Genomic DNA, 72,089 nt, shown 5'->3' with positions numbered 1-72,089 from the left:
GTTAAGCTGCTGCCATTGTGCTCTCACATACAAGGCCTTTTTTTGCCTCAGCAAGGCCCTGTATGAGGAGCGAAGGTGGACGAGTTGGGCGTGACAAAATGTAGTTGGATCCCTTATTGCTCTACGTGCATAGTTAACTAATTGTCGCTTAGCAGTTTTACATTCATAGTCAAACCACCTTGTACACCCCAGGCGAGCGGCCTTAGGGGGATCCTTCAGGATCACCATAGGTTTAAGAAGGGAAGTAATACGATCATAGAAGTTAAGGACGTCTATCTCGGAGTCCATACCTGCATTCCTGAGTGAGAGCAGAGCACTGCTCTCTAGAAATTGCAATGAGGAGGAGTGAAGAATTGGGGACCATCGTACTCTACGGTCAGCTATTTGAAGTCCCTCCACATTTGGAAGAACCGGAGGGGGCAGAGGGTGACGCAAATTCAAGACCGTCAGAGTAGGAAAGTGGTCGCTTTCAATCCTGTCTAACACAGTAAACTTGCAGACCTCCGAGATTAGTACACTTGACACCAGCGTATAATCTATCACGCTAGCTCCCCGGGATGAAAGGTATGTAAATGCTCCATTAGACTGGTCTACGGCTGAGCCATGTAAACACTCCTGATGGTGAACCTGAATGAGTTCTGCTAGCCTCTGTCCTTGTTTGTTTACTATCCGGTCTTGAGAGGCCCTGACAATCGGAGATATGATAGATGTCGGGCCTTGATTTGTTGAAGGCCCCTCTGCCCAACCGGAACCCAACCTGGCATTAAAGTCCCCACAGAGTATTACCTTGTAAGAGGGAAATTGGCATTCCAAGGATGATAGGAATTCTGATAGACGGTCCCAGATACAACCTGGAGCTAAATTTCTAGCCATGGTAGGGGGGAAGTAAGCATTTATGACAATAAGGGCACCCGTCATGGGACCAGATAACCTCACGCCCTGAACATAATGATCACAATTTGGGTTCAGGACTTGAATATCTACAGATAAATCGGCAGAAACAAAGATACAGAGGCCCCCACTACCTCTGCCCTTAGTGTTAAATTTGATCGCAGGGAGCGTGAAAGCTCTAAATCCATTTAGAAGGATCGGCATATCTGGGGTCGCCCAGGTTTCCTGGAGACAGATAATCTTAAAGTGCTGGAGGAAAGGAGTTGGATCAGCCTCCCTGAATTTATTAGTCCATCCCATTATATTCCAGGAAAGGAACGTGTAATGTCAATCAGTACTAATTACTTCCGTCAAGAAAGTCAAAATGTTACGACAGTGCTGTGCACGAGCGGAAGATGACGTCCTGGACGGAGAATTCACTCGATCAAACGCAGAATGTGGGGATGCCACCGTTTGAATTTGGTTAAAAGTTTGATCCTTTGGGTATTGAAGTTCCAACTCATTCATCTCCTCAGGGCATTCTTCTAGAGGGGGAGGTGGGTTTCCATCTGTCTGCTCATGAATGACAGAGAGGCGCAGTTAAACACTGTAGGTGAAAAAGCTGGTGTGAAAATGTGAGTTGAGTGGCTCTGTATGGTTTGATGAACTACGAACTATTCAGTGGATTGCTTCATTATGTGTCCACTTGCATTTCAGCCCACATCTACCAGACCACCACCAAACTTCCAAAAACAGACAGAGAGATGTAATAATAAATGTGGATTTTGTTCCAAGCTGGGCGTATGAATGGTGTCCAGGTCTACCCACTTAGGTAGACTTGGTGACTGGCTGCTTTGTCAGATGTGGTGTCTGAATAAAGGATATGGCCATGACATCAAAGACTAAACACCATCCATGCTCTCAACACACCACCAGGATTTAGTTGTGCAAACTGGCTTCAATTAATAATTTCCCCCCTACTCACTACACAATGATGTTTGTATTCCATGGACTTCGTTTCATGAAAGAATCAAAAGTGCATTCGAATAAACAGCACCATGTTCTCAGCAAAGTGCTGGCTTTCTGAAAGCATGCTGACCATGTTGCATTCCGAAAGCATGCTGACTATTCAAACACTGTTTCCCTTAAGAAGGAATGGGGAGCCTGTAGCCCTCCAGATGTTTGTTTATATAAGGGTATATAAGAGTAAGATGATCTTTGAAGTATCCTGGTCCCAAGCTGCATAGGGCTTTGTACACCAAAACTAGAACCTTGAACTTGGCCCAGTAGTTAATGGGCAGTCAGTGCAATTCTTTCAGCAGCGGGGTAGCATGTTGGCAATATCCTGCCCCAGTGAGCAGTCATGCCACTGAATTTTTCATCAGCTGTCATTTCCAGAACAACCTCAAGGACAGCCCCACATAGAGTACATTACAGTAATCTAGCCTGGAGGTTACCAGTGCATGGACAACAGTGGTCAGGCTATCCCAGTACAGAAACTGCCACAGCTGTCTTACCAACTGAAGCTGGTAAAAGACACTCCTAGCTACTGAGGTCACTGATGGCTCTAGGAGCACCTCCAGACTATGAACCTGCTCTTTCAGAGCAGAGCTTGGAAAAGTTACTTTTTTGAACTACAACTCCCATCAGCCCAATCCACTGGCCATGCTGGCTGGGGTGATGGGAGTTGCAGTTCAAAAAAGTAACTTTTCCAAGCTCTGTTTCAGAGGAAATACAACCCCATCCAAAGCAGGCAATTGACCAGTTTATCTGAACTTGGGAGCCACCAACCCACAGCACTTCTGTATTGCTAGGATTCAGACTCAGTTTATTGGCCCTCATCCAGCCCACCACCAAGGCCAGATACTGGTCAAGGGCTTACACAGGCTCTCCCAATTCAGATGTTACAGAGAAATAGAGCTGGATATCATCAGCATACTGCTGTTATGTTGTTGGACTCCTACTCCTGTAAGCCCCAATCAACATGGCTAATGGTCAGGGATGATGGGAACTGGAGTTCATCAACTTCTGGAAGACCATAGGCTCCCCATACCTGCCTTAAGAAACCATTGTTCCATGGAGATATAAGCATGGATCCCTTCCATTTCTCCTCTGCATTCAGTTAAGGTTAAGCAACACATTGAGGAGGCATCCTTTTTTCTGCACTCTTCCCTAATGAAGAAGGGAATGAATACTGTTTATGGAGGAAGCAGCCTTATACTGAGTCAGAGAAGTGGTGCATCTAACTCAGAACTGTTTGCAGTTACTGGCAGCAGCTCTCCAGGGTCTTTTCCAGACCTAAATAGAGATGCTAGGAATTGAACCTGGAACATTTTACACGTAAAGCATGTGATCTATCTCTGAGCCACTTATAGATTTCAAAGAGGATTAGATAGATTCATGACATATGCTATTGGAGGTGTCTGATTCATAGGGTCGCCATAAGTCATAACTGACTTGAAGACACATAACAACAAGGCTAGCAATGGCTAATAGCTATGATTGCTGTGTATTATCTCCAGGAAAACTAGTTGTTGGAGATGACAAGCAGGAGAGTGTCATTGTGCTCATATCCTGCTTCTGGGCAACTTACAGGCATGTAGCTGGCCACTATGAGAAAAAGATGGTGGGATTAGATAGGCCTTTGGTCAGATCCATCTGTGCTCTTCTTACATTTGCATGTATGCTTCACTTTTTTCTTTTTCATTTGATTAGAAGATCCTGTTCATTCACTAACCAGACAAGCAGTCCTTTATGCCAGCTAGGGTTAGGAAAGCGTATATCCCTCTTCTCCACTATGTATGTGTAATCTAAGGCAAATGGGTTCCACTTGGAGGCCTATAAACATAAAGGCATGATTTGCACAACCTTTTGGAATAATCACACAAACCAGGACTCCATGTGGAGTATCCACCTAGTTCATGACATTATGTGCATGACAGAGTGCATGTTAGCTTCTCCACTGCATGAAGAGGATTGCTCGCCCAGTAAGTGAACAAAAAGGGCAACAAGGACAGCAGCCACTGAAGTGACATTTGCTGCAGCAAACGTTTGTGAGCTGTTCAGAGATGGCCAGAGACATTGTGCTGCCTATCATGGAAAAGCAAATGGCCCCCCAAGCAGTCAAGCTGCATCAAACCAAATTTTATTTTGGCACATGAGGTTAAAAAATCTCACAAATGTCTCTCCTTGGAAGTAAAAACTCAACCATGATACATTAAATAACTAACAATTTGCTGCTTTTTCATGACACCCAAAATCCTGACACCCTGAGGCAACCACCTCACTCTGCTTAACGGCCCTGGAGTTATTTTGCCAAATGTGACAAAAGATCAGGTGGCATTTTCATTTTGCTTTGTAGCCCAGCTGAGACACACAAATTGTGAAGGAACAGCAGACCAAAGTCCACTTCTCCTGTCTTGCTGTTACACTGATGGAAAATGGCCATGGATAAACCTGTGTGATGGAAAACAAACCATGCTGTGTTTTTCACCTTTTTAAGTGCCTAAAAGTTTTATTTTTCAAATTGAGCATATGAATCTATGTCTTTTATTAAAAGTTACTACTGTTGATCAGAACCATGCCAAACTGATTTTACTAGCTTCCCATAACTACATCTGAGCTGGCATTGCTTTAGACATTTTACTTCAGAAGAAATGTCAAGAATGCATTCATCTCCCTGACCTCAGCTCAATTCAAATAAACCAGACATCTAATAATAAGTGTTATTCGTTCAAAAAGGGGTCCTCAATGAAACAGCACATAACTTGTCACTAGTATTTCATGCTGTTTCCAACAAGATATATTAGGGAGGAAGGGAAGCTTATATTCTTTTCTTCTCTTTTAACGACACTGTGCATTTTATCATGTAAGACCACAGAAGACCATCAAATGAAGCATGCCTCCAACTCTCCATATTGGTTTTCATTTTTATTCTTCTTGTTCTTCAGACAGACAGCATTTTCTTGTTATTGGAAGCAGAGGACCTACACAAAATCCAACATTACAAAGCCTGAAAAGTCAATTAGAACTAATTGTTTTGGGTTTGTCTATGAAAACAGTATGGCAATGCAGTATTTACAGCTGTGTGCCAAAGTAAAGAACAAAAGGTAGTTTGCAGAGTTTTGTTTCTTGAAGGAAAAATTATATTTTAAAGCTTAATTTCTAGCAGACTTGGTTAAGAGTTGGCCTAAAAGCACAATGTGAGGTCTAAAGCCATGGATATTTTGTGGTAGTCACTCTCTAACCCTCTTTTTGTTGCATGCTGGTGGAGGTCTCTTTTTTCTCAAGCAGCTGATGACTTCAGTCACAGAGCTGAGGCACTGAGGGACAATTTGTTTCCAGTTCAAAAGCAGACCCCCCACCTTGATTCCACTCAACATGAGAGCCTTTGTACTGCAAGCTGTCTTTTTCTGTGACATATTAAAGATGGCACATCAGCAAAAAACCTCACTCACCCGCAAAACGCAGCACTTAAGCATGAACAGGAGCTTCTTAGATAGGTTGAAGGTACAGCCAATAAGCATAGAAGAGCAATGATTCAGAGGAATAAAATAATACCGGGGAACTTGGAGACAGAACCCATTGTTTTTGAAGCATTTTCCTCCAGATTATTTAGTGGCACTGAACCCCCCTCTATGATGCCATTGATCTTCAGTTGGTGGGTCAGGACAGCACTACCATTTGACAAATATATGGTGGTAAGGAGGGGGGGCTCCAAATACCTATTTGGGCTAAAGATGGGTCTCATACATAGTCCAACAAAAATGGGAACCCCAAAAAAGAACCTGGAAACCAAAGCAAAAAAAGGAGGGTAGAGAAGAAAAAGGGTTTATTGAGCCAATGCAGTTTGGACCCTATTGGTCTTTAAGTGGAATTCAGAGAACAGTAATTCAAACTTCAGTTCAGATGTGCTACCTCTTCTAGTACTAATGCAGCATAAGAAATAAAAGAGTTGGTCACAATTGTTAATGTGCCACATGATGTCATTTTGGCTTGTGTGGTAGTTAGAATTTAGGTACCATATAATATAACCAGGAATGGTTTTAAGGGCATGTGATCCATGTTATAACCTAGGGTGCCTGGCTTAGCGTGCTGTGGACTTTATATTCAACTATTCGCTCAACAGCTGGAACAAATAGTACAAACAGTTCATATGGTATGAATAAATACAAATTTACAGACCCTAGCATGAACATTTATTGTCTTATATGACAGGTATAAATCATAGAAATTGTGCATCAGTGTTGTGAAGTGGGCTACACATATGAGTTCAAAAAGCTGAACAAAATGGAGAGGGGTGCCACATGCATTTCTTGCTTGGGACACCATTTGGTCTAGGGCCAGCCCTGCTCATCATGGAGCATCATGTAAAAGATACATCGATTTGTGTAGGCATTTTCATTGTGCCGGGTATTCAGAGTACTACTAGCACATACAAACAATCCTTCCTTGCACATCTGTGTCTCTTTCTCGCTAAACTATTGCAATGAGCAACATCACCATCACTCATCATAGATCAAAACTTGCAGGCTCTGAATGGCCTCACATACGGAGCACAGAGCTGCCCCCCTTTAGTCTATGGTTTTCAACAAGCCAGTAAAGGGGGTCAGCTCAGTTGTCTTGAATCACATAGAGGACAGATAGCCTCTAATACTCCATGGGATTTTGCCCAGTTTTTGTAGCACACTTAAGTAACTACTCTTTCCTTCTGTATAAGGAGCATCAATCAGGCCCTACTAGACTTGTGCAATGTTGGAAGTTCTGTACTCAACTGGAAATCCAGCCCAACCTTTGGTCCCATATTTGATAATCATCCCTCACCCCCACCCCATAAGAGACAAAGAGAAGTGAGGAAAACTTGAGGATTTGTTCCAGTCTTCTTGCCATTCTTACCTCAGCATTTCTGCCAACAGTTATCCATTTAAACTCAGCCAGATCTGATATCTTTCCCCAGTACATGCCCAGAGTTTTGGTGGTGCTTGTCTGGAGACTCACCTTCAGCTTTAGTCATCATCTATTCAAGACCAGAGATCCAGAATGAAACAATCTTAATTCTCACCTTGATTGTAGTATACTACAGAGAAAGGAAGGATGGAGCAACCTAGGAACTGTATCATCAAAGCATGAAGTACAAACAATGACTTGATTAAAACGCTTTCAGATGGTTCAAAGAAAGCAGAGTCCTAGCCAGTAGTTTTGGTGCCCCAAATAGTCCCCAACATAAACTGCCAACAAGTAAAAAAAACCAGTCTTGTTTTCACCTGAAGTACAGAATTCTTTCATAAGCAGACATGTGGATTTGATGACATGCCAGTTTGACTTTTGGAAATAAGGGAGACTCTAAACAGAGTTGTGTGTCCACAGTAAAAGCCACACTTTGGCACATACAAAGTGAACAAGAACTTTTAAACTTTTCAAGGGGTGTTAGTTCCCTTTTACCTGCATCCTCCTCACAAGAATCCAGGCTATCTGGTCCTGGTTAGTCAGTCAACACTACGGAAAGCAAGTGAACCACTCCCAACATAGTGAAGATTTATTTATATTTTAAGTCTCCAAGGTTATCAGTCAATTTGACAAGGAGGAAAAAAGTTTTTCCCAGGAAAGCACATGATGTCATCTTATCCTCCAGCATTCCAGGAGGTGAAGGCACATTTGAGTACTTATAACCACCCTATTCACTCAGGAGTCCCATCCTGCTTCTGCCCTCCCCCCTCCCACTGTTATACATTTCCTCCGCCTGCCATACACTACATTAGGTTACTCTGAAATAGCCTTTCTCATACTGGCTTCTAAAACATAAGCCTATTTTGGTGTTAAGCAGAATATAAATAAATGAATAACCACAATGATTTCCATTTTTGTTCATTTTTATTTTATTTTATATCTTAATTTGGGCTCTCCTTTATACCCCTTAAGAATATTTAATAAGTTTAACAGAAAGCTGAGACTCACAATACTTGTTTGTTTATTACTACATTTATATCCCACCTTTCTTCCAGGAGCTTAAGGTGACATACAACATGGTGCTCCTTTCCCCAATGGCTTACCAGGCAAAGGTACCAGAAGATGGGAACTGACCCTGGGAAATGGGGATAGTTAGAGCATGTGCATCATGTACAGAAGTCTGCTACACAGATGTTTCCTTAGTGAAATTTCTTGTTGTTTAGTACATGCATGTACTAGAGAAGATCAGAGTTGATGCCTTTGAACACTTCTTTAAACTGCTATACTCACAATTGGGTTGTGCCTCACCCTAAAAGGTGGATCAAATCAGTGTCACCTCCACCATCTGTTTCCCTACACTTTTTTTAAAAAGGCAAAATAAAAATTTAAAAGGAGGAAGAAATAAGAGAGAAGGGCAGAGAAGATGAAACAGAAATAAAGAGTAATATGGAAAGAGATTTAGAACAGGAATGGCTAACCCTCAGCCCAGGGACCTGATGTGGCTCCCAAGCAAACTTTTTGGGTTCCCCAAGAAGCCACTGAATTTGGCAGTGGTGGCAACAATAAATAAATAAATAAATAAAGTAGACACAATGGTGGGATGGGCAGAGAGGTTTAAACCTCTCTGGTGGGCCCAGTACCCTGATGAGGATACAAATTGTTTCCTTCTCAGTCATCAGATCCATTTTTTTATAAATGGGGAGGGGGTAATAATACCCCACTCTCCTCAGTCAATACCTACAGATCAGCTGTAATGGGTGCCTCTGTGTGAGTGTGACTTGCGTGTGAGAGTGCAGGATGGCAACACCTACCACTGACATGTAGCCTCTGGTGGATTGGCCAAGGGTGGTGGATTGGCCAAGGGTGAGTGTGGCTCTCGGCCTTGGGCCAAAAAAAAAAAGAGAGAGAGGTTATCCATCCCTGATTTATAGGAGATATATATATATCTTGAGAGGGACAATCATGCACGTTGTTCCTCAGATTCTCATATTCCTCTACAGATATTTGAGTCCAAGAACAACAATACAAAACAGCACAGTGGCAGTATCATCGTCTGTCTGGATAATTTGCGGCATGATGATGGCTTACAGAGAGCTTTTCCAAAATCTGAAAACTGGTTGTCTCAGAACATTTTGGATGCAGATGATGATGAAGGTTCTTTGCCATTGCTTTCATCTATGATTCCCATACAAGTACAATGTGAAGTTGCTCACCTCTCTTCAAAGTGAAGCAACCATGAAATGCAAATCAGACTAGTCTCCATCTCAGTGATTCCAGACATCAGATGCTGTTGAGTACTACTGCTGAGCAGGTAGACATTGGCACAGGCTGCTACCTATGCCAGAGGAGTCTGGCATGATGCCGATTACCACCTTCCTTTGAAACAGCTCCATGTCACATTCACTTGGCATACTGAAGGTCACAATGACAATCTGTCTGCAGTATTTCAAAGGGCCAAGGAAACTATGCAAAGAAAGCTGTTACGAGTTTCCAAAATAAATTCTCATGGTTGATCAACAAAAGATCTGCAGTGGCTACATGCAGACCCCGGAATGGACACTGAATGCACAGGAGTGGAGCAACTGATATGTATCAAAAGCAAATAAGCTCACTCCATTTAACCACAGAAAGGCTGCCACAGTGAAATATTCCACTATTGTTAATGTGCAGATAGCAAGCCTTGCTTTTTATGCCTACTATATTTCCTCGGTTGGTCTCTTTCCTTTTCACCCATATGCCTCCTTGTTTTGCACTGTACACAGTGTTCATAAAAGTTTATTCCTCTTCCACCACCACCCCAGATCTCTACACCAATGCCTATGCTGAAGCTGAAATTATATTATTAATGATTATATATATTAATAATATTAAGATGTGGGTCTGTCCCAATCACATATAAAGGGGAGCAATTTTAAGAGCCAAAGGAGTCTATAGGTGAAGTGCACTGTAATCCCCTCTTCTTACAGCTTACCTTCCCCACTCCACCCCATACTGTACACACATTGCAGTTTGCTCTCAGCTGGGGTCACTTCCAATATCAGCACAGCTAAGAGAAAAGAGTTTATGTTAATAAGAACATCAGGCCAAAGGCCTATCTAGTCCAGCATCCTTTTCTCACAGTCAGATGTCTATAGGAAGCCCACAAGCAGGACTTTACAACAGCGCTCTCCCCAAGTGATATTCAGACGCATACTGACTCCAACAGTGGAGGCAGAACATAGCCATCTTGGCTAGTAGCCATTGATAGCATTATCCTCAATGAATTTGTCTAATCCTCTTTTAAACTAATCTAAGTTGGTGGCCATTCCTAAATCCTGTGGGAGTGAATTCTGTAGTTTAACTCTGCACTGTGTAAAGTGCTTTCCTTTGCCTGTCCTGAATCTTCCAACATCCAGCTTCATTGTCACCCACTTATGTATCTTAAAACTGGGTTCCAACCCTGCTTTGTACACAGTTGGGGCAGGCCCCCACTTTAAAGATGCCTCAGCTGCAATTACATCTTAGTTGGCCCCAGCAGAGATCTGCTTGTTGGTTTGCCGCAGAAAAATGAAAAACGAATGTGTTTATACAGCCACTGTTTATGTCCAGTTTGAAACAGCAATCCCACAATGCATCTTCGTCCTGCTGGTTTCCCCCCTCGCCTCAGCCTTTTTCAGCTCTGCTCAAGTATGTCATCCAAATGAGCTCAATTGACCCTTTGTTTCTGCAGGTACAGCTAGCCCCAGTACAGAGGCACTTAGTCTTCAAACTGCCATTGTCTCACAGTTTGTTCATTGTGAGCATTATTGGAGCCCTGCAGCTTCTGGTGACTAACAGTGCTAAGCATCACTACGCTGCTTCCCATCCCCAGAAAGTGAATGAAACAAACATCAGCACTCAGTGCTTCTTTGTGCAGGCACAAACTGAAAGCAAAATGTCAGGGTGAACAAAACAAATGAAGTTTCTTAACCAATGGTCCGCCTGTCCTCTCACTTCCCTTTCTGCCTCATGTTTCTGGATGCAGGCAGGCTTCATAAATAGTCTACATGTCAAAGGGACCAGCTGTGCTTACAGTCCAACTGTCCCTTTTTACCAGAAAAATGGAAACGGACTGCCTTCAAGTCGATCCAGACTTATGGCTATCCTACAAATAGGGTTTTTATGATAAGTGGTATTCAGAGAGGGTTTACCATTGCCTCCCTCTGAGGCTAGTCCAGGGACAGTCTCTAATTTCCAATACCTGTCCTAAGCCTAAACAATGTCCTTATTTTTGCCATTTGGGGAGAAGTCAGTCAACTAAGTTCAATGGGACTTACTCCAGAGCAAAGTGCAGCCATGATTATTTATCCTGAGGTGACAGAGAAGCAAAGCAACACCTGCTTTATCAAAGGCTGAAATTCTAGGCACATTTACTTTTGAATAGACATACATACAATCAGACTGCATGCATTCATTGTATTTTTTAAAAAGCTTTATGGTCAGTTTATTAACGTATCTTGCTTTTGAAGCCATTTCATGATGGACTGTTGCCAAGTAAAAGAATACAGCTTAGGGCAAGCAAAGAAGAGTCTTGAGGGACCATGGAACTACGCGTGAGGCTCAGGCACTGATCCTTGAGGTGGGAACAGGGATGTCCCTATTTCAACTGTAAAACAGATGGTATGGCTAACTTAAAATATCCAAGCTATAATGGGCATAAAGAGGCTACCCAACACTCAAGGCATGAGACTCAGGTGATGGTGTTTGTGACCTTTGGGACTGCCTATCCTCTTGCCATCTCAGAGAGGGGGCCAATAAGAGTTAATGTGTTAGAATTGCTTAATATGTTTTTTAATAATATTTTAACCCTTTTTTAAAGTTGTTTTAAAATGTTTTTAACGCTGTTTTAATGTATTTTAAGATCTGTTTTTATGATGTTTTAAAGTGTTTTTAGCACTTTGTTTGCCAGCCTGGGCTCCTGCTGGGAGGAAGGGTGGGATACAAATTAAATTAAATAAATAAATAAAAGACCCAGACTCAGCATCAGCAATACAGCAACCTCTTCCTTTCTGCCTGCTTTGCAAGTAACTGCATAAGAACACAAGAAGAGTCTACTGGATCAGGCCAATGGCTCATCTAGTCCAGCATCCTGTTCTCACAGTGGCCAACCAGATACCTGTGGGCAACCCACAAGCATAACCTGAGTGCAAGAACACTCTCCCCTCCTGCAGTTTCCAGCAACTGGAGCTAATTCTGTTAATTTAGTCTACTAGAATTAATTGTTAATTAAGAACACCCTTCCATTTTTAAAAATGAAGCCACATTTTCTATTGCTATAGGAGTATTTCAGTTATCTCATATCTACTTTGATCATTAAATTATGGCCACTGGTTTATTCCAGGGGTGGGGAAACTTAGTCCCAGGAGCTAAATATGGCCCCCAAGACCCATCTATCTCGCCCTTCACACCCTCCTCAAGTGCCTTTGCCTGGCAAGAACATGTCGTTGACCTGTGGTAATGCCTCTTGCTTGCTTGTGGAGAACAGAGAAATGTAGGCTGATGTCAGAAAGCTTTGATTTTTGCATTGGGAGAAATATAACCTATTGTACAAAAAGGTAAGACTCACATCTGTTGCTCTGCTCACTTTTGCCTCTGGCTCCACCCACCACTGGCATGCAGCCCCCAGAAGGTTGCTCATGAAGGGATGTGGTCCTCGGGCTGAAAAAGGTTCACCATCCCAAACTATACTTCTCCACACCACTGTTTTTATCTCTCTCATTACTACCTCAGAGAAATCAAAGTACTAACTACTGACAGGCAACATCCAGGCCCCTCCTCTCTTCTTATGGGTCGGAATATTTCAACCAGGGTTGGACCAGACAGCCCTTTAAAAGAGAGGACTGTCCTCTGACAGAATTTCAAATAGAGCTCTGCCCTCTGCAAAGTGGGGCGCAAAGACATGGTCACCCTAGCATATACTGCTCTTTAGCAATGGCAATGAGCATCAAAGGATTCTCCTTATCAAGAAAGGAGCTTGTGGGAAGCAATGCACTTTGGAGGAATCATGGAGTGTTTGACCAGGAGAGTGAGAGTGGAGTGGCCATGAATAAGTACCCTAAGTGTTTGTGGAATGCGCAAGAGTGAAGATTAAAGCTTACTTACTGCTTTCAGGCTCTGAAATGTGCACTGAATTCTTTGCTGCAGAAAAACAGTATTTTGAGACTAAATTCAGTACGACACATGAAAGGTAAGATCATAATGACAGGCACCTAGAAGGGGACAGGAAGAAAAAGCTCATTAGATCATTTAGTTATTCAGTATAGGAAGTACATGCAGGACTTGGTGATTCTGTTAAAATAATTATTGTTTCTTCATTATCTCAGTGGTTTTCAGTCACAAAGTTGAAAATAAGGATTAAGACTAGGTGGATAGGTCTAGAATAGATGCTTCATAAAGAGGGGCTGCATGATTAAAAAAAAAAACCAACCAGGGCCTATCGACACAATTCCAGGCCCATAGCAATGCATGTGACTGAGAGTGCTGTAACTGGTTGGTGAAAGGCTGTTGACATGTGGGCATGAGGGGTTACTATTTATTTTGTATATTTCTCTTTTTTCTGCACATGCCTAAAAGCTATTACATGTCTCTGCTTATCCTATCAAGGCAATTCCCTGGCCTGGTTTGAACACTAAATCATGGCTTATTAAGCTATGGTTTGTTAGACAATTCCTTAGCATTATGTGTGAACCATGCCCACCAGCTTAACTATTTGTTTACTGCCAATAATCCATTATCTGAAGCCATGGTTTGGTTTTGGTTTTTGAACCTTAGTTTGTTTTAACTATAGCTTGACATTATGTGTGAACAAGTACCCTTCCTTAAGCTCACCAAACTACAAAGGTATGAGACAAGAGCAGTGGGAAAACAAACCAAACTTTAGAGAAACAAGCCATGGGACTACTTGTGATTTGTTAAACCATGGCTTAATGTTATGTGCAGACCAGGCCACTGTGGGATACAGTAACCAAATCTCTCTTCACCAGCCATTATATTTGGTTCTGGGAAATGTCCTTCTCAATAAACTGCCAATCCCACAATAAGTTGTAAACCAAAGATACTTAGAATAGCAAGGCAAGTTTGGTGAGATGTGAACAAATGGTACAATGGTCAATAATAATATCCCTCTTAGCTTCACTGCAAATGACCAGACCATGTCAAGGGAGGCAGCAGTAGGAAAGGCTGAGAAGGATGGTCCGCAGCCAGAATTACTGCTTAAAACTGAGTAAATGGAACTTTGAAAGGGAAAGACCACAATCTAATGAGTTTCTTCTAAAACAAATGCTTGTGGTGGCCCAAAGGCAAACAGCTCAAATCTTGCCAGCGTTAAGTCAACTGTCTCTATAAAGCTGTATTCACAAAACACTATGAAGGATAGGCCATTATATGTGGCCAGTGGTTCCCAATGATCATGTTCCCAGCTGTCATGAACATTTACATCATCTTCTCTTGCAGTGATGGACCCCAAAATACCCCACAAAAATGCAGCAGAGTACAAGTGGCACAGAAACCCACAGTTCCTTCCAGCTTTAATAGGCTGGACTAGAAATCACCATATCATAAAAATATAAAACTTTGTTTTGTGCAGGGCTTCCAACAATAAAGACAGTTTTATGGAACATTACAAACTGCACGTAGACATACAATTCAAATCCCCGCCCACTGAAATGTCACCACACCACCTCTTCTGCAATAAGCACACCACAGTCTAACTTAGCCAACAATCAAGGAACATGGGATCCAACTCAACCAGTGATATGCAGCCAGCTTGGAAAAGTTACTTTTTTGAACTACAACTCCCATCAGCCCCAGCCAGCATGGCGCTGGCTGGGGCTGATGGGAGTTGTAGTTCAAAAAAGTAACTTTTCCAAGCTCTGAGCCAGACAAAATGTGATTAAGTTTGTTGGGAATGCCTCCAGAAGAGGGAAGCCAGCAAGCATCTTGGGAAAGTGCTGAAGATCTCAGTTTGATGTTTGAAATTAGGTATCTTAAGCACAAAGATGGGCATGGCCTCAGCACTAACTTAAAAACTGAATTTGAACCTACTGCATAAGTACAGTTCTTGTCTTTCCTTGATGGTCTCTCTGTTTTGTGGTTTCTTCTGCTTATCTTGGGAAAGCAATTAGGTCATTGGTTTTGTTTTGGATGTAATGAGATCAGAGCATAAAATTCACATATGTGAAGGCAAGATTTTAAAAAGTTATTATTTCATCCCTCTTCCCTAGCTGGAATCACAAGGAGATCCTAAGCTATTAATGGTACCTTCTGACTAATCACAGCTTCTTGGCCCTACATAACAGTGATGTGCAAGTCATTTGATATGGTAATGTCAGAAGCATAGAGGTTTCTGAATGAGTATTAGCATTCTATCCTGCCTGACAGCAAAACCAAGAATGATCTTCTACTGGCCCTGGCATTGAGGAAAGATGTCAGGAAAATGTTTAGGGAGCAGAAACTGTGGTCTAACACATGTACCCAGAAACAGGAGTGAGACCCAGCTTCCAGATGCAAGTTTCCATTTAAAGAAAGAAAACACACACTTGTGTGGCTTTCACTATGTCTATCTTCAAACATGGGCCTGGTTGGATGACATTTTAAGGTGATGAGTTACTATTTAGATAATTCTTTCTTAAATGCATGTTATACGGGAAAGGACCTAAGCTCAATGGTAAAGCATATGCTTTGCATGGAGGAGGTGCTAGGTTCAATCCATGCCATCTCTAATTTTTTAAAAAGGTAGCAGGTAGTTCCCAGGACTGTGAAGAGCGACTGCCAAACAGAGAGGACAATAGTGTCCTAAATGGACAAATCTTGTATAAGGCAGCTTCCCCTTATGTAATGTGTTCAGTTTTCCCTTGAGAAGAGTTATATACTGGGCCTACATAATCATCATCATGATTTATTGTGTTTCTATACTGCCCTTCCTCTCATAGGAGCCCAAGGCAGTTTATAGCATAATAAATATCTCTCATTTAAATCTTCACCGAGGTTGGCTGTAGAAACCCTATCCAAGTGCCTGGAATCGGTGAGTGGCTGGATGGGAAGGAATAAGCTGAAGCTGAACCTTGACAAAACCGAGGTACTGTTCATGGGAGACAAGGGAAGGTTAGGGGATTTGGACCTGGTGCTCAATGGGGTACAATTGCCCCTGAAAGACCAGGTCTGTAGCCTCAGGGTCATTCTTGACTCCCAACTGTCCATGGAAGTTCAGGTTTCGGCTGTGAGCCGGGCAGCGCTGTATCAACTCCATCTGATACGGAGGCTACGCCCCTATCTTCTCAATCATCTGCTCCCATCGGTGGTACATGCCCTGGTCTCTTCTCGCCTAGACTACTGTAATGCGCTCTACGTGGGGCTACCCTTGAAAACAGTCCAGATGCTGCAACTGGTACAGAACACGGCAGCACACCTGATTAAAGACAGTAGCCACTAGCTAAGTGCAGGGAAGGGGGAAACAGCAGCTCTTTAGGACCACAGAGTTTCATGGTGTCCAAACAACTCACTTATCAATTGCAGAAATTGAAAGCTTACTTTTATTGAACAAAATACCATTTTATTGTATTGCCACCCTGGGCTCCTTCAGGAGGAAGGGCAAGATATAAATTCAATAAATAAAATAATCTTAGAATATTGCATAATCTTAGAAGGGGATGTGGTTGTGAGAGGTGGGAGGGGGCATGGTGTGACCGGAGCTTGGAAGTAATTCGGTACAAGTGAAAAATTACTTGTAATTCATTACTTTTTTGAGGAACGAGTGGATAATTCCTTTACATTTTGATTGTAATAGAACTAGGAGTAATTTTATTACTTTTGTGGAGTAATTGTAATGCTTCCAGCATTACTTTTGGGCACTACCTGGGGGGGAAGCAAGGGAAGTCTTCTGCTCCTCTGATTTGTAGATGAAAATCATGTGCCTTAAACTGGGCTTCTGTGCAGCGTTGCTCTTCCCTCATGCTCTGTGGGTGGCAGCAGCAGGAGATAAAGAACTGTGGAGGTGAAATATGACAACGTGTGTGTGTGTGTGTGTGTGTGTGTGAGAGAGAGAGAGAGAGAGAGAGAATCCTGTGTTTGCACTTGGGACACAAAGTGGCCTCTACCACCCTCTCTGGCTACTGTGCTGCATTTGCAATATTTTAACTTTTTTGCATTTCAGAGGAAAATGTTTGCTTGGGTGAATGTCCCTTAGATGGTGGCAGGGCAGGGCAGGGAGGTGGTTAAGTGAGAGAGATTATACTTGATGGCTGAGTGGTGGTGGGTTGCACTTGGTTTGACTTGCAAAGATCTGAGTAGTGGCCTCTGCCTCCCTCCCCACCTCCTTACCAGCAGAGATACCACCATTGCTATCTTAGGGATAAAAAGAATTATTCTACTACCTCTGTATGTGTGTGTTTATTTTTAATGTTGTTTTAGGCTACTTAGATGTGCAGCAGCCAAGGCCAGCACCTTGTAGGCGTTTTTTTAAAGTAACTGAAATGTAATTGTAGTGATTACTTTGGAGGAAAAGTAAAGTAATGAGTTACTTTCAGAGCAATTGCAACTGTCAGTAATTACTACTTTTTTGGGCCATGTAATTGTAACTGTAATTTATTACTTTTTAAAAGTAATCTTCCAAGCTCTGGGTGTGACTCTCATGAAGTGACCTTGCACTTCTAAATTTGCCATTACTGAAGTCTCAGGAATGTTGTGGTTATAGCAGTGGGGGGCACTGCCTTTGTGCATACTTTTCCTCCTCACTGCATGGTGTGTGAATATGACATGATAAATTTGCACCTTGCTTTTCTTCCTGGGTCTTCCCCCTTATGTTTGCAACAATATTGTGAGGTAGGTTAGGTTAAGAGTTGGTTCAGTCAAGCTGCGTGCTTAGAGTATTTGTGTGTGCTGGCCAGTTTTGCCTTCTTCTTTTTTTGGTTGTTGTAAAATATCAGGATTGTGGAATGTGGATGAAAATGTAGGGGGGCCCAATCTACATACAGTATATTACTGGCCCCAGGAAATCCTGTTCACACCCCTGCCCACCTCATCCACACCCTTTCCAGCCAATAGATCTGCAGGTTAGGATTGTACTGTGAGTGGCATTGCAGACATCACAAGACACAGATATTAATATGTGCATATGAAAAATTGAATACTGGTTACAGCCAAAAGAATATTCTCAAACATGATAAAATTAACCATGGCAGTTTCTTTGACAAATAAAAGCAAGCATTTCCAATTAATATCTTGGCTTGGGCATATTGCTTTTATGTGTTTTTACCATGTTAAACTTGGTCTAGTTATCCCTCCCCTCTCTCCTTTTTAATAATAACTGCACTGAATGGAATGGAAGTAATTAAGTTTAGTGAGATCAGAATGTCCACTTGTAAATTCTCAGATGTTTATAAACCATGTATTTATAAAAACAGTGTAAACAATAAAAATATAAAATATTGTAGAAGTTCATTTGTTTCTACGCTTCAAGAAACATAATGTATATATAAATTTCATCTAACCAAGTCATCAGACATTCCTTTTCATATTTCAGGATATTTTTGTTGCATATTTCTCAAAGGAAATGTTTAAACTAAAAAGATAATGGTTGATCTCGGCACATAATTAATAGTTAAAAAATGAATAATGCAATACTTGGATTAGTTTAGGCAAAACCTTTCCTGTTCATAATTAATTGTGGACACAAATGATATCATTCAGGCACCTAATTAAGTGGTTGTCCCTTTAGGTATAGTGAATAGGCAGCTATACACTGTCATTGGCCTCATGATGAATGATATCTGCAATGTCAGCTGCTCTTGCAAAACTGCAGGTGTGAAATTAAGAGTCAAGATCTAATCTATTTACTACTTTGATGTTTTTAGGACAGGGTGCATGGAGAATAGTATCTCACTCCCTCAGCTGACTATTTTGACTGTTAACGTGGCTTCTTTATCTGTTAAAAACTATAATTTGGGCTTCTGGAGATATGGAAAGTTGAGAGAGGCTGGGCTCCTACCCCACGTGAAAGAGACTTGCATAATGTTTGATTGCTTTTTAGGCACACAGCATCCAAGTGACGCCGTGCTACTGCATTCCACTCCCAATATGGAAGAGCTGCTATTAGTCACAAATGAGCAGTAAAATCAAGCAATGAAACAGCAGGGTTACATTCCACATGGATCCACAAAGGAGAGTAAAGAATGATGCAGCAAGCAGCAACAGTTGCAATAGTTTAACCCCCTCCCCCCAAAAAAGGCAAGATTCCTGACATTTCTTTTCACAATACTTTTCCTTGCTTGGCAAATATCCACGAAAACCTTACCCCCCCCCCGTCCGTATCAGCAGCTCATCTTCCGGTTCCTGGGCCTTTTGAGATATCAGCTCATCACTTTCAGTTTGAAAACATAGTTGATTTCAATTCACAACTGTCCCCTGTGAATCAATGTCCATTGTGTCCAGATATGGCTGTGGGAATAGGCAGGATGGGACCCACTGATGGACTAAAACACTACAAATTGCTAATGAAGTGTTCAACTTAAACAAGCATGCACAGCCCTCAAATTTCTTGAGTGGTTTTGACCCATGGAATGTGTAGGTTTCTGTCACCTAAGAGCAACCCAGTTAACAAAAGTAACCTTACTTTTTTAATCTATTCCAGAAGTAGTGAAAAGATGATGTCTGTGTGAGCTGTAGTAAGTTTTATTGTTGTGTCTGCCAGAATGGACTGTTTTATTATGTTTTAAGTTTTGAATCTTACCTGTTTCGTATTTGATATGTTACTTTTATATCATACATCTCCTTGAGACAATTTGAAATTAGTCTAATAGTGTTAATAATAGAAACAGATCCAGGAATGCATGTTGCAGTCCTAAACACTTACTAAAGAGTAAATCCCACTGAACACAGTGGGACTTACTTCTAAGTAAATATGCTGTCAGTGTCATGTATATGTCATGAATAGTTTAATAAACTACATAGTCATCAAAATGAGTATGATGTGGGAAAATATTAGAGTCAGTTGGCTCTTTACGTAGCAGACGCATTTGCTCAGTGACTGCTATAAATTGTGAAAGGAAGATGCAATGGACACACAACAGAGTGTCATGACCCATGACCCAGGGACCTTGCAGTGCATGGGAGAGGACTCTGATAAAGACAAGGTTCAGGCTATTTTTTCCTGGAATGAGGGGAGAACTGTCAGTATCTTATTCAGGGCCCTGCTAGCTAGAGGACACAACTCTGCCACCATCCTGGGACTCAGAGAAGGAGTCTCCTGCAGTATCTCTGTCTCCTCAGCCTGGCAGAAGCCTGAGACTACAAATACACCCCTACCTTCCCAATCATCTGCTCCGACCGGTGGTACATGCCCTGATCACCACTCACCTAGACTACTGTAATGCGCTCTACATGGGGTTACCCCTGAAAACGGTTCGGAAGTTACAGCTGGTACAAAATGCAGCGGTGCGTCTGATTACAGGCGGCCGCCATAGAGATCACATCACTCCTGTGTTGAAGGAGTTGCATTGGTTACCAGTTGTGTACCGAGCCCAATTCAAGGTGTTAGTCTTAACCTATACGGTTGTGGCCCAGCTTATTTGAAGGAGCGCCTCCAGCATCGACAGGGATGCCGCTCAACAAGATCAGCCTCAGAAGACCTTCTCTGGATCCCACCTGTCAAAACAGCTAGACTGGTGAGGACTCGAGAGAGGGCCTTCTCAATTGTGGCCCCCACCCTATGGAACTCTCTCCCAAATGATCTACGCCATGCCCCGTCTATAATGAGCTTCCGCCAGACCCTGAAGACCTGGTTTTTTAGGCAGGCTTTTGGAATGGGCTAGTTTTACTGTGTTCTTAAATTTTTAACTGTTTTATATACTGTTTTATCGTGTACGTCGCCCAGAGTGGCTGGCTATCCAGCCAGATGGGCGACTAACAAATCTCATAATAAATAAATAAATAAGGTGAGGGTCCTATAGCTAGCCAGCCAGCCAGCCAGCTCCTGCAGGGAGGTGGAGCCTACCACAGGTTAGCCTGCATAAGGTTTCAGGTGGCTCTAGCTACCTGCAGGGCTCTTGGAGCTGTCTAAGGTTTTGTATAGTCTCTGCTTGACACAGACTTGCGACTGGACAGTGCCTGCTCCTGCTCAAGTGCCAACAGTAGCAGCTCCCCAGCACACGCTCATGTGTCGGAGACTCTGCAGGCATGGGTTGTCCCTTCACAGTTCACAGCATTGAAATACACTAAGCCAGGGGCAGGCAACCTGGTGCCCTCCAGATGTTTTGAATGACAACTCCCATTATGCCAGACCATTGGCCATGCTTGTTGGGTCTGACGTAGTTCACATCTGGAGGACACCAGGTTGTCTACCCTCCATTAAGCATACACACTAGCTGTGCAGTGAGTCTTTAGGTAAGTAGTGGCACAACATTAGGATTATGGCTGAATCTTCATCTTGACAGAAACAACTTGGTTTCTTTAAGTGACTAAGGATTGAGGTTGGAACTATTACTTCTTACCCTGGTCTTTGACACCTGAAACGCATATTTTTAGGACTTATTTTGCGATTCTGGTTGTTTTGAATTGTTAAACTGTATTTTAAGGTTATGTAACCTGACCTCCATGGCGCAGAGTGGTAAGTGGCGGTAACACAGCCAAAGCTCTGCTCATGGCCGGAGTCCGATTCCAACGAAAGGAGGAAGTCGAATCTCTGGTAAAAGGGGTCGAGGTCCACTCAGCCTTCCATCCATCCATGGTCGGTAATGAGTACCTGGCATATGCTGGGGGGTAAAGAAAGGCCAGGGAAGGAACTGGCAATCCCACCCCATATATATGGTCTGCCTAGTAAACGTCACAAGACGTCACCCTAAGAGTCGGAAACAACTCGCACTACAAGTGCAGGGACACCTTTACCTTTTAACCTGACCTGGGACCTCTGGGAGAAGGTTGGGCAATAAATGCTAATAATAATAATAAACACATGTTAAGTTAAATGCATGGTTATATCTATGGCTGTTGTTTTTAGTAGTGGCCACATATCTAATGTATCTTGTACTTTGGGTATGAGAGCCAAGCTCAAAAACACAACAGCAACTTGACACAAGAAGGATTCGACGCAGTTTCCAACAGGCAAGACGTAGTGTTCCTACTTCTGTTAACAAAAATCTGGTTGCATCAATGTGTGTGGGAGGTAAACTATGAAAGATAATGTAGGATTAGTTGGTCTTATAGCTGATTGCTTAATTATTGTTTTGGTCTGCACACAAGTAATTTTAATTCTGCAATAGTCAAAAGCAGCAAGATTCATATTAGTATGTGAGACATTATAGAGAGAGGGGGGAAGGAGACAGAGACAAAAGAGAGAATGTGTGTTAGTTCCCACTGAAATGCTTTCAAGAGCACTAAGTTCTTTTACAAAAAATTAAGAAACTAAAGGATAGCTTTTGGAAGCATACACAAAACCAACATAAAACTGACTAACAATGGAAAAACTGAAAGGTCAGTCTCAAATGCGTATTTCAGTCATTTTAAATGAATCTGAAAAATTCATGTATTGACTGTCCAGATAGTGATTAGAGAAAAAACTACTTAATTAGAAAATTTGATCTCTCCTGTAAATTGATGGCAATTCTTAGATCAAGCAGAATATAATTCACTAATAGGCAAAAAACCTTGCTGTTTAAGAACACACCTATAGCCAACAGATATTTCTATCAAACTTTAAAAAGCAGGGAAATTGGGCAGCTATAGTGAATGCACCAGGGGAGCAGGAGACCTGACCTGTTCTCTGAGATATTGGACTGCCCTACAAATTTGTCAAAATGCAAACACAATTTGGGTTGGTATTCCACAGTCCAATCCACTTCCTGTGTAGCTTGGAAGAATTTGGTAACATGTCCCTCTGAGCATATGGTGAGTGGTGGCAACACCTACCATCTCCAGAGAATTACATTTTTGTATATTTGTTGTTGTTGGTTTTTTTTCTTACTTTGCTTCTTTTCTGTGTTACTACTGTTTCTACAGAGAATCTAACCTAGAAGATTATATTTCTCTCATTATTCATCCTAGAAATCTGTGTCAAATTTATTCTTATTAATTTCAATGCCTTTTTATTGGTCAATGTCATATAATGGTGAAGACAGCCTTTTGTGTTTCAAACTGGAGGTTATGCTCTATTTCTATTTTGGGTGCATTAGCAGTTGAATCTGAAACTGCAGTTTGATCTAAAATCAGACTGATTACAATATGTTGCTACTTAAGCAATTACTCTAGCTGTTGAAAAAAACAAACTTGTCCCACCCAAGATGTGTGTTTTCAGCCTGCTATGCTTAAACTACTCCACTTAAGGAAAGGTGGGCTTGGTCAATTGAAAACATAGAGCACACCTAGAATATATTTCCTCTCCCACTGTTTTATCTTGTGCAAACTGAGACAGTCCTCATGTCCATTGGAAACTATTCTGCAGAACAGTCAGTGTCATTATTCCATAATTGTTTCTGGAGAGTTTTTTTAGTGTTGCAAAGTGTTGCTGTACTTCACATGTTCACAGAGACAGAAGCAGAAGAAAATGATTTACTATAGGAAACGTCACTAAAATTGCAAAGTAAATCATAGAATATTAGAGTTGCAAGGAGCCTATAAGGCCATCAAGTCCAATCCCCTGGTCAATGCAGGAATCCAAATCAAAGCATTTCCAACAAGTGGCTGTCCAGCTGCCTCTTGAATGCCACCAGTGTTGGAGAGCCAACTACCTCTCTAGGTGATTGGTTCCATTGTCATATGGCTCTAACAGTAAGTTTTTTCTGATGTCCAGACGAAATCTGGCTTCCTGCAACTTGAGCCTATTATTCCGTGTCCTGCACTCTGGGATCATCGAGAAGAGATCCCGGCCCTCCTCTGTGTGACAACCTTTCATGTACTTGAAGAGTGCTATTATATCTCCCCTCAGACTTCTCTTCTCCAGGCTAAACATACCCTGTTCTTTCAGTCCCTCCTCACAGGGCTTTGTTTCCAGTCCCCTGATCATTCTTGTTGCCCTCCTCTGAACCAGTTCCAGTTTGTCTCCATCCTTCTTGAAGTGCGGAGACCAGAACTTGATGCAGTATTCAAGATGAGGCCTAACCAGTGCTGAACAGAGGGGAATTAATACTTCATACAATTTGGAAACTATACTTCTGTTAATGCAGCCTAATATAGCATTGCCTTTTTTGCAGCTACATCACACTGTTGGCTCATATTCAGCTTGTGATCAACGACAATTCCAAGATCCTTCTCACATGTCGTATTGCTGAGCCAAGTATCCCCATCTGATAACTGTGCATTTGGTTTCTTTTTCCTAAGTGTAGAACTTTGCATTTATCCCTCTTGAATTTCATTCTGTTGTTTTCAGCCCAATGCTCCACCCTATCAAAGTCCCTTTGAATTTTGTTTCTGTCTTCCACGGTATTAGCTGTGCGCCCCAATTTTGTATCATCTGCAAATTTGATAAGCATGCTCTGTACCTCCTCATCCAAGTCATTAATAAAAATGTTGAAAAGCACTAGGCCCAAGACCGAGCCCTGTGGTACTCCACTAGTTACTTCCGCCCAGTTTGAGAAAGAACCATTGATAAGCACTCTTTGAGTACAATTCTGGAGCCAACTGTGGATCCACCTGAGAGTTGTTCCATCCAGACCACATTTAGCTACCTTGCTGATCAGAATATCATGGGGCACTTTGTCAAAAGCTTTGCTGAAGTCGAGATATATTATGTCCACAGCATTCTCACAGTCTACAGATGAGGTTACCCGATCAAAAAATGAGATAGGATTAGTTTGGCAGGATTTGTTCTTCATAAATCCATGTTGGCTCCTAGTAATCACTGCATTGCTTTGTAATGTGCTCCAGAGTTTTTCCAGGGATTGATGTTAGGCTGACTGATCTGTAGTTCCCTGGTTCTTCCTTTTTGCCCTTTTTGAAGATAGGGACAACATTAGCTCTCCTCCAGTTATCCGGCACTTCACCAGTCCTCCATGATTTCGCAGAGATAATAGAGTTCTTCAGCCAGTTCCTTCAATACTCTAGGATGCAGTTTATCAGGCCATGCCGATTTGAACTTGTTCAAAGTGATTAGGTATTCCTTGACCGTTTGTCTATCAATCTTAAGCTCCAATCCTGCCTCTTCTACTTCATGTTTCCCGGGAAGGTCAAAGATCCTTTTCTGGGAGAAGACTGAGCCAAAGTATGAATTGAACACTTCTGCCTTTTCTTTGTCCTCTGTTATCATTTTGCCATCCTCATTGAGTAGCTGTGCCACCACTTCTTTTCTCTGTCTTTTACTATGGACATACCTGAAGAAAGCTTTTTTGTTGCTTTTAGCATGTCTTGCTAACCTCAGCTCATTCTCAGCTTTAGCCTCCCTGACGCCATCCCTGCAATTCCGTGATACCTGCCTGTACTCTTCCTTTGTGCCCTGGCCTTCTTTCCACTTCCTGTATGTGTCCTTTTTTGTTTTCAGGTCATCTCTAAGCTTTTTGTGAAGCCACACTGGCTTCTTCAGCTGTTTTCCCCTTTTTTTTCCTTGTTGGAATTGCTTGCACTTTTAGAATTTCCATTTTTAGAAACTCCCACCCATCTTGGACTCCTTTTCTCACTAGGGTCGCTTGCCATGGAACTGTACTTACAATTGTTCTGAGTTTATTAAAATCAGCTTTCCTGAAGTCCAGGGTGCACGTATGGCTACTCTCAGCTTTTCCTTCTGTTAAAATCAAGAATTCAAGTATGGTGTGATCATTTCCCCCCAGAGATCCTGTAACTGCCACTTCATCCACCAAATCATCTCTATTGGTTAGAATCACGTCCAGGATAGCTGATACTCTGGTTGCTTCCTCCACTTTTTGTAGGAGAAAGTTATCTCCAAAACAAGTCAGAAATTTCTTGGAGGGGCCGTGTTTGACAGAATTTGTCTCTCTCAACACATATCAGGATAAATTGAAGTCCCCCATTACTACTACATCATGCCTCCTCGAAACATTGGGAATTTGCTTTTCAAAAGTTACATTCTTGTCTTCTCCTTGATTGGGTGGTCGGTAGTAGACTCCAAGCACCACATTCCTTTTATTTCTTGCCCCATTAATTTTAATCCAGATACTCTCAGTGGAGCTACCAAGCTCATCTTCCTGTATTTCTGTGCAGGGATATATATTTTTAACATATAGCGCAACTCCACCTCCCTTTTTATTCCTTCTGTTCTTCTTGAACAAGTTGTATCCTTCAATTGCTGTATTCCAGTCATGGGAGTCATCCTACCAAGTTTCAGTTATACCCAGAGCTTGGAAAAGTTACTTTTTTTGAACTACAACTCCCATCAGCCCCAGCCAGCATGGCTGCTGGATTGGGTTGATGAGAGTTGTAGTTCAAAAAAGTAACTTTTCCAAGCTCTGGTTATACCTATCAAGTCATAATTACCCTCCTATATTCAAGTTCGTCCTGCTTGTTTCCCATGCTCTGAGCATTATTATACAGACATCGAAGACCATGTGATTTGTGGCTTGGCTTCTTTACTACATTTTTCTGAGGACTGTTACTGGGCCCTATTAGAGCCAATCCCTCTGTTCCCGTTACTGTGCACAAGCCTTCATCAAACAAATCAAACATATTTAAAGTGATTATCTGAACTATATCAACTGTTTTAATATCGTTGCTTCCTCCCTGCTAAAACAAGATGAACACAGCACTGTGTGTTCACAGGACTGTGAAAGACCAACCGAAATTGTGTTTGCATTTTGACAAATTTGTAGGGCAGTCCAATATCTCAGAAAGGAAGTCAGGTCTCCTGCTCCCCTGGTGCGTTCATTATAGCTGCCCAATTTCCCTGCTTTTTAAAATGTGATAGAAATATCTGTTGGCTATAGGTACGTTCTTAAACCACAAGGGTTTTTGCCTATTAGTGAATTTCTCTGCTTTTTAATCCGGAGTGTAAGAAATGGGATCATGTGCAAGATTGCTGAGAATGTATCGGTCATTTGGATGCTTATTGAGTTCTGTGGGATTTACTCCCCTGCAATCATGCTTAGGATAGATGAAACTGACCACAGGGAATGGGGAGGGAATGAGGGGAATAGGAGTAGACAGGAGGAGGAAGATAGCAAGTTTGATCATTTGCATGCTTAATGAGTTCAGTGGGATTTACTCCCATGCAGTCATGGCTAGGATAGCTAAAACTGACCATGGGGGGGAGGAGGGGAAGGGGAGAGTATAGGGAGGGAGGGGGGAGAGGGGAGCAGAAGGAGAGGGAGGGGAAAGGAGGGGATTGGAAGGGGAGGGGGGAGGGGGAGGGGGGAAGAGGAAGGTAAAGGGTAAAAAGAAGGTGATGGAAGGGAGGAGGAGGGGAGGGCAAGTTTGATCATTTGCATGCTTATTGAGTTCAGTAGGATTTACTCGCATACATTCATGCTTGAAAATGAAATGGACTGCCTTCAAGTCAATTACAACTTATGTCCACCGTATGAATAGGGTTTTCAGGGTCAGCAATATTCAGAGGTGTTTTACCATTGCCTTCCTCTGAGCCTAGAGGCAGTGACTGGCCCAAGGTCACCCAATGAGCTATATGGCTGTGTGAGGATTCAAACCCTGGTCTCCCAGGTCATAGTCCTAGGATAGGTAAAACTGACTATGGGGGAGAAGGAAGGAGGGGATTGGAAGGGGATGGGATAGGGAGGGGTGGGGGAGGGAAGGGACAAGAGGAAGGGGATAGGAAGGAGGAGGAGGGGAGAGCAGGTTTGATCATTTGCATGCTTTTTGAATTCAGTGGGATTTACTCCTGTGCAATCATGCTTAGGATAGGTGAAACTGACCTGGATGAGGGGCACGGAGGAGAGGGGAGGGAGAAAGGGGGAGGGGGAGGGAAAAGGGGAAGGGAAAAGGGGGAAGAGAGGAGATTGGGTAGATGGGCACTTGGCAGAGGGGAACCCCCTTTCCTTTCCAAAAGGAAAACATTGTGAATAGTATCATTGTTTTTCAGCATTTCCCCCACCTTTTTATTCTATAGCAGGCACATGTAGCCTCCCACCCAAATTTAAAACAAAGATGTCCCTGGCCACATCTACACCAGACCTTTATTTCACTTTAGACAGTCATGGCTTCTCCCAAAGAATTCTAGGAAGTGTAGTTAGTGAAGGGTGCTGGGAGTTGCTAGGAGATGCCCTGTTCCCCTCACAGACCTTCAATCCGAGTGCCTGACTGTTAAACCTCTCTGGCCACTGGAGCTCTGTCAGGGGAATAAGAGTCTCCTCTCAGCACCCTTCACAAATCACACTTCCAAGGATTCTTTGGGGGAAGCCATGACTGTCTTACGTGAAACCAAAGTCTGATGTGGGTGTGTCCCCTGATAAGGCAAGCCCAGCAGCTGTGAGTCTGGCTTTTAGAACACTGACAGTTGGTTCTTACTGAGCATGCCTGATACTATCAGTGAGTTCAAGCCAAAATTTCTTAAATTAATTAAAAATCAGCCAGGCATTTTTTTAACATTTAAACTGCAGAAGATGAAGGTCAGAGTATGGGGCAAGATCAGTAATAGGATTACAGGTACTCTGTGAACATGGCTGATTTTTAATTAATTTCAACAGGAAAAAGTTCAAAAGGTCTGGATTTTCTCTCTCTCTCTCTCTCTTTTTACACTTTGAACTCTTAAATGCCATGAAGATTGAGAGGGTTGTTAAGCAAGTGTTTCTGAGTTCAGGACTATATGTGTTGTAATGTTTTGTTTTGATATGATCTTATGGGAAGCATCAGAATGGCATGGGGGGTATTTTCAATTTAACATGGCAGAATGCAAAAAATCCATGCTGACTATAGTATACAGCCACTTTCCTGGCTGTATAATTAGTTTGCCAAGGGGATTGTGCCATGTTCATTCACTGATACTTATGCTCTGGAATCGACGGTACTGCTGTGGTAGTACAAGCCTGTATACTCTCTCCCTTAAAGTTATGTGTAAGCAGAGAATTTTGCTGTGAGGCAGCTTATGCTCAGTAGAGTCAAGGCTACATGCGGTGTGTGATTTACTTGAAAGGAGCAAGCTTTTACCCTACATTCAAATCACTGAGACTTTAGACTTTGTAAAATGAAAAAAGCTACTTTATTTATAAGAAATACATAGCAGGTTGGAAAGTCATAACTAGTTCTAACTATCTAAGTTGGAGGCACAATGGCCAGACTTGAACATTGCCTTGTGCTTCTGAAGACAGGAACAAACACAAAGATGTCTGCTCTCTCTCAGCTGGATAGAGAAGAAGACTGAAGGGTAGAGGAGCAGAGGTAAGGACAGGCAGCCTAGCCAGCTGGAGGACTCTATTTCCCCTCAGGCATGCAAAGAGAACCAAACAGGAATTACCACACTTCCAACAGAAGTCCTCTCCATCAGATTCATTATGCATGATCAAGGATAGTTTATTAATGAATGAATGAAGTCTCAAAGCAGCTTACAAAAATAAAATTCCAATTTACAATACACAAACCTTTTTAAACCACTATGTAATGTTAAGGTGGCCAGATCCTAAAAACTGAATGCCTCTGTTTCCCAACATAGCCTTGGTTACCAAAGAATGGCCCATAAAAGAGTACTATCAACTGCTACACTCAAATGCCTGTGAGAAGAGATATCAGTGTTGATGCCAGGTGAGCCTCCTTCAGGAGACCCTTCCGTAAATACAGGAGCCTTAGCATAGATCTTGATATTCCCCCAGAACCAACAGTCTGAGGGGTCCTCAGCACCATATCTGAGGCCACCTTTATCAGCTCAGTGCAAACACTCCAGACTTGGACTCAACCAGAGAGGAAGCCTCAAGCTAGAGAGATCAAATTTCTATAGACCACAATGACCCCACCCCCTATCTTGGCCCTTCAGTCTACTCTGATCCTGCACTGAACACCCAGGTAGGCATAGCTGAGAGAGTGCAACACTACCCTGCTCAGCTACCCAGTTTTCACTTATACATACCAGGCCAGCCCCCTCATCCATGATCAGATTGTAAGTGGAGGCAATCTTGTTCAAGACTGATTTGACATTTAAAAGCAGCACCTGTAGGCCTGAGGGCTGGCTGATAAGGCACCACCATTTCCCCAGGTAAAGAAGGGGCCAGAGCACGGCACAGCCCATTCAAAAATATTTGACTCAAATTAAGGCATTATGAGTTTTAGATGGAGCTTGTGCATGAGTTAAATGGAGAAATCACTCTCATCTAAAAAATATATGCACAAATCAAAGACACATCCAGGGAAAGGAGAAGAATAGGTAAGCATACATATTAATTTGGATGCTTACTGACTGACTGTGGATACTAAGCAGTTGCACATACAGGTACCCACATCTGACACAGAATTATAGAAGGAAACTTAAGAACTTTTGGAAGCACTTGTATTTTTCCTGAAGTAGAAAAGTGGCTATTAATTACATCTTAGGTGCGTAAGGGCTTAAGATGCTGCCTTATACTGAGTCAAACCATTAGTCTATCTAGCTCAGTCCTGTTGAAGAACATAAGAAGAGCCTGCTGGATCAGGCCAGTGGACCATCTAATCCAGCATCCTGTTGGCACACTGGCCAATCAGATGGTCTACAATCTACAGTGGCTTGCCTGGGTTTCAGGCAGATGACACTTCTAGCCCTACCTAGGGATGTGGGGGATTGAACCTGGGACCTTCTGCATGCAAAGCTGATGTTCTACCATTGAGCTATGGCTCTTCACCACTTGTCTGAAATAAGCCTCAATCTAGCTGTTGGCGGCTTACTTGGATCCAGGTCTTGCTTGGATCCAAAACTCCTCATGAGGCAAGTTCAGTCTGATTGTTTGATGTGCTCCACAGGTGCTTAGCAGCAGCCTTTGTTTTTTTCTTTCTAAAGGCTGAAATTGATCTGGCATCTCTTGCCAATCTCCCCACTATCAGAATAAAGATTGTACATTGAACCTGGTGCTGAGCAGGGTTTGATAATGACTCTGTTCTTGCTCAATAGCCAGCTGACTAATTAAGCATGTATATTTTCTGCATAAAGGGGATGGAATTCTGTGGAACAGCTAGCATCAGTACTGGTGGTATGAAGAATCAAGGAGGAAAGTGGGGTAGGGGAAGAGCTGAGGAATGCAAACCTGTTGAATACAATATATTTGGGAATATGTGATGTGATAACTTGTTTTGATTAAGCCCTTTTTTAAAATGACAATAGACTTAGCAACTATTCAAACAGCAGTGGTTAACACCCCCTACAGGCCAGGAACATGGAATGTGAGAAGCATGAACCAGGGAAAGTTAGAAATTGTCGAGCAAGAAATGGAACGTATCAACATTACAATACTTGGCGTGAGTGAATACAATGGATGGGAATGGGACATTTTCAATCAGGCAACTACAAAATATTTTATGGAGGAAATGAGAAATCAAGAAGAAATGGGGTTGCTTTAATAGTGAGAAGTGATGTAGCAAAAGCAATTAGGAGCTACAATGCAAGGTCTGAGCAAGTGATATCAATGAGATTTTAACAGGAAACCTATTAACATAACCATCATCCAAGTCTAAGCTCCAACATCAAACGTAGAATTGGAGAGATTTTATGCAGAAGTACAAGAGGAAATTGATGATACACCAAAATAAGATATGATGATAATCATGGGGGACTAGAATGCAAAAGCAGGGAACAGAGAAGAACTAGGAATTGTGGGGAAATGGGGCTTAAGAGACAGAAATGAAGCAGGAGAAAGACTTATTGATTCTATGAAGCCAATAATTTGTTTCTTGCAAACACATTTTTTGAGCAGCCAAAAAGACAACATCACCAAATGGTCAATATAGGAATCAAATTGATTATATAATTGTCAACAGAAGATGGAGAAGTTCCATACTTTCTGCAAAAACAAGACCAGGAGCAGACTGTGGTACAGATCATGAACTGGTCGTATCGAAAATCAGAGTAAAGCTAAAGAACAACAACAAAGCAATCATAATGCCAAAATACAATTTAAATAACATCCCAGAAGAATATAAAGAATAAATAAAGAACAGATTTGAGACTTTAAACTTAGTTGACAGAGAACCAGAAGAACTATGGACTGAAGTCAGAGACATTATCAGGGAAGAATGCAAAAAGATAATACCCCTAGTTAAAAAGAGAGAAAGATCTCAATGGATGATGGAAGAAATTCTTGAAATGGTTAAAGAGAGAAGGAAAGCAAAAGCAAAAGGAGATAGAAACATGGTCAGAACCCTAAATGCAACAATACAGTGAATACTACGCAGGGACAAAGAGAACTATTACAATAATTATTGTACAGAAATAGAAGAGGACAACTAAAAGGGAAGAACAAGAGCCCTATTCCAAAAGATTAGAGAAATTAAAGGGAAATTTAAACCACGAGTAGGGATGTTGAATAATCAACAGGGGAACACAATGACTGACCAAGATGAAATAAAAGGAAGATGGAAGCAATACACTGAAGAACTCTGTAAAAGAGATGCAAGGATGACAGATTCATTCACGGAGGAACCAAATGATGAAGAACTAGAAATTTTAGAATGTGAGGTAAAAGCTGCTCTTAAAATACTTGGAAGAAACAAATCACCAGGAACAGATGGCATACCAATAGAGTTGCTACAAGCTACTGAGACTGAATCTGTCCAAATTTTGACAAAAATTCATCAAGAAATATGGAAAACTAAACAATGGCCCACAGACTGGAAGCGTTCAATATATATCCCAATTCCAAAGAAAGGGGATCCCAGGGAATGCAGTAATTATCAAACTATTGCCTTAATATCCCATGCAAATAAAGTAATGCTCAAGATTCTACAACAAAGGCTCTTACCATATATGGAGCAAGAAATGCCAGGCATCCAAGCTGGATTTAGAAAGGGAAGAGGCACCAGAGATCATATCGCAAACATACGTTGGATAATGGAACGGAGCAAGGAATTTCAGAAGCAAATCATCCTGTGCTTTATAGATTACAGCAAAGCCTTTGACTGTGTAGATCATGAAAAACTATGGAATGCTTTAAAGAAATGGGGGTGCCACAGCATCTGATTGTCCTGACGAGCAACCTGGACAAGAGGCTACTGTAAGGACAGAATATGGAGAAACTGATTGGTTCCCAATAGAAAAAGGTGTGAGACAGGGAGGTTTTTTATCACCCTATTTGTTTAATCTGTACACAGAACATATCATACGAAAAGCGGGATTGGACCAAGATGAAGGAGATGTAAAAATTGGAGGGAGAAATATTAATAATTTAAGGTATGCAGATGATACCATACTATTAGCAGAAACTAGTAATGATTTGAAACAAATGCTGATGAAAGTTAGAGAAAAGCACAAAAGCAGGACTACAGCTGAACATCAAAAAGACTAAAGTAATGACAACAGAAGATTTATGTAACTTTACAGTTGACAATGAGGACATTGAACTTATCAATACCTCGGCACAGTCATTAACCACAATGGAGACAATAGTCCAGAAATCAGAAGAATGCTAGGAGTGGGGAGAGCAGTTATGAGAGAACCAGAAAAGGTCCTCAAATGCAAAGATGTGTCACTGAACACCAAAGTCAGGATCATGGTATTCCCAATCTCTATGTATGGATGTGAAAGTTGGACAGTGAAAAGGGTGGATAAGTGAAAAATCCACTCATTTGAAATGTGGCGTTGAAGGAGAGCTTTGCGCATACCATGGAGTGCAAAAAAGACCAATAATTGGGTGTTAGAACAAATTAAACCAGAACTATCTCTAGAAGCTAATATGATAAAACTGAGGTTATCATACTTTGGACACATAATGAGAAGACATGATTCACTAGAAAAGACAATAACACTGGGAAAAACAGAAAGGAGTAGAAAAAGAGGAAGACCAAATAAGAGATGGATTGATTCCATAAAGGAAGCCACAGACCTGAACTTACAAGATCTGAACAGGGTGGTTCATGACAGATGCTATTGGAGGTCACTGATTCATAGGGTCTCCATAAGTCGAAATCAACTTGAAGGCATATAACAAACAACAAAATTGTTGTTTGTTTTATATGTATTTTTTTGTTAAATTGTTTTTATAAATGCAATTGTTTTGTATAAATGCTATTGTACATCACTTTGAGATGCCTCATGGGTAGCGATTCATAAATGAAATAAATAATATTTGCATAACCTGCCACTGCAATCTGTGCTTTCTGCAAGGACTTACACGGTATGTCTGGCTTGAAGTTCCAGTACAGTTTTCCTGGAAAAATGTTGATGGGGACCTCTTTTGATGTACATTATAACATTTTCCTTTAAAAGTAATCTACTGTTTACTTAAAAGGCTCAATTTTTTCAAGATTCCTGTGAGTCAGGAAAAATAACTAGGGTATTTGCCAAAAGTTAATGGGAAAAGAATATTGAACTTTAAGATATACTTGAATCAAATGACATAATATTATTAAAATCACTGTGCAAATAGATGCTCTATTCATTGCTGGTCTATGTGATTTTGAATGGAAGGGGTGTGAGATGCTAATGGTTAGGGCCATCTAAGCTCTCTGTGTGACAGGAACACATTGATTATGGCTCTGTGCATCTGTAAACAGATGTAGTTGTCAGTTGAACGGTGATCTTCTTACACTCTGAGGCAAAATAGTTTAAGCAAGTGCTTCAATATACTGGCTTGTGAAATACCAGCTCCCTGCTTGCTCCAGCTTGGTGAGTAAGAAAGATTTCCAGTTGATAAGGTGGTGGTCTCTAGCTGTTACCCTCCTCTCCCTGACAGAAAGAGAGAGAAATGCAAATACAGTAAAGCCCTCTGCAAACTCACGCTGAAGGCAGACACCTTATAAGAAGGTTTACATTGCATTCAGAATGCTTCAAGCCCACCTGAACTGTCAGCCAAACATACCAGTGAATCAATTGAAACAGAGCAGCCTGGCCCTAGGTCACCATCTCGTCCTCTTCATCCTGCCCCCTAGAGCTGTCACCAGGAAGCTAACCAACTGCTGTGCATGAGGCCTCTATTCTCAGGCACCCAGGTCTGTTAGCCGTTGGCAGAAGTTGAGGACAGAGCAAGACTAAGTGAGGGAGCCAGCAGGAGGGTCTTGAATCTGTTCGGTATTATAAAAATACACACAGAAATAGGAACTAATTTGGTTGGTCCTATTTCTTAGCAACAGAGTTGTAAAAATACAATCAGCAGAATGAAAATAAACCAGCCCACCTTTCTCTATATAAATAACAACAGACACAATCCTTTAGGTGAAAGAAAAAGAATGTTTACTTACGACCTTTCATATGTTAAGAACATAGGCTCTATAGCTTAGATGAAAAAAAAATAGTCTGAGTCCATCTTGGTCTTTAGTAATGGATGCTCTCAGAGAGCGCATCTGTGCCATGCAGCTTCTCTCAATGGTGGATAGATCAGCAATGGAGAATATTCAAAAATCCCCCAGGACAAAGGAGGAGGAAGTCAGGTGACTAAATCCCACCCATTAGGAAGTTACATCATGGTAAACAGGTACATGGGATATTCCCCAAATATCCCTTAAAGTGACCATGCAATATTTGTTTACTCCAACAGAATCAGCGTTTCATTTGGTGGTATGTTAATCTGACAGTTCCATCAGAAGGGGAGCTCAGAGTATGCCTGAAGAATGTGTATGATATTATTATATCTATCTCATTTGGGATGAAGCTCCTCCTCCTACTGCAGGCTAGGCTGAAATTTCTGTTTTTGAACAGGAAGGGAAGGAGTGATTCCCCTCCCCCAGTGAGCAATAAGGGTATGCTACCCACCTAATAGCAGACAGCAGGAGGTTTTCAGGCTTTTATTGGAGTCCTGTCAGCATATTAATCACACTCTACTCTCTCCATCCACCATAGGACACTGAGGAAAAGAGCATTTCTTAGTGAATGATTCCCCTCCTCACAACTCGGTCTGGGAAGGAAGCTTCTGACCATATCACTGCATTTCTGAATTTGAATACAGCTCCTGGTATTACCAATACAGGGTTCTTCCTTTCATCCTGTAATGATCCTGTTAAAAGCCACTATTGAGGGACCATACATATTTCCCACAGAAGGGAGTTCCTAAGTTGTAGGGCTACCACTGAGCAGCCCCTTTCTCTGGTACCTGCCAATCTGATGGACCTTGAGGAAGGGCCACAGCAGGGCCTCCAAGGCTGAAGTAACTTTGACCCAAACTGTTTAAGGCTTTGAAGATCAAAAGCATTGCTTGAAATTGAGCCCAGAAACAAATAGGCAGCCTTTGTAACTGGCACAGTATTGGTGTAATATGGTCAGAATCCATGGCCCCACAAGCATCATGGCATCTGCCTTCTGTACCAGTTGAAACATCCAAATTGTCTATAAAGACAGACCTCTACAAAGCTAATTACAGTAGCCTAGTCTGTGTGGAATGAGGGCAAGTGCAACTGAAACCAGGTCTGCTTTCTCATATGGGGTTGCATTGCAACTGGCAAGCCAGCCTATGCTGGTAAAAGGCATTCCTACCCCCTGATGCCTCCATATTTTGTCCAAAGGGCAGGAAAGCCCTCAGACAGTGTACTTGGTTTTTCAGTTTCAACCTCATCCAAAACTGGCTGCAAACCTCTGTCCAAATCAACAGTTTTCCCGACTTCCAACATAAGAACATTGTTTGGATTAAGCTTCAGCTTGTTTGGACTATGCTTGTTTGCCCTCATCCATCCCCAAACTACCTCCAGACAAGTTATCTAACCTAAGTATGTAGAGTTTAAACATAAAAAGTACAGATTTTTGTTTGAAAATAGAATACATTCTGCAGTTTTCCAAGCATTTAAATCTGTTGAGTAATGGTGTTGCACATGATACTGCAACATTTCTTTAGAAGGAGGTAGAATATAAAGAACAGGAGGGGGAGGGGCTAGGATGATTATGGGTTTGAAGCAACGTCAACCAGGTCATGCCATCTATTTCCTCTGGCAGTCTTTTTAATTCATAAAACATTCTTAATAAATGGGTGTCAAATCTCTGATCTTGGTGGTTCTTCCATTTGGGTTGATTCACTGCTTCTTGTTCTGGCAGCTGGTTGTTACTAAAGCTGTTTTCTGGAACTATAGCTGCTATTTCTTTTTCTTGACATTACTGGCACTTTCTTCCACTTTCTGAAGAAAAAGTTAAGGGATGCATCAGATTCAGATGGATCCTAAATCAAGAAGTGAAGTGGGCTGCTGCAGGGCTTCTCTAAGCCAAAGCGGCATCTCTCTGAAGTACGCCAAAACAGTAAAAGCTGCTCTTGCAGAAAGACCACTGCAGCTATCCTTACATTTATGAAGATTCATCCCCTGCTAGTCAATTGTTGACTAAACATGTGAAGGGGGGCATGGGGATGACCATGCTAACTCCACCCCTCATCATCCTTGTTTTTGTCACCCTCCACAAGTTGGAGGGCAACTGTGTGAAGAGGGAAGCCTGCTCCACTTATTTAGGTTCCCCATGGATTTTAGAACCCTGATTTCTAGGGTTAGGAACATAGGAAGCTACCTTATACCGAGTCAAACTATTGATCCATCTAGCTTAGTATTGTCTACACTGATAGATGGTTGCTCTCCAGAGTTTCAGGCAGGGGTCTCTACATGTTGTTGGTGTAGGGTTCTCCAATGGCTGGTAGACCAATCCGAGTTTCAGTAAATTAGCAGAGTTTAGCTTAGTGTAGCTTGCTCAGCATTCTATGCTAAGAGGGTGTGATTTTACCTGAGAGAAAGCAAGCTTTTACCTTGCTTTAAATCACTCAGACTTAGACTTGGTTTCAAAATAAGAAAAGACTACTTTATTAATAGAAATACATACTGAATAGGAAAGGTGCTACTTCTGTCTAGCTAAATTAGAAGCTACAATGACCACACCTGGACATTGTCCCTCATGCTAGAGGAGAGACAAAGAGAACGTGGCTCCTTCTCCTTCAGTGGTCAGAGCAGAGAGAAACAGGAAGGTGACTCAGAGGTATGAATAGCTTCCTGAGACAGATCAGGAAGACAGACACAGAAGGAAGACAGACAGAAAACATGAGCGCAAGTCAGTAGCAGCCTAGCCAACTATGAGGACTAGCTCTCTCCCCCTGCAAAGAGGACCATATGGGAGTTGCTCTTGTTACTCTTCTAACAATTGGAACACTTGAATGGCGCTACTTTTGTGATTCACTTTGGCTCGACTCAGTACACAATGTGGTGTCCATAATGTGAGAGGCGTTAAGTATGGTGGTAGTAATAAGAGGATAACTTATCTGCTTTTGTATAGGTCTGCAGGGTTGCCTCCTCCTGTATGAGAGCTGGTGCAGGAGTGTAAAATGGAACAGAGAGAACTGTAAGTCCCCAGTTTTACTGTTATATTAAAATATATTCCAGTATAATGTGGTGAGTCCCTGTGGGAAATTGCTATTCTACTGAATTCAGTGGGAGCTTTGATTTGAGGGACAGTTTGCTACTTCCCCTCTAGGACATGGTGTAGCTTTACTTTTTCAAATCCTCTGGATATATCCAATCTGCAAACACCTTGGTTGGTACAGGGCATCTTGTTCACACTTGCTCTCTGATGAATGCTCTTTGCAGTTGTCTGTGCCGCTGTTGAACTACTTTTGTAACTCATTCAATCTTGCTGTGTTGGTTAGATTTGATGGCCTCTTGGTCCTATGATTTTCCCCATATGAATGGATTCATCTGAAAGCTCCTTCAAAAATTAAATGGAATCAGGATTACATAGGCAGCAGGGCGAGGAGGCCAGGGCCCCCCACTCTGCCCGTCTGTTCCCTGACCTCAACTAAACCGCAATCTCCAACCCATTGACGTAATAAACCTTAAACAAAACTATGCAGGTAAGAAGCCAGCAGGCGTGTGGGGGCTTTCCAGTGTTTTGCACCGCCTGCAGCATGTACGACTATCTGCCTGTTGGACAGAAGTCGTGGGTGTGCTCTCGGTGCAATGAGCTCCTGGCTCTCCGGGAATGACTTCATTTCCTTGAGGCCAAGGTGGCGGACCTGGAAAAGCTGAGAGAGGCAGAGAGGTGTGTGGAGGAGGCCTTCAGGGACGTTATAGCTGTGTCCCACTCCAAGGATGATAGCTCTTCTGCTATCATGGACAACGATGGTCTCGGGGAAGGAGAGTATCCAGCTGAGGAAGAGGGAAACGATCCCTTAGAAGGGACCCATTCCTTGGGGGATGAGCAGCTATCCTCTCGTGCCGAGGATATATCTCCAAGGGGTGGAGGGATCCTTGTAGTGGGTGATTCGATCATTAGGAACATAGACAGTGGGGTGTGTGATGGGCGTGTAGACCGCAAGGTGTTTTGCCTGCCTGGTGCGAAGGTTGCGGATATCGCCCGTCGTTTAGATAGTTTGGTAGACAGTGCTGGGAAGGAGTCAGTGGTCGTGGTGCACGATGGCACCAACGACATGGGGAAATGCAGCCGTGAGGTCCTGGAAGCAAAATTTAGGTTGCTAGGTAGGATGCTGAAAGCCAGGACCTCCAAGGTGGCTTTCTCTGAAATGCTACCGGTTCCACGCGCAGGACCAGCCAGACAGGCCCAGCTTCGCAGTCTCAATGCGTGGATGAGACGATGGTGTCGGGTGGAAGGGTTTGGATTTGTTAGGCACTGGGGAACATTTTGGGACAAGCCGGGCCTGTACAAAAGGGACGGGCTCCACTTGAACCAGAATGGAACCAGACTGCTGGCACTTAAAATTAAAAAGGTAGCAGAGCAGCTTTTAAACTGACTGAGGGGGGAAACCCGACAGGAGCTGAGAAAGGTCCGGTTCGGAATAAACCTCCCCCCTGGGATAAAAACCAAAGAAATGATGAAATTTTAAAAGGGGTAGGCCTAGAAGTAGGCATGGTGAGAGCAGGGGCACAGGATATAAATTCAGAAGAGCAAAATTACCACAGGCCTAACCACAAGTGCCAAAGACACTTGAAGAGTGACACTGCTTACAAGTGCCTGTACGCTAATGCTAGGAGCCTCCGAACCAAGATGGGAGAACTGGAGTTCTTGGTCTTAGAGAAGAGCATTGATATAGTGAGCATAACGGAGACCTGGTAGAATGGAGAAAACCAGTGGGATACGGTTATCCCTGGATATAAACTATATCGGAAGGACAGGGAAGGACGTATTGGTGACGGAGTCGCTCTATACGTGAAAGAAGGCATTGAATCCAGCAAGCTGCCCCAGAAGAGGCAGACTCCTCCACAGAATCATTGTGGGTGGTGATACCGTGCCCCAGGAGGGACTTAATACTGGGAACGATCTATCATCCCCCTGATCAAAATGCTCAGGGAGACCTTGAGATGAGATATGAAATTGAGGAAGCATCCAAACTAGGAAATGTGGTAGTAATGGGTGACTTCAACTACCCGGACATAGACTGGCTGCATATGTGTTCCAGTCATGACAAAGAAGCAAAGTTTCTAGATATTCTAAATTATTATTCCCTAGATCAGTTGGTCATGGAACCGACCAGAGGGACGGCAACCCTGGACTTAATCCTCAGTGGGGACCGGGACCTGGTGCGAGATGTAAGTGTTGTTGAACCGATTGGGAGCAGTGACCACAGTGCTATTAAATTAAACATACATGTAACTGGCCAATTGCCAAGAAAATCCAACACGGTCACATTTGACTTCAAAAGAGGAAACTTCACAAAAATGAGGGGATTGGTAAAAAGAAAGCTGAAAAACAAAGTCCAGAGGGTCACATCACTCAAAAATGCTTGGAAGTTGTTTAAAAACACTATATTAGAAGCTCAACTGGAGTGCATACCGCAGATCAGAAAAGGTTCTGCCAGGGCCAAGAAGATGCCAACATGGTTAACGAGCAAAGTCAAGGAAGCTCTTAGAGGCAAAAAGTCTTCCTTCAGAAAATGGAAGTCTTGTCCGAATGAAGAAAATAAAAAAGAACATAAACTCTGGCAAAAGAAATGCAAGAAGACAATAAGGGATGCTAAAAAAGAATTTGAGGAGCACATTGCTAAGAACATAAAAACCAACAACAAAAAATTCTATCAATACATTCAAAGCAGGAGACCATCTAGGGAGACAATTGGACCCTTGGATGATAAGGGAGTCAAAGGTGTACTAAAGAACGATAAGGAGATTGCAGAGAAGCTAAATGAATTCTTTGCATCTGTCTTCACAGTGGAAGATATAGGGCAGATCCCTGAACCTGAACTAACATTTGCAGGAAGGGATCCTGAGGAACTAAGACAAATAGTGGTAATGAGAGAGGAAGTTCTAAGCTTAATGGACAATATAAAAACTGACAAATCACCGGGCCCGGATGGCATCCACCCGAGAGTTCTCAAAGAACTCAAAGGTGAAATTGCTGATCTGCTAACTAAAATATGTAACTTGTCCCTCGGGTCCTCCTCCGTGCCTGAGGACTGGAAAGTGGCAAATGTAACGCCAATCTTCAAAAAAGGATCCAGAGGGGATCCCGGAAATTACAGGCCAGTTAGCTTAACTTCTGTCCCTGGAAAACTGGTAGAAAGTATGATTAAAGCTAGATTAACTAAGCACATAGAAGAACAAGCCTTGCTGAAGCAGAGCCAGCATGGCTTCTGCAAGGGAAAGTCCTGTCTCAGTAACCTATTAGAATTCTTTGAGAGTGTCAACAAGCATATAGATAGAGGTGATCCAGTGGACATAGTGTACTTAGACTTTCAAAAAGCGTTTGACAAGGTACCTCACCAAAGGCTTCTGAGGAAGCTTAGCAGTCATGGAATAAGAGGAGAGGTCCTCTTGTGGATAAGGAATTGATTAAGAAGCAGAAAGCAGAGAGTAGGAATAAACGGACAGTTCTCCCAATGGAGGGCTGTAGAAAGTGGAGTCCCTCAAGGATCGGTATTGGGACCTGTACTTTTCAACTTGTTCATTAATGACCTAGAATTAGGAGTGAGCAGTGAAGTGGCCAAGTTTGCTGACGACACTAAATTGTTCAGGGTTGTTAAAACAAAAAGGGATTGCGAAGAGCTCCAAAAAGACCTCTCCAAACTGAGTGAATGGGGGGGGGAAATGGCAAATGCAGTTCAATATAAACAAGTGTAAAATTATGCATATTGGAGCAAAAAATCTTAATTTTACATATACGCTCAAGGGGTCTGAACTGGCGGTGACCGACCAGGAGAGAGACCTCGGGGTTGTAGTGGACAGCACGATGAAAATGTCGACCCAGTATGTGGCAGCTGTGAAAAAGGCAAATTCCATGCTAGCAATAATTAGGAAAGGTATTGAAAATAAAACAGCCGATATCATAATGCCGTTGTATAAATCTATGGTGTGGCCGCATTTGGAATACTGTGTACAGTTCTGGTCGCCTCATCTCAAAAAGGATATTATAGAGTTGGAAAAGGTTCAGAAGAGGGCAACCAGAATGATCAAGGGGATGGAGCGACTCCCTTACGAGGAAAGGTTGCAGCATTTGGGGCTTTTTAGTTTAGAGAAAAGGCGGGTCAGAGGAGACATGATAGAAGTGTATAAAATTATGCATGGCATTGAGAAAGTGGATAGAGAAAAGTTCTTCTCCCTCTCTCATAATACTAGAACTCGTGGACATTCAAAGAAGCTGAATGTTGGAAGATTCAGGACAGACAAAATGAAGTACTTCTTTACTCAGCGCATAGTTAAACTATGGAATTTGCTCCCACAAGATGCAGTAATGGCCACCAGCTTGGATGGCTTTAAAAGAAGATTAGACAAATTCATGGAGGACAGGGCTATCAATGGCTACTAGCCATGATGGCTGTGCTCTGCCACCCTAGTCAGAAGCAGCATGCTTCTGAAAACCAGTTGCCGGAAGCCTCAGGAGGGGTGAGTGTTCCTGCACTTGGGTCCTGCTTGTGGGCTTCCCCCAGGCACCTGGTTGGCCACTGTGAGAACAGGATGCTGGACTAGATGGGCCACTGGCCTGATCCAGCAGGCTCTTCCTATGTTCTTATGTTCTTATGGTTCCTCTGTGGCTCCCAAGAAGGATTGCAAGACCATTGTGTGTTAATGCAGTTCTCTTTTCTTCATCTTAAGTACCGTATATTCCGGCGTATAAGATGCCTTTTTACCCTGGAAAATCTTCTCCAAAGTCGGGGGTCGTCTTATACGCCGGGTGTCGTCTTATTAGGGTTGCCATATTGCCTGGATAGCCGGGTTTTACCCGGATCCTAAGCATGCCACCTGGCGCCCGGCTAGCCCCGTAGGTGGCCCGGATTCTCAGCTTTCATTTAAAAAAAAAATTAAGTTTCTAGGTGGTGCGGTTCTCGAGATATATATAAAAACGTCAGGCACCCCCCCCGGTTAAATCTTTTTTTAAACTACTGTATAGCACTTCGTAGCTTTAACCCCGCCCGTTCAGGATTTCAGCCAATCAGTGAAGTGTTTGTTTGGTGGCAGTGTCTGCAAAACCTCATTGCGAGGCCAGAAAATGGTGGTTTCCCCTCCTGTTTATCTGAAAATCTCATAAATTGGGTAGGTATATACATTTCAGTTTTTCCCCCTGTTGTGTGTAGGAGTCAGATCCTGGGCAGTGTTTTGAAAACCTTCCCAATAGTTGCTTTTGGGGGTAAAAACAGTGCTAATCCCATATGTCCAGAGTAAATCCTATTGAATTCAGTAGGAATTACTTTTGAGTAGACATGATTATGAATGTGCTGAAAATCAATGAGACTTCGGAGTGAATGTAAAAAAGAATTGTGTTTGTGTTCTCTTTCTGCCCCCCCCCCAGTCCTATTTTAAAGCAAGTAGGCAGGGCTTACTTAGGTATTGCAGTTTTTATTCTGTAGGAAACTAATACTGATTTTTAAAAAAATAATACTGATTTTTCTGCAATGACCAATTGGTTTGACAATAAACTATTATATGGGCTGTATGTATTTATACATCTGCAGTGTGTGCTTGTGTGTATGGAGTCTTTCCAACACCCCTGTGAGGTAGGGTTGGAAACCAAGGCAGCTCACAACAAGAAATAAAGCCATTTAAAATCCAATAACCATAAAAACAAGTATAAACAGTTGCAAAACAGTGTAAAGTGGCATGATTCGGAATTTTGGGTTGTGTGAATGAAGTTGCTTATCACTTGAGGTTGCATTTCTGTCCCTGTTTGAGTAAGCCCCATTGAATACGCTGGGACTTGCTTCTGAATAAATAAATTTAGGATTGCACTATAAATATCTTTACAGTTTGTGTAAATAATAAATATATTTGATAGTCATGCTTATATAAATATTTCTTCATTTATCATATTTTTCGTTTTTGGTTAGGAATCCTGACTGGTTGTGAGATGCTTAGTTTTTTGCCTTATAGGAATCTTGTTGTGGTTGGTATGGTATTACATTTAGGAAAGTGTTACTGCCTTCTGTATTTTTTTTTCCTATTTGCATTTCACTTCTCTTTAACCTCACTCCGTTACAGCCATAGAAGCAACAGCAGCATATGCAAGATAATTAACTCCCATTAGTGATAAGGACAAGAATTTATTATTATTATTTCAATTAAAACAAGAGGCTTATCAATACTTTGAAGAGGACCAGGTATTTATTTTCTTTCTGAGCCCAGGACTGGGTCTTTCATGATGCCCGGTGTGTGTGGGGGGGGGAGCAGGAGAGTAGTCGATAAGACAGACATCCTGGCATTGATAATCGAATTAGCAAGGTATGTGTGGGGTTGTTGTACACTTCCAGGCTCAGTTTCATTTTGAGTATGGAGGTGGAACCTGTGTAGATGTGGTTATCAAAGGGAGAAGATTTTGAGTTAAGCAAAACTCTGCTTTTATAAAACCTAAGAAACATACAGTACTTTGAATGTCTGAGTGCCTGCACCAGTGGAATACTGGAGGAACTTGTAAAACTTGCTGCAACAGTATTTAGAACTGAGCATGTGGTGTGAAAGACTCCTTTTCCTAACATTTTGGCTTGTTTTTCTCTGATTGTGTATTTTTATTGTTTTTACTATATTTGTAAGCTGTGCTGAGCTCTGTTTTTAACAGCAAAAGGGCAGGATATAAATTCTCTTAATCAATCAATAAATACTCCATAGTGTTGGAAACTAGAGTCTAGGCATTTAATGTTGCTTTTAAAAAAAAGATTTCTCACATCTTTCCCCAGTTTTTGGTGGTAATTCCTAGGCACAAAAACAAAACAACTGGACAATCCAAATATTAATATTTATAAGTTTATAAGTGACAGTTTTCCTGCTAAGTACCTGCATGTCATAAGCAGGGGTAGTCTTATACGGCGAGTATATCCCAAACTCTATATTTTAACTGGAAAAGTTGGGGGTCGTCTTATACGCCCAGTCGTCTTATACGCTGGAATATACGGTAAGTAACCACAAAGGTTGGTGTGCCAGGCATGAAACTTGGCACATAAGAAATCTCAGTGACTCCTTCATGTGTGCTGTAGAATGTTGGGCTGACACCCCTAATTCACAGAAACAATAGACATGGCACCTTTTAGACCTCAATACAACTTCCTCTAACGCCATGCAGAACTTAAGATACTTAAGCTGGCAGTTTCTATTGAACCTTAGTGTAAACTGTACTCTGTTGGTATGAGTACTTTCCAGCACTAGTCATCCTTTCTGGCTACCTTCCTCTCTCTCTGAGGTGGGCCTCATCAGACCTGTAAAACAAAATAGGAGCCAAAGTCAGCTTTCACTCTTCCCGTGATCTTCTTAGCCAAACAAAAGAAAAGCAAACTCAAAGTTCCTTCAGTGTGGTGTTCTCTGGGCAGAGCAGCTACGCCTATGTGCAGCCATACGCATTTGCATTGTAACTGTACATGGTTAAAAAATTGTAGGAAGATAGTCACAACACATTATGGCTCTGCTGCTGACAGGCCTGTTGTTGTTATGTTTGTGTGTCAATGACAGGTATCTGCACGCTCTGTGGTCTCTCCCTACTGCTAGACCCTTCCCCCAGCTCATCATCCCAGTCCTCAATGTCAGAGTCTGGCATCTCGAAGCCTCCCTTCCCAGCCTGGGACACAACATCATCCCTCCTCCCATGCCGATTCCAGCCACCCAGCCACCCCAGGGGCTTTGGCTTGTCCGGGTAAGCATAATGAAACTCTCTCACCAAGTCCAGTGCCTGAACATTGGCCACCACCTCCCAAGATCTTTCTTCCGGACCAAATCCCCTCCAATGGATCAGGTATTGTAACTTTCCCTGGCACCAGCAAGAGTCGAGGATCCACTTCATCTCAAACTTCTCCTGACCATCAACCAAGACAGGAGGAGGCAGAGTCTCAGGTGCTCGGTGGGGGTCTGGCGGTTTCTCTGGGGTTAACAAGGAGCGATGAAAGATGGGATGGATCTTGAGAGAAGTGGGTAGACGTCAACGGAATGCCACTGGGTTGATCTGAGCCTCCACTTCAAAGGGTCCCAGTCTTCAAGGCTCTAGTTTATGGCTGGTAACGCATGTGGACAAATAGCCTGTGGAAAGCCACACCTTGTCTCCAAACTGTATCTCTGGGCCAGGCTGGCAGTGTTGATTTGCCCACCATTTGTAGTCAGCTTTTGCCCACAAAAGCTCCTCCTGTAGTAACTGCTACATTGCCTGCAATTCTTGCATGAATTCTGCCACTGCTGGGATGGCTGGGATAGAGCCGGGGGTGGCAAAAGTGTTCGGGTGGAATCCAAGGTTGGCAAAGAAACAGTGTCTGCTGAGTAGATGCATGCACTGAGTTATTGTAGGCAAACTCTTCCAGGGGCAATAATGACACCCAGTTGTCTTGCTGATAGTTTACATAGCAGCAGAGATATTGTTCCAAGTTAGCATTCACTTTCTTTGTCTGTCCATCTGTCTGGGGGTGGTGTGCAGGTGACAGCCTTAACTCACTCTGTAGCAACTGCCATAACATGCAACAGAATCAAGCTATGAACTGGGCTGCTCGGTCCAAAACCAAACTGGTGGAGAGACCATGCAGACAAAAAATGTGCTCAACAAACAGTTGGGTGGTCTCTCAGATGGTTGGCAGCCCAGCACAGGGGATAAAGTGAGCCATTTTGCTGAAAGCATCCATGACTAACAAAATAGTCATCTTTCCCTGGGAAGCAGGCAAGTCTGTCATGAAGTCCAAAGTCACCAATCACCAGGGTCCCTCAGGCATGGGAAGAGGCTCCAGCAAACCCCGCCGGTTGCCCTGGAGCATGTTTTGCCCTTGTGCACATTGGACACCATTGAACATACCTTTCTACATCATGTTTAACCCTGGGCCACCAAAAGTCTCACATGACAGCCTCTAAAGTTTAAAAAAATCCCAAAATGTCCATCAGTGAGGGTATCATGACACTGGCGGAGGACCTTGGCTCGCAACTCTCCTGGAGGCACATACAGAGTCTCATAGTGATAGAGCAGCCCAGCTCAATGGGAGAATTCCAGCACAGTCTTGCTGTGATTGCTCCAGTTCCCACACCCACTCCTGAGTATACGGGTCATGTTCTTGGGCTCTGCGCAGTTCCTCGAGCCATGGGTCAAGGCAACTGGCTGTGACCATCTTTTCCAAGGGAATGATGTGACGTGATTGCATGGCAGGTTGGGTTTCCTGGTACTCAGGCTTGAGGGATAATTCATCCACCCAGTGGTTCTGTGCCTGGAGAGTGTAATTGATTTTATTTATTTATTTATTATTTTATTTATACCCCACCCTTCCTTCCAGCAGGAGCCCAAGGCGGCAAACAGAAACACTAAAAACACTTTAAAACATCATAAAAATAGACCTTAAAATAAATTAAAACAAAACAACGTTAAAAACATTTTTTAAAAACTTTAAAAACATAGTTTAAAAAAGGGTTAAAGATATTAAAAGACATATTAAAAGCAATTCTAACACAGACGCAGATCGGGATAGGTCTCAACTTATTCCAAGGCTTGTTGGAAGAGGAAAGTCTTCAAAAGGTGCAGAAAAGATAGCAGAGATGGTGCCTGCCTAATATTTAAGGGGAGGGAATTCCACAGGGTAGGTGCCACCACACTAAAGGTCCATTTCCTATATTGTACAGAACTAACCTCCTGATAAGATGGTATCTGCAGAGGCCCTCACCTGCAGAGCGTAGTGATCAACTGGGTATATAAGGGGTAAGACGGTATTTCAGGTATCCTGGTCCCAAGCTGTATAGGGCTTTGTACACCAAAACTAGAACCTTGAACTTGGCCTGGTTGCAAATGGGCAGCCAGTGCAGTTCTTTCAGCAGCGGGGTGACATGCTGGTGATACCCTGCCCCAGTGAGCAGTCTCGCCGCTGCATTTGGCACTAGCTGCAACTTCCGGACCAACCTCAAGGGCAGCCCCACATAGAGTGCATTACAGTAATCCAGCCTAGAGGTTACCAGTGCATGGACAACAGTTTGGACAACAACTGGACAACAGCGTGGACAATTGATGCAGATGTAGAACATGGTGAAGAACTATGCCCATTGAACTGATTCAGCTTGCGGTCTATCTGTAAACTTTCTAGGTTTCTGTGGTCAGTAGAAATCTCCACTTCATGCCATGCTCCCTCCAACAGATGTCGCCAGGTCTCAAAGGTGTCACAAATGGTCAACAGTTCCTTCTCCCAGACTGTATAGTTTTCTCGGCACTTGTTAGCTTCCTGGAGAAATAAGTACAGGGTTGTAAACCCCCCTCCTTTTTGGCTGGCTGTAATAATACTGCTGCGATGGCAACGTTTGATGCATCACTTTCCACCACAAAGGGCTGCTGGGGGTCAGCATGCTGAAGTATGGGCTCTGAGGAAAACAGCCACTTCAGCTCCTTGAACACTTGTTGAGCCACTTTGGACCAATGAAAGGGTCCAGGACCTTTCAGACATTCAGTAGGAGGGATGGTCAGGATTGGGAAAGCTGCGATGACGCTCCGGTAGTCGTTAGCAAACCCCATGAAATGCTGAAGGTCCTTCTTGGTTCTGGGAGGGTGCCAAGAGAGCACGCAGCGCACCTTCTCTGGGTCTATCTCAACTCCTGCGGGAGAGATGCGGTAGCCCAGGAACTCCAAAGTGGTCAGATCAAACCTGCACTTCTCCAGCTTGGTGTACAGGTGATGTTCTCTGAGTCTCATCAGCACTGGTTTACGTGCACCTCATACTGTTCAAGGGAGTCAGAGTAAATAAGACTGTCATCTAAATAGACTATCATGAAGAGGTCCAAGTAGTCCCGGAAAATGTCATTCATGAAATTTTGGAAGACAGCTGGAGCATTCAACAAGCCAAAAGTCATGACCAGGTATTCAAAATGTCCATAATGAGTCTTGGGGGCAGTTTTCAATTCATCTCCCTTCCTGATCCTGACCAAATGGTAAGCTCTCCATAAATCCAGCTTGTTGTAGATTTTAGCCGATCGTAGGCGCTCTAGCATCTCGCTGATAAGAGGCAGGGGGTATCTGTTGGGGATAGTAATTCTGTTCAACTCCCTGTAATCCTGACAAGGATGTAGCGCACCATTTTTCTTCTTGACAAATAGCAATGGGGTGCCAGCGGGGGACTTGGACAGTCATATGAAACCTCGCTGTAAATTGGTGTTCAGGAACTCCCTCAGTGCCACCAACTCCAGCTCTGACAGGGAATAGATGCACCCCAAAGGGATGCTAGCCCCCAGCAACAAGTCTATTGCACAGTCATAAGGGTGGTGAGGGGCAGCTGGTCAGCTTCTCATTTTGTCAAACATGTCTTTAAAGTCTCTGTACTTTTCAGGCAGCTGCGCCTCCTCTGGTGGGGAGATAGCTGCCAATGACACAGGATTGGGTTTCTCGGAGGGCTGGCAGTGCTGCTTGCAATATTCTGACTGAAATGTCACAGTAGCCTCTTTCCAAGAGATGACAGGATCATGCTGGGCCAGCCAGGTCATGCCCAACACCACAGGGAAGCAGGGCAATGCTGCCGGATAGAATGACATCCTTTTCACATGTCCTGGTATCTCCATTCTCAGGGTCTTGGTAACTGTGGTGACAGTTCCTGACTTCAGCTGCCACCTGTTTATGATCTCTATGGACAATGGAGATTGGAGCTCTATGACTGGCACATTGTATGTTTTAGCAAAGTTCAGATCCATGAAGTTGGTGGAAGCGCCTGAATCCACCATAGTAAATACTTGGATGTCTGGACCCTCTTGCAAGCCCAAGTAAATGGGTAGATGCAAGACAGACTTTGGCAGAAGAGGCCATTTGTAAGGTCTCTGACTCAAAGTCATTCCCAGCTTTCGGACCTCTATGAGAGCTGGGATTTGTAGTTTTCCTGTACTGTGCCTTCTCCGACTTGGACAGGCAAGATTTGGCCATATGCCCCGCCTTCCCACAATATAAACACAGCCCCTCCTTTCGACGCTTCTCCTTCTCAGCCTCTGTCAGATGCAGCCAAGCCCCCCCTAGTTGCATGGGCTCTGCCTCTGACTGCAGCAATGTTCCCACACTGGGAGTGAAGCAGGCACAAGGGAGGGGAATTGGAGGCACGGCTCTGACCAATTCAGCTCGGTGCTCCTGAAGGTGACCTTCAAGCTGTCAGTCTGTCTGCAAGCACAGCTGGATGAGAGCTGATAAGGATCCAGGCGGTGTGGTGTGCACTAACTCATCTAGAATCTCTCCAATAAGACCTTCTTGGTAGTGATACATCAAGGCTGATTCGTTCCACCTGAGCCAGGATTCAAAAAGCATTGATATAAGTTGCCACAGTGTCTTTGCCATGCCACAGCTTTCCCAGTAGACATGACACAATGTCTTTCCTCTGAGGGTCTCTAAAGATTTCCATCTCCCTTACGAAATTGTCAAACTGGTTTAACATAGGGTCATTTCAAAGCAGCAGGGGAGTCACCCACTGAGCTGCCTCCCCCTCTAAAAGACTGACGATGAAAACCATTTTCAAGGCATCATTAGGAAAATCCTACTGTCTTACACGGATATACAGCTCACGCTGGGCTATGAACATAGCGAATAGCTCCTTGTTCCCGTTGTAGCAAGGGGGTAGTCCCACTGGAAGCTTAGTTTGAGGTGCAGGAGCTGATGGGGCAAGCACTGCCCCCTGTTGCAGGTTAGCCATCTGGGTAGCCATCTGGGTCATTTGTTGACGCAAAGTCTGGTTCTTGGCACACAGTTGCTGGAGCTCGGTTAACACATTCTGGAATGCGCCCGGGAGACCTCCTTGCCTGCCACTCACTTCCATCTCTGTCATGGGATCATTGGGTGGAGAAGTAGGGGGCTGAGTCAAACTGGCCTGCCCGAAGTCGAGAGATCCAGTCTCAGACGCGGCTGTGATTTTTTCTCTTTTTATTAAAGTTACAGTTACATCAAAAGCAGTGCACCTCATTAACCTAAGTAAGCTTTCTAGGAACTTTTGCCCTAGCAAACTCTGACAGCATGAATTCACAGCGCTCCAATATTGACTTAGCAACGAACCCCTTCCCTGAGTCAACTTAAGTAGGCTTGGCTTTCGCATGTAAAAGCTGGCTCCTGCTCAACATCTGTTGAATCTCCAGCTTCAGCTGCTGCTGAGCTTGGGGTGAAGGAGGCTGGCTCTCAGCTTCCTCCTCTGAGAGTTGTGGGCAGTCTGCTTGCTCAACCGTGGGAAGCTGCAGGGCATCTGGCTGGGAAACATCAGGTAGAGCCAGCGGTGCCTGACACTGGTGCAGGCACTGGGGGGGGCATGTCTATCAGAGCAGTCTCCAATGGGGCAGTCTCTGACAGCTCTGGTTGCACTTCAGTGGGGGGGCAGAATTGGGTGGAGCTGAGCTGTCAGTGACAGGGATCTATGAATTCTATGGTCTCTCCTTGCTACTAGTCCTTTCCCCCAGCTCATCATCCCAGTCCTCAATGTCAGAGTCTGGCATCTTGAAGCCTCCCCTCCCAACCTGGGTCACAACAGTGTTATCTGCAGCAGCAGTGGGGAGCAGACAGGGTCCAGGTAGTGAATACTTTAAATAATAATAATAATAAATAATTCATTTCTTTACCTCTCACGGCCCCCTCTGGATTACTTTGCGGTGCCCCTGGGGGTCATGGCCCCCAGGTTGGGAACCACTGATATACATGTCTACTCAGAGAAGCAAGTCTCTCTGTGTTTAATGGGACATACTCCCAGGTAAGTGGGTACAGAATTATAGCCTAGGATTTCCTGTGAGGAAGGAGCAGAGGAGGGTTCATGGTAAGAGTGCCCCTTGTACATTACACCAAACCAGGAATAAGCACACTCAAATACAATTGGGACTTACTCATGCATCTAAACCAGCCTTTCCCAACTAGTGGGCCACCAGATGTTGTTGGACCACAGCTCCCATCAGCCTCAGCCAGCATTGCCAATGGTCAGGAAAAATGGGAATTGTGGTCCAACAACATCTGGTGGCCCTCTAGTTGGGAAACACTGATCTAAACACACAATAATCATGCCACACTCATTGAAACCTGGAGATGTACTAAGGGGGGTAGTGGGTAGAGAAAAAACTTGTCCCTTCCTTTATAAAGATAGATCAATTTGGAAAGAAAGAAAAATTGGAAGCTAAATTTGGTTAAAGGAAGCAAAATTTGATAACTATGATACAAGCACTAAGTCCCCCTTTGCAGCCATTTTACACCTCCTTCTATATCTTCAAAACAAACCTATGAGGTAGGTTGGGCCCAAGGGCACTAAATAAGCATCTTGGCTGAGTGGGGATTTGAAATCCTTTTGGTCAAAAGTGAAAAAGAAAAAAATGATGTAGTTATTATGAAGTGTTAATAAAAAAAACCCACAACTAATGAATCAGTGCTTGATTTTTAACTATTCAAATCTTGAATTTATCACAGCATGTGCATCTGAACAGAATTGCTATAAATCTTAAATCACTCTCAGCCCCTTCTTCTGAAATACACTGCTTGATTGTGCACTGAATGTAGCATTACCAGCCTAAGATCAGCAGGTGAAAGACCTACAGTAACATAACTCCATCTCCCCAACAACAACATCCGGACTCATACCCAGTGATATGGAGCTATACACACATACAGACACCTCCCCCAACTTTTTTCCCTTTCTTCCCGTCCCTAACCCCTGGCTTTGGGCTGGCACACATACTCTCTTTTTCTGCTTTTTTTAAAAAAAAAAATGAGAGTTAGAAATACACACTCTCTGCTCCAAAAAATATGGTACCAATCCAAGACGGTTTCTAGTTACCGCTTTAGAGTGCAGCTTCCACACACACAAACAAAAGAAAATCAGTCACATAGGATTTCATTTGCATTGTCAGAGTTTTCTAATGATCTTCTTACAGTTGTTATTGAGATCCACACTTACCTGGTAGTAAGCCCCACTGAATGCATGCATAGTACTGGGCTGTAAGGCTGCAGTCCAAGGCACATTTACTTAGAAATAAGGCCCCATTGAACAAAAGCTCTCTGTCTCTCTCACACACATACACACATGCTCCATGAACACCCCCCCTTCAGATAACTCCTCCCTGAGGCAAAGAAAAGGAAGCACTCATTGCCAGACAACAGCATCTTCAGCTGGCAGGGATTCATCCACTGCTCCATACTTCCCTCCACAACATTTTTTAAAAGCAAACCCCAGTGTTTCCCCCAAAGCTTGCTGCTGGCTGGCTGGCTGGCTTGCAGCCTGAGCTTGCAGTGATCATAAGAAAGTAGGTACCAGGGCTTGGCTGTCCACCATCCTTTCTCTGTAAACGTCTATCTCTCAGTTCCTCCTGACTCTCTCTTCCCCACAACAACAAACGGTAGGAGCCAATCAGTGTGCAGGAGGGATCCATGCTGACTGCTTATTGGCCCAAGTGACTGCTCACCACAGCGGATTCAAGGCCCAGGTCTCCCAAGGCAACCAAGAAACTGGGTAGCTTTTAAATGCACAAGCTCAGGAATTGCTCAGCTTCATTGGCTATAGAGACAGAGGGACTCTAGGATGGGGCTGGGAGGACAGTAAGCATCAATTTGCCTGGTGTATAGGACACGATATCAAGTCATATTTTTGTAATTTGAGCATCATCCTTTGGATTCTCAAAGTACAATCATTTAATGGCTTTTCAAACAATGGTATCAGAGGTTTATGGTCAGTTTCCACTTGCACTTTTTGTCCACAGATAAACTGGTGGAATGTCTGGCAAGCAAACAGACAGCCTAGCAGCTCTTTTTCAATTTGTGCATACCTGGTTTCTGCCTCAGTGAATGCCTTAGATACATATACCACTGGTTGCCAGTTACTGCCATGGTTCTGCACAATTACTGCACCCAGCCCAGACTGCGAGACATCCAAAGAAATCTGGAGTGACTTACCAGGATCATATAACTTTAACACAGGGGCTCTGCTAAGTTTCTTTTTCAGGATGGTCCATGCAGCTCAGTACCACTCGTGTTTGTGTCCAAGAAGTACCTGGAGAGGTGATGCTTTAGATGACAAATTTGGTATAAATTTCCCAGAGTAACTAACCATCCCTAGGAGTCGTTGCACATCTTTCTTGGATTGGGGCTATGGCATCATTTCAATAGTCACAACCTTTCTCTTGTCAGGTTTTACTCCCTCTGTAGAATCACATCTCCCCAAAATGTCAGTTCAGTGACCGCAAATACATATTTTTCTTTATTTAATTTCAGATTTGCTGCTCTTGTTGCATGCAAGACCTTCTGAAGCTGCAGATCATGTTCAGCTTTGGTAGAACCCCACATAACGATATCATTCACTGAGGTCTCAACTCCATCAATGTGCTCATATATCATGTGTATGGTTCTATGTTACACTTTGGGTGCTGAAGCCACACCAAATGAGAGCTGCAGAAAACGATACCTCCCAAAGGGGGTGTTGAATATGCAGAGCTTAGAACTGTCTTCTGTGAGTTTTAACTGCCAAAAGCCAGAGGAGACTTCAAGTTTGCTGAAAAAGCAAGCATTTGCAAATTGTGCCATGATTTCCTCCCTAGTGGGAAGTTTGAAATGCTCCCTTTTTATACCTTTGTTAAGGCTTCTGGAATCAAGACAAACCCGTAACTTGCTATTAGGCTTTTCTACAATAACTAAAGAGCTCACCCATTCTGTTGGTTCCTCAATCTTCTCACGACTGCTGGAAATCATTCCTCAAATGGTTTATGTGAAAAAATGAATTCCACCATTAATAGGATGTTAAGAGCTTATGTGTTAGAACATCCTAAAGATTGGGATGTAGCTTTACCTTTTCTGATGTTTGCCTATAGGGCTACACCTTCTGCCAGCTTGGGCTACAGTTCCAACCAACTAGTTTTTGGGAGTGATTTGGTGGGGCCTTTGTTGTTGCTCAAGACTGAGTGGGAGGGAAGGTTGGAGTCTGTACCTGTGCCTGTGGTGTCCTACCTGCAAAACCTGCAGAATATTCTGAGGGATGTTTTGGCCGTTGCTCATGAGAATTTGGGAGAGGCTCAACAACAACAGAAGGCCCATTATGATACCCAGGCAAAAGCAAGGCAATTCGCTGAGGGGTCAGAAGTTCTGGTATTGAAGGCCCAAGTGGACAATAAGTTATGTGTGGCCTGGGAAGGTCCCCTTATTGTCAAGGCCCAGTTGAGCAACACCAATTATCTGCTTGTTGACACTAACTCCCATAAGAAACCTAAAGTTTATCATGTCAATATGATGAAGCAGTATTTTTTGAGGAAACACCTGGTTCTGACTTGCTCATGAGATTGCTGAGGAGGCCTTATCTTGTCTACCTGTTCTACCTGTTCTACCTGTTCCCTGAAGTTGACCTAAAGGGTTCCTGGTTCCCTAAGAGTTGCCTATGGGAGGCAACTACGCAGGGTTCCATTTTTCTTGTTTTGATGCCAGCCTCTCTTAGGAGAGTAGTCATTGCAACCATCTACCTCATGTGTCATCTACCTCTTGACATGGTGTCATGAATCCCTACCGTCAAGGCACAGGGACCATGCGTCAGACCCAACCCCCCCCTTAGGGAAATGGGACTGGAACCGAAAAAAATACCACTTCACCCTTGCCAAGGCTGTGCAATCCAACACCAACCCTGCAAGGTAGAAGGTAGGCTGCCACCACCCCTGTTACTGGTCCACTCAGAGCCAGGGGATCTCTGAGCCCAGGGAATAGGTAAAACCAAGATCCTATGAGGCAAGAGCCACAGTTACACTCCTTGCCAGGAACCTCTGGTTTAATACCTCAATTTAGAGTTAAGCTTTTAACTTCTTTCTCCCTCTTTGGTAGTTGAGTGACTGAGATGATCAAGGTGCTGGATCCAGAACCACCCTTTCTCTCAATGAACACACCAGGTTAAATAGAAGTAGCTTTATTAAAAATATATAAGTGCACACCAAATATATAGCAGCAAGTACCATATATTCCGGCGTATAAGATGACTTTTTAACCCTGGAAAATCTTCTCCAAAGTCAGGGGTCGTCTTATACGCCGGGTGTCGTCTTATTAGGGTTGCCAGCTCACAACAAGAAATAAAGCCATTTAAAATCCAATAACCATAAAAACAAGTATAAACAGTTGCAAAACAGTGTAAAGTGGCATGATTCGGAATTTTGGGTTGTGTGAATTAAGTTGCTTATCACCTGAGGTTGCATTTCTGTCCCTGTTTGAGTAAGCCCCACTGAATACGCTGGGACTTGCTTCTGAATAAATAAATTTAGGATTGCACTATAAATATCTTTACAGTTTGTGTAAATAATAAATATATTTGATAGTCATGCTTATATAAATATTTCTTCATTTATCATATTTTTCATTTTTGGTTAGGAATCCTGACTGGTTGTGAGATGCTTAGTTTTTTGCCTTATAGGAATCTTGTTGTGGTTGGTATGGTATTACATTTAGGAAAGTGTTACTGCCTTCTGTATTTTTTTTTCCTATTTGCATTTCACTTATCTTTAACCTCACTCCGTTACAGCCATAGAAGCAACAGCAGCATATGCAAGATAATTAACTCCCATTAGTGATAAGAACAAGAATTTATAATTATTATTTCAATTAAAACAAGAGGCTTATCAATACTTTGAAGAGGACCAGGTATTTATTTTCTTTCTGAGCCCAGGACTGGGTCTTTCATGATGCCCGGTGTGTGTGTGGGGGTGGGAAGCAGGAGAGTAGTCAATAAGACAGACATCCTGGCATTGATAATCGAATTAGCAAGGTATGTGTGGGGTTGTTGTACACTTCCAGGCTCAGTTTCATTTTGAGTATGGAGGTGGAACCTGTGTAGATGTGGTTATCAAAGGGAGAAGAAATTTTGAGTTAAGCAAAGCTCTGCTTTTATAAAACCTAAGAAACATACAGTACTTTGAATGTCTGAGTGCCTGCACCAGTGGAATACTGGAGGAACTTGTAAAACTTGCTGCAACAGCATTTAGAACTGAGCATGTGGTGTGAAAGACTCCTTTTCCAAACATTTTGGCTTGTTTTTCTCTGATTGTGTATTTTTATTGTTTTTACTATATTTGTAAGCTGTGCTGAGCTCTGTTTTTAACAGCAAAAGGGCAGGATATAAATTCTCTTAATCAATCAATCAATACTCCATAGTGTTGGAAACTAGAGTCTAGGCATTTAATGTTGCTTTTAAAAAAAAGATTTCTCACATCTTTCCCCAGTTTTTGGTGGTAATTCCTAGGCACAAAAACAAAACAACTGGACAATCCAAATATTAATATTTATAAGTTTATAAGTGACAGTTTTCCTGCTAAGTACCTGCATGTCATAAGTAGGGGTAGTCTTATACGGCGAGTATATCCCAAACTCTATATTTTAACTGGAAAAGTTGGGGGTCATCTTATATGCCCACTCGTCTTATACGCCGGAATATACGGTAATCCTTTAAGACCATACACCCAAACGGGTTTTGGTACAAACAAGAGAATTCACAGACACAACAAGAAAATAACAACCTTTTCTAGCCTAATATTTACACATGGGGTAGATGGTTGCAATGACTACTCTCCTAAGAGAGGCTGGCATCAAAACAAGAAAAATGGAACCCTGCGTAGTTGCCTCCCATAGGCAACTCTTAGGGAACCAGGAACCCTTTAGGTCAACTTCAGGTGATACATGCCTTGGTCTCCTCTCGCTTAGACTACTGCAATGCGCTCTACGTGGGGTTACCCTTGAAAACGGTCCGGAAATTACAGCTGGTACAAAACGCGGCGGCACGCTTGATTACGCATAGCCGTCACTGGGATCATATCACCCCAGTGTTATTAGATCTTCACTGGCTACCAGTTGTCTACTGGGCCCAATTCAAGGTGTTGGTGTTGACCTTTAAAACCCTATACAGTTTCGGCCCAGTATATCTGAAGGAACGCCTCCAGAATCACCGATTGTGCCACCTGATGAGATCAGCCTCGCAAGACCTTCTCTCGGTCCCACCGGTGAGAACAGCTAGGCTGGTAAGGACCAGAGAGAGGGCATTCTCTGTTGTGGCCCCCACCCTCTGGAACTCTCTCCCTTTCGATCTCAGACATGCTCCCTCCCTGACCAGCTATCGCCGAGCCTTGAAGACCTGGCTGTTCAGGCAGGCCTACAAGATTGGGACAGATTAATTTATGTTACAACTGAATTAATGAGTGGTTTTTTAGCTTATAATTTTGATTATGTTGATCTATATGTATTGTTTTTATTCTTGTTGTTCATCGCCTAGAGTGTCCCTAACCCGGACAGATAGGCGGCTGAAAAATAAAATTTATTATTTATTATTATTAATGACCTGTAAAGCCTTCATCCTTGATAGCTCCTCTGAGTTTGTCACGAAGTGAAAAAGGCACTTTTCTGCATGGATGGATCACTGGGGGAAATGATTTATTTATTTGGATTGTATGTTCACCTGGTAAACAGCCAAGTCCTTCAGATATATCATGATAACTCAAAATCAATGTCTCATATTCCTATTCCCAATTGGCTTGCATGGCCAGTACCCGTTTAATCAGATGAAGCTTCTCACATGCTGCCAAACCCAGAACTGGAGTCACCTGTTTAGGAACTATAATAAATGCCAGGTTGTACACATGGTCTTTGTATCTGATGCTGGTAATCCAGTGTCCCTTTGCCGGTATCTTCACTCCAGAATACCCAGTTAGTTTAATACTTGTTGGATGTATTTTTGGCCTGACGTGGAGTCTTTCATAATCCTCTTCAGGCAACACATTAACTTGACCACCTGTAACGAGCTTAAAGGACACCCTTGTTCCTTGTACTTCCACTGGCAGATTCCAGTCCTTCTCTTTCTCTCTATCTGATTCCACTACATCCACAAAAAACTGCTCCTCCTGCATCTGCTCAACAGCATGCACTTCAGATTTCAGTACTTGTGACCTGCAACATTTTGTGAAGTGGTTGTGCTTGCCACAGTTGTAACAGACTTTCCCACATGCAGCACACTGTTTCTGACCATGCTGCCTGCCACAGTTTCTGCAAACTTGGCTCAAGCCAGTTTCCTTTCCCAGGAGCTTTGTTAGGTGGCTGCTGCACTCTCTGATCTGGCTTCTGCTGTCCCTGTTGCTGCTTCCTTAGTACACAGACAGTCTCTTCAGCTGGCCTCAGTTCTTTTGCTTGGGCTCTCAATACCTCTCTGCTCTACATATTTTGAGAGTTTTTTCTAGTGAGATCTTCATCGTGCAACAGCCTTTCCCTTATTGCATTCTCCCTAATGCCAGAAATAATCCTGTCTCTCATCAGAGAGTCTGTTAGGGTCCCAAAAGCACAGGTCTTGCTAAGTATTTTAGCTTTGTAGCATATTGCTCTATACTTGCCTTCTCTCAATCCAGCCGACAAAAACAGCTAGATTGGCGGGAACTAGAGAGAGGGCATTCTCAGTGGCGGCCCCCACTTTCTGGAACTCCCTCCCACAAGATCTACGGCACGCCTCTTTCCTAAATGTATTCCGTAAAGCATTAAAGACCTGGCTCTTTCAACAGGCCTTTGGGATTTCCGGGGAGGGTTAATTGTTATGACTGAAATGCCTCTTACCCTGCATTAGTGCTGTTGTTGCTGCTGTATTGTTTTTATTGTATTATTGTATTTTATCAGATTGTGTTTTAACTGTTACATGTACGTCGCCTAGAGTGGCCATCGGCCAGATAGGCGACACAGAAATTAAATTATTATTATTATTATTATTATGCACGTAAAAAATCTATGCCTTTCAAGGGTTTCATTCTTTCTGGGTATACAATACTCCTCCAATTTTGCCATTACTGCACTGAACTTCATGTTTTCTCCTTCTGCAAACTGGTTATTGTAAATCTCCAATGCTTCCTCCCCCACCACATGTAACAGTATTGATGGTTTTACTATATCAGGTTTTCCTTCAGCTCCTGTGGCTACCAGATAGAGTTCAAATCTTTGCTTGAATTTTCTTCAGTTTTCTCCAGTATTCCCAGACATTTTCAGGCTTGATGGAGGCTGTAAACGTTCCATAATTACTGTTGTACTTAGTGTCAAAGATTGCCCCCCAGGAGTCCCTTGACCTCAGCACCCCAAGGGGGTTCTTTGCTTCCAAGAACAGCCCCAATTCCCTGGGGTCACTGTTTCCCAGGCAAACTCTTACCTTCCCAGGATTAGTTACACCCAAATACCAATCCTGGAAGGGGTACACTGCCACCATCCCTTTATTAGCTTCCACTCTGAATAAGGGGAATTTAAAGCACTAACGGAGATCCTAGAGCAGACCTATTGTTACACCCTCTGCTCTAGGACATTAACCCACACTAATCAATGGTAGTCAGTAGCGTCCAGTGATCAAGGACTGAATTTAGAGTCATAGCTCCAAGTCATAGTCACACACCATTAATAAAAGGGCAGTTTATTTAAAAGAAAAGAAAGATACATACAAAAAGAGAGCAACACATATTTCCTTTAAAGCTGATTGCCCTCAACCAGGCTAAACAAGAGATACATTTGCATAATACTGTGAGAGATTCAAACAGACAAAAGAAAATAACAAAAGCTTTGTTAGTCTAGTTTCATACTCACTTCAAGGTGAGAGCCTGGTTCCCAATGGCTTACAAGCGATTCAAGGTAGATGGAATAGGGAACAGGAACAACTAACGGAAGGATCACCCTTCATTTTTATGGGGTTTAGCTGGCAACAGAGAGGGGGCCAATTAGCCATCCTAGGCGCCCCTTCCGTGATCACCTTCTTTGAAGATAAGTGGGGCTACACAGTCCCACCCAGCAGTCCTGATCTGCAATACCCACTCTTCCTGACTTTGATGTCAGGAAGCAGATAAGAGATAACAGATAAGGTTCAGTTGTATCTTCTTGACATTAGCAAATTGCCTGTCTGGCACTAAAGCCTTGGACTTCTCCAGCAGAGTATCCCAGGGATCAACAAAGCTCCCAGAATTCCCTCTGGTTGAACCATTTTAGCTCGACCAACTTTAGCTCAAAGTTAGCTATTCTTGACACTTAGGAAGCTACTGGTGGTTCTGCTGTGAAATTTAGACCAGGCCTCAGGCATTTGGGTGGGGTCCTTCTTTCCTACAGCACTCATCTGCCCCAAGGCAGAAGAATACTAGACACTGCTTCAGAAGCCTTGTAGGCTCCACTTCTGACACCATGTAATATGTTTGGGTTCGATATATAGAGCCAACAGTTAACAAGGTAGCTTTATTAAGTAGTAGTTACAACAACACCATGTTTTCTCCAACCAGGCTCCACCCCCTCACCTAGGGTTGACATATTGCCCGGTTAGCCGGGTTTTACCTGGATTCTTTGCATGCCACCCAGTGCCCATTTAGCCCCTTAGGTGGCCCGGATTCTAAGCTTTAATTTAAAAAAAATTAAGTTTCTAGGTAGTCCAGTTCTCGAGATATACATAAAAACGACAGCCGCCCCGACTGTTAAATCTTTCTTTAAACAGTACTGTATAGCACTTCATAGCTTTAACCCCGCCCATTCAGGATTGCAGCCAATCAATGAAGCCAGGGTTGCATTTGGTTGACCTGAGGCAGTGTCTAGAAAATCTCATTGCAATGCCAGAAAATGGTGGTTTCCCCCCGTTTATCTGAAAATCTCATAAATTGGGTAAGTATATACATTTCAGTTTTTTTTCCTCTTGTGTGCAGGAGTCAGATCCTGGGCAGTGTTTTGAAAACCTTCCCAATACTTGCTTTTCTAAAAGCAATGCTAATCCCATATGCCTAGAGTAAATCCCATTGAATTCAATAGGACTTACTTTTGAGTACACATGGTTATGAATGTGCTGAAAATCAATGGGACTTTGGAGTGAATGTAAAAAAGAATTGTGTTTGTGTTCTAACTCTTTCTGTCCCCCATCCCTCCAGTCCTATTTTGAAGCAAGTAGGCAGGGCTTACTTAGGTATTACAGTTTTTATTCTGTAGGAAACTAATGCTGATTTTTTTAAAAAAACTAATACTGATTTTTCTGCAATGACCAACTGGTTTGACAGTAAACTATTATATGGGCTGTATGTATTTATACATCTGCTCTGTGTGTGTGTGTGTGTGTGTGTGTGTGTGTGTGTGTGTTTCCAACAAACCTGTGAGGTAGGGTTGGAAACCAAGGCAGCTCACAACAAGAAATAAAGCTATTTAAAATCCAATAATCATAAAACAAGTATAAACAGTTGCAAAACAGAGTAAAGTGGCATGATTCGGAATTTTGGGTTGTGTGAATGAAGTTGCTTATCACTTGAGGTTGCATTTCTGTCCCTGTTTGAGTAAGCCCCACTGAATACACTGGGACTTGCTTCTGAATAAATAAACCTAGGATTGCACTATAAATATCTTTACAGTTTGTGTAAATAATAAATATATTTGATAGTCATGCTTATATAAATATTTCTTCATTTATCATGTTTTTGGTTTGGGGTTAGGAATCCTGACTGGTTGTGAGATGCTTAGTTTTCTGCCTTACTCATAGGAATCTTCTTGTGGTTGGTATGGTATTACATTTAGGAAAGTGTTACTGCCTTTTGTGTTTTTTTTTCCCATTTGCATTTCACTTCTCTTTAACCTCACTCCGTTACAGCCACAGAAGCAACAGCAGCATATACAAGGTAATTAACTCCCATTAGTGATAAGAGCAAGAATTTATAATTATTATTTTAATTAAAACAAGAGGCTTATCAGTACTTTGAAGAGGACCAGATATTTGTTTTCTTTCTGAGCCCAGGACTGGGTCTTTCATGATGCCTGGGGGGGGGGGAGCAGGAGAGTAGTCGATAAGACAGACATCCTGGCATTGGTAATCTAATGGTATGTGTGGGGTTGTTGTACACTTCCAGGCCCAGTTTCATTTTGAGTATGGAGGTGGAACCTGTGTAGATGTGGTTGATCAAAGGGAGAAGAAATTTTGAGTTAAGCAAAACTCTGCTTTTATAAAACCTAAGAAACATACAGATACTTTGAATGTCTGAGTGCCTGCACCAGTGCAATACTGGAGGAACTTGTAAAACTTGCTGCAACAGTATTTAGAACGGAGCATGTGGTGTGAAAGACTCCTTTTCCTAACATTTTGGCTTCTTGTTTTTCTCCACGCACCACATCTCTGAAATATATTGTATATGTTAACCATACTAAAAAATGTAAATAAGTTTATTTCGGTCAATGACCAGCAAAGGTTAACCATACTGCTGCCCTGACTTACTTTATGTTTGTTGCTATTTTGTGTTTTTATTATGTTTTTATATTGATTGTGTATTTTTATTGTTTTTATTATATTTGTAAGCTGTGCTGAGCTCTGTTTTTAACAGCAGAAGGGCAGGATATAAATCCTCTTAATCAATAAATAAATATTCCATAGTGTTAGAAACTAGAGTCTAGGCATTTAAGGCTGAAAATGTTGCTTTTAAAAAAAAGATTTCTCACATCTTTCCCCAGTTTTTGGTGGTAATTCCTAGGCACAAAAACAAAACAGCTGGACAATCCAAATATTAACATGCAAATAATTAGCACAATATGTAAATAATATGCAAATAATTTGCATAATATGCAAATTAGCCTGCCCAGATTTGTGGAACTGGAATATGGCAACCCTACCCTCACCCCATTCTTCAGGAATCATCTCTAAACTCCCATCCTGATGTTTTTTGTCAGGAAATTTCTTTAAATTACTACAAACACTACAGGGGCTGCCTACAAAAAAAATAATGGGACTGTGTCCCAAGGCATCCCATTGCAAATACATACCTGCTTCTTTAAGGCAGGAATAGGGAAAACTAAGGCACAAAGAACCCCTACAGCTCAGTGCCAATGGAAAGTTGACATAATTTCCTTTGTGTTCCAAGGATAACCCACAGGAATTTCTTTCCCATAATTCCTACCACGAGATGATTTTCTTTCCCCAGTTATCTTGTCCAATGTGCACTGGAATCATGGAGTATCCCAAGATCAGCAAAGCTGCTTTTGTATGGAGGTGTCATAGACTGACAGAGTAGACTGGATTTAATCCTGAAATGAAGTCAACCATACATTTTACAATGAATAAACTGTAGCTGCAACTGCCAATGTGCAAGGTACACAGTTCCTTTGTGAATGAAACCAGCCATGTTTAGAAGCTGGCAGCCAGAACATAACCTTGTTCCATGTCAGAGACAGGTAAGAAAATCACATCCTCACCGGGAGAAGCATTTTTCCTTTCTCAGGAAAAAGGAAATGTTAAAACATTCTACCGCATCCCAAACACCATTAGTTACCTTCAGAGAGGCTTCAGCTAACATTAGCTTCTTGTGTGTGCCTGAGCATTAAAAAGCTAAAGCCTTGTTGGAGGGAAAGTATAGCATCATCTGGACCACTAAATGCAATAAAATATTACTGTAACTGTGTTCAAACTTTGCTTCCCTAAATATTTGTTTGTGATTCCAGCATTGAACAGCATTGTTTATCATTATGGTTTAAATATCTTAAATTATTACTGCATGCAGTTAAAATCATGATTAGAAAAAGCATACAACTTGGGCAAAATAAAGAAAGTATCTAGTACATGAGTGTTTTAGCATAGGGAAGGGGTTAAGGTTGTTTTTAAGATTGTTTGGGATTTCTGGTTCTGTACTTTAGAGCCCTCTTCAATGTGGATTTTACCCAAGAGAGAAAGAGTGTGGGCTGTTTTCACATGAAAACTGAATTCAAACATAGAAACTGTGGCATTGCACTTCAAAGACTTTCCAAATGTATTATTTGGCAGCTGGCAGGTTCTTTCACAAAAACCTGCTAGGGAACATAGCTGGGGAGTTGCATTCCTCTGACCCAGTCTTCTCCAACCTGGTGCCCTCCAGATGTTTTTTTACTACAACTCCCATTGTCCCTGACCATGCTAGCTGGGACTCATGGGAGTTGCGATCTAAAACATATGGAGGGCACCAGGTTGGAGAAGGCTGTCTGACCTAAAGTAAACTCTGCTCTTTGAAGGGCATGTGGCTGATACTCCAATGGTCATAGAGTGGTCAGCCCTCTTTGTTCAGCATATCATCAGAAAATTTCCAAAATAGTTACATATTATTAGAAAACAATTGCTACAAACATAATTAGCATTTTTATTTATTTATTTTTAAACATTTGTATACTGCCTTCCATACCATTCTAAAGGCAGTTTACAACTACAGTAATGTGGTTGGCAGATGGACTTGTTTTATATTATGGAACAAAGTATTTATAGTGCAATTCTGAAAAATTCAAATGAGCCAACCACTTCAATAGGATGATAATGTCTCAAATCTTTTTAAGTAACGTTGTTAAAGAAATTACAGGAAAAGATTGATTATCATGGCTGTTTTTTCTTGATCTAACTACATTTGCTGCGCTCATGAAGAAAAAGAAAATATTCTCAGTATTTCAGCTGTTCCGTTGCCATCTCTAGATGTACCTGAATGTGTCACTCTTTGGCAAAGAGTGTGAAGAAATGACTAAGGCTGTGTATGCACCATACATTTAAAGTGCAGGACTTTCCCCAAGGAATCCTAGTAACTGTTGTTTGTTATGGGTGCTGGAAATTATAGCTCTGTGAGGATAAACTACAGGTCCCAGGATTCTTTGGGGAAAGCTGTGTGCTTTAAATATATGCTGTGCACATAGCTTAAGATTCACAGGACTACCTTGGGCATACCCAAAACATGAGGAGGAACCATAGTTTAGTGGCAGAGCATATCCATACACAAGGTTCCAGGTTCAGTTCAAAAGATCTGTACCAGGCAATGACAAAGAACTCTTCCTGAGACCCTGGACAGCAACTGCCAATCACAGTAGGTAACATCAGGTTAGATGGACAAATAGTCTAGTGTAAGGCAGCGCTCTATGTTCCGGAAACAATTTTGTATATGCAGACTTTGGGAATTTTGACTCCCCTGCAGGCCTTCGTGCCAAATCAAAAATCAGTTTGGAAACTATCCCATTGAACAGTTGATCTAGCCTGAGGTTGCCATTTGTGAAAGAAGTCCAAAGGTCCTTAGCCATGACTCTTTGGATCCTGGCCAATAACTTCAATAGATTGAGCCACCAGATATCTATCACAAAATTAGGCACAGGTTTCGTCTGTACTACTTGAAATTAGTTTCATATATACAGAGGTGTGGTTTAAACAAACTCAAGTGAGCCATTGTTCTTAAAAGTAATAATCTGCTGACTTAAGTCAACAATTGCAGAATTACAAGGGCCAAAATATACCTCAATTGAGAAAACTGAGAAAATAAAATGGGTGAAGTGGTGAGGCTGGGGGGAGAAATCCTCTTCAGAAGAACAGTATTTCAAAGCCTCTCATAATCAAAGCATTTGAAGAGTTCCATATATATATTTGTCAAGCCTAAGTGTTTTTTTTCACAAGACTATTTGGGGGGAAATGAAGAACCCTTGAATCAGCCTGGCTCCACAAAAGGGCCATTGCTTTATCAAAGACAAACACAAGATCATTCACTTTCAGTTATTTCCTGACATATTCTCAAAATTCATTTTTAAAAGTGGTGCAATGAGAGAAGCCAAGTGGATAAAACTAATTATGCAGCTGTTGTCTCAAGCAGAATATGAACATACCTCTCATTGCTGCAACACACCACAAACCAGTGTTACCTGTCATCCTCATGCTCATAAATCAACCTATAATTCCATTAAAGGTTATCAGACCAGATTTGCAAGGGCAGCAAATTTTTCATCTGCTGTGGATACCTCTTTGTAACTTCATTAGACAAGAACAAATTCAGCTAACAAAATATAAGGGAATCTTCGAATGGTGAATATTAGCAAAGATCTGCTGTTGATCCAACTCAAGAGAAAGCCATATGTGATAACTCCAAATAATTTTATTTGGGACAAAATTCTTCATTCAGACTTAATGCAAGCCAAAGGCAAAGGCAAAGTAGTTAGCCATGACTCCAGCAGTTACAACCTATGCATTTTCTAATATGCCTGTTAGATTCCCTATCTCCAGGTCCTCCTTCTGAGGGAAGCTTGGGGAGTGGTGACAAGGGAGAGGGCCTTTTCAGTGTGACTCCCCATTTGTGGAATATGCTCCCCAGTGAGGTCTGCCTGATGCAGTCATTGACGTCTTTTCTGAGCCAGGTAAAAACTTATCCCAGGCATTTGATAGACTAAGATGACATTGTTTGTATTAGCATGCCCCCAAAGCTTTCTGTGGCTGTATGGAGCCTATTGTTATTTTATTGTTTTGTTTTATGGTATGATAAATTTATTTTGGTTTTTAATAATGTTGTAAGTCACATGGAGACCTTCGGGTAACAAGCAACTAATAAATAATAATAATTATCCTGAAATTATTGGTAGGTCTATGGTTAAGCAGCATGTGAGCATGCCTTAAAAGATGAGACAGTATTATTATTTTATTTACTTCTACCCCACCTTGTAGGGAAAGTCCTCACAGTAGAAATCATTATCCAATTGGCAGCCATCCTAAAAAGCCATCCTGGTCTAGATGAATTTGCTATGTTCTCTCCATATAATGAATTTCACTGAATCCCTGCATAATTAAGTTACTCCGCTTCCAGTTTATATACGCTCCAGGCACTTTGGAGAAATTGTTGTTTTCCAGACTAAAATGAAAGTTAATGAACAAGTTCAATCTTAAAATATTGACATTAAAAATTAATGTTTTAAAATTTGTGGACACAAATGCAATGCACAGGTGGGCCTTTCTATAACTGAGGCATCATGCAGAAAGGAGGTGCTAAAGAGAGAGACTCCTCAGTTTGGTTCTTTTTCAACTTCAGTTGCTGTCACTTTGTGTTTTAATTCAGAATTGGGAACATTGAAACTGTAACCACCACCAGCACCAGAATGTCATCTTCTAATAAGTTCTAAAACAACCTGTGGTCATCCAGGTGTTGTTGGACTACAGCTCCCGTCATCCCTGCCAATTGGTCATGCTGGTTGGAGTTCATGGGAGATGGAATCCAGCAACATCTAGAAGGCTACAGGTTGTCTATCCCTGTGGAGCTGTAGTATTCTGGAAGCAACTCGCTGGCCCTAAAAAGAATTCCAAGTTCTCAACGTGATGAGCCAATATCACATAGTCAATCTTTCTTGTCTAAAAGAAGGGGGGATGCTAAGTATAAATAAACCCAACAAATAGAATGAGATAGTTTATTTGGCTGATAGGTATGACTAGCTTCCTTTTGCCTGTTTTTAAAGCTTAGATATTTGCAACTCTGATCCATTCCATTGTTTCTTGATGTTACAAACAGACAGACATTTATTTTGGCTCCTGTTCTGGCAGGTTGATTTTGTAACTGAAGAGCACACCTGCTGAGCTCAGCTTTGTTGTGCTAAACAGAAAGCCACTAATCAGGTGTTAATCGGCTGAACAAGCATGCCACTGTGCTCATCTATGGTTGGATAACTAAAGCAACTGTGTGGCTACATAGCATTGTCCTTGGAAAGCGGCTAAAATACAGTGTTGTGTTTTAATTTCATTTATTTATTTACTAGTCACAGTGTAATCACAATAAGAAGCAAACATTTCTACACCCTTTATGTAGATGATAATAAAATGCACAATTCACAACACTGTTAGGAAAGTCCATTGTAGTATATCAACCTATAACAGCTTTCCAAAGTAGTTCATGTACCCTAATAGTGTTCTACTCTTTCAAGAGAGTGAAAGTAGTAAAGAACACTGAATTGATCAGATTGAATCTGAATGGATAGCCTTATGTGCTCACTCAGTCTTCAGAACTGGCACTGTTACTTGTTCCGCACTTGTAAGAAATCATTTTTTTTAAAGTAGCAGCCCCTACACTTTGGAACTCCCTGCCTAGTGACACCAGACAAGTGCCTTCGCTGTGTTTTTTTTAAAGTCTTTAATTATTTGTTTTTATCTTTTAATTGATAATTTTAATATATCTTATAAACCGCTTGTAGGTTCTCTTGCAATCAAGAGGTATCTACATTTTGTTTCTACAACAAAGGCTCTTACCATATATGGAGCGAGAAATGCCAGGCATCCAAGCTGGATTTAGAAAGGGAAGAGGCACCAGAGATCATATCGCAAACATACGTTGGATAATGGAACAGAGCAAGGAATTTCAGAAGAAAATCACCCTGTGCTTTATAGATTACAGCAAAGCCTTTGACTCTGTAGATCCTGAAAAACTATGGAATGCTTTAAAAGAAATGGGGGTGCCACAGCATCTGATTGTCCTGATGAGCAACCTATACTCTGGACAAGAGGATACTGTAAGGACAGAATATGGAGAAACCGATTGGTTCCCCATTGGAAAGGGTGTGAGACGGGTGTATTTTATCACCTATTTGTTTAATCTGTACACAGAACATATCATACGGAAAGCGGGATTGGACCAAGATGAAGGAGGTGTGAAAATTGGAGGGAGAAACATCAATAATTTAAGATATGCAGACGATACCATACTCTTAGCAGAAACTAGTAATGATTTGAAACGAATGCTGATGAAAGTTAAAGAGGAAAGCACAAAAACAGGACTACAGCTGAACGTCAAAAAGACTACAGAAATGACAACAGAAGATTTATGTAACTTTACAGTTGACAATGAGGACATTGAACTTGTCAAGGATTATCAATACCTCGGCACAGTCAATAACCAAAATGGAGACAATAGTCAAGAAATCAGAAGGAGGCTAGGACTGGGGAGGGCAGCTGTGAGAGAACTAGAAAAAGTCCTCAAATGCAAAGATGCATAATAATTGGGTGTTAGAACAAATTAAACCAGAACTGTCACTAGAAGCTAAAATGATGAAACTGAGGTTATCGTACTTTGGACACATAATGAGAAGACATGATTCACTAGAAAAGACAATAATGCTGGGGAAAACAGCAGGGAGCAGAAAAAGAGGAAGGCCAAAGAAGAGATGGATTGATTCCATAAAGGAAGCCACAGACCTGAACTTACAAGATCTGAACAGGGTGTTTCATGACAGATGCTCTTGAAGGTCGCTGATTCATAGGGTCGCCATAAGTCGTAATAGACTTGAAGGCACATGACAACAACAAAATTTTGTTAAATAAATAAAAATAAAATAAATCAATCAATGAAGTATTTATTTATTCAACTGTTGCCATTCCTTGCATAGCTACAAAACATATCCTTTGACTTAATTAGGGCTGGGGGAGAGAGAAATGCTTCAATAAAATTAATAAATATTATCATGAAATAAATGGCCTGGAGTTTCAGTAAAGAAAGATAAGATTTATTTAAATCCACACAAATTCTGAATTAAGAAAAGTAAAGGTATATTGTTATAATACAGGAGAGAACTGAAATGATGATTATTCGGGAAAGTTTTTTTGGGTTTTTTTAAATGCAAAGTAGCCTAGTTGGAAAGCAGCTAAGTCAGAACTGGCACTAGTGATGCTTCTGATGCCAACAAGGAAGGAGACAATGCTAGTTTTATAAGTAGTGTTGCGGTTTTAAAAAACTTATAAGGGTATTTATGTACATATTTTGGTATTTGGTTAATAAGTACATGGTGTTCTACTTTATTTCATATGGTGGCCAAGGCAAGGATTGGAATTCTGGTTCAGAGGAGATTCTGCATTTCTCCCACCATCCGCTCACATCCCCAAGCAGGGATCTTTCCCCTCCCCCTTTATGGATTTTCACGAGTTCACAGAATGACTCCCATATGAAAAAACATTGCAGGGACAGAACCAAATAAAAGTTAATGGGGGTAAAACACAGTGGGGGAAAGGGCTATAAGAAAGGCGGGGAAAGGATGGAAAAGAGAAACTCCTGGGGTGAAAAAAGATCTTTGTAACAATTCTTCCAGACATGAAGAATTTTTTATACAGATAACATGATTGCTTTTTGTGGAAAGTTACTTTTGCAAGTTTTGCCTTAGCACATTCTCATTCATAATGAGGTCTTACATGCACAGTGGGATGAAGTAGGGCCTCAAACTAATTGGAGGGGGGGCAGGGAATACCCGCAAGTTTTCTGAATTTGAATTCACTTCCAAAATAGGGCATGTAAATAGCTCAACGAGTAAAGTACCTATCACAATTTTCCTGGTGGAGCAATGAAGCCATGCACTTTATCCTCATAATCTCAACCCAGGGACAGAGAGGTCTTCCCCAGAGTGGAGAGATGTCTGTAATCAGCAGCTTGGTGGGGTGGGGTGGGGCAGGGACTACAAACAGCAGAGATTAAGCAAAATCTGGGGGAAATGAGCTGCTCTTAGCCTAAACATATGCCCGGACCCAGGGCTTCACTCTAGTTAAAAGGCTGAGGCCTGAGCAAGGCATCGGGAGGGATTTCAGCATGGACAGCCAGGTCATTTCCTTAGGCAGAGTCAGGTCAAGAAAGAGAGGGCCTCCTTCCATATTCATTGATGCCAGCTGACAATTTGGTTGCTTGTAACTGATAAATAAAAATTGGGGCCAGATTCCAATCTGCAATGGTGTCTTTTGTTCCTTTTGTTCCCAATCCCAACCCAAAGTGTAGATGTATGGAGGTTAAACTGTAAGCAGACATTTGTGAGACTGTAGAACATGTTTACTGTTTACAAGCTTATCATTTCCAAGTGAATTTGTAGGTGACTTAATTCTTCTCTTAAACATAAGGGATTTGAATATGAAAAAAATATGGAACAGCATATAATGCTATATACAAACTATTTGCCTATTTTGCAAATGGATGAACTTCCTGACCAGGATCTCTGCCTCTTAAAATCAACAGGACTTTTAACTGTAAAATAATTGTGTCATGGTTTGTGGGGTGGACTGAATGAACAGCATACGTTGGCAAACCACGCTGCTGTTCTCAGTACACTATCTCTCAAGACATTGCGATCTGACCAGTGGAAAAACAGGATGTGGTTAACTTTATGGCTGTAAACGATACTGACATCTGTAGTGGTTAAATAACTGCCTGCATATTGCCACGTAGATAATGCTGTTGTACTATGTATGTACGTGATGTTATACAAT

This window comes from Rhineura floridana, chromosome 7 (assembly GCF_030035675.1).
Source record: "Rhineura floridana isolate rRhiFlo1 chromosome 7, rRhiFlo1.hap2, whole genome shotgun sequence".
Lineage (NCBI taxonomy): Eukaryota > Metazoa > Chordata > Lepidosauria > Squamata > Rhineuridae > Rhineura > Rhineura floridana.
This window is presented reverse-complemented; position numbering follows the sequence as displayed.